General features: G+C 42.2%; 2 protein-coding genes across 11 annotated transcripts in view; one reads left to right on the forward strand and one right to left on the reverse strand.

Moving 5' to 3' along the window:
• Positions 1-567: 567 nt before the first annotated feature.
• On the forward strand, positions 568-29,216 carry EGLN3 (egl-9 family hypoxia inducible factor 3). The gene is made up of 5 exons (XM_083836713.1): positions 568-1,314; positions 21,167-21,286; positions 23,209-23,345; positions 24,035-24,108; positions 25,429-29,216. The coding sequence occupies exons 1-5, from the start codon at positions 958-960 to the stop codon at positions 25,464-25,466; spliced, it is 726 nt and encodes a 241-aa protein (XP_083692839.1). The 5' UTR covers positions 568-957; the 3' UTR covers positions 25,467-29,216.
• Positions 29,217-52,324: 23,108 nt separating this feature from the next.
• NPAS3 (neuronal PAS domain protein 3) overlaps positions 52,325-72,089 on the reverse strand; it is a gene marked incomplete at its 5' end in the record, with an annotated part of 615,861 nt that continues 596,096 nt past the window's right edge. For all 10 annotated transcript variants that reach the window (XM_083840112.1, XM_083840111.1, XM_083840109.1 and 7 more), the window contains 3 exons: positions 52,325-56,391; positions 59,217-59,332; positions 62,517-62,664. In XM_083840112.1, the coding sequence (XP_083696238.1) occupies positions 55,082-56,391; positions 59,217-59,332; positions 62,517-62,664 (1,574 nt within the window). In that variant the 3' untranslated portion in view covers positions 52,325-55,081. The remainder of the gene's footprint in view (positions 56,392-59,216; positions 59,333-62,516; positions 62,665-72,089) is intronic.

Raw genomic sequence — 72,089 nt, forward strand, 5'->3', positions numbered from 1 at the left:
AGGTGGAGTCACCGTCCCTGGGGGTGTCCAAGGAGAGGTTGGACGTGGTGCTTAGGGACATGGTTTGGTGGGTGACACTGGTGGTAGCGGGATGGTTGGAGCAGATGATCTTGGAGAACTTTTCCAGCCTTAATGATTCTGCGATTCTATGTGTGTGGTCAAAGAACTTGAGGGGGAAAGCAGCCAAGAAGGAGACGTGAATTTTGTCACACCGGGGGTTTAACAGGCTACAAACGCATGAACACAGCCGCACAGCAGCGATGTTCCCACCACGGCCACATGTCACCCCGGCAGCCCCCCGCCACCTACAGCCCCCCGCCGCCCCCAGCCCCCGCCCCGCACCAGGGTCCCCGGGGCAATTCCTCAATGGCGATGGCCACGCCCGCCCAGCAGGTGGGCGGGGCCTACGTCTGCCAGGCCCCGCCCCCCGCGCGCACGTGTGGAAAGCCCCGCCGCTTGTTCCCCGCGGGCGGGCCCCGCCCCCTGGCAACCGATTGGCTGCCCAGGCGGCAGGGGGCGTGGCGCGGGCGTGGCGCGCCGCGCCGGGCGGGCTCCACCCACGTGCGGCGGCGGCGCCGCGGGAGCGGGCGGGCGGCGGGCGGGCGAGCACACATCCCGCACGTAGCAGGCGTATTAATCAGCGCGGGGCCATCTGCCGCCCCGCTCCTTAAAACGGGCGGGGGCCGCCGCCCGCCGCCGCTCCCGCACGGCTCTCCAGTAGAGCAGGCTGCTCGCACGGCGGCAGCTGCAGTAGCAGCAGCAGCAGCAGTAGCAGCAGCGCGGGGCTCCGTCGGCGCCGCTGTCCCCGCGGTGCCCGGCCGCGGAGCTGAGCGCAGCCCGGGCGGCCGCCGGGAAAGTTTTGTCCCGGCCTGACCCGGCCCCGAGCGGCGGCAGAGCCCCCGCTGAGCTCGGCCTGGCGCCGGCGGGCGTCGCCTCCCGAGGCGTCCCCGCCGCGCCATGCCGCTGGGGCACATCATGCGGCTGGACCTGGAGAGGATCGCCCTGGAGTACGTCGTGCCCTGCCTGCACGACATCGGCTTCTGCTACCTGGACAACTTCCTGGGGGAGGTGGTGGGGGACTGCGTGCTGGAGCGGGTAAAGCGGATGCACCGCGACGGGGAGCTGGCCGATGGGCAGCTGGCCGGCCCCAGCCGCGGCGTCGCCAAGCGGCACCTCCGCGGCGACCAAATCAAGTGGATCGGGGGCACGGAGGAGGGCTGCGAGGCCATCAACTTCCTCCTCACGCTCATAGACCGCCTGGTGATGTACTGCGGGAGCCGGCTCGGCAAGTACTACGTGAAGGAGCGCTCCAAGGTAAGGGGCTGCGGAGCCCCGCGGCCGCACAAACTTTCCGTGCCCGTCCCGAGCAAGCCCCGCCGCTCCGTGCCCGGGGACCGGGAAACGGATAGGAGCCCCCTCGCCTTCCCCTGCGGTTCATGTGTCGCTGCCGACCCCGGTCAGGCCGACCCCTGTGCCCCCATGTGCCGCCGGGCATCGCCATGGAGCGGGGCGGCTGCCGGCGGCACCCCGGGTGCTTCCCAGCTGCGGGCAGCCGGCACCGCCGGGGCTGGGAGCACCCTGGCAGAAAAAGCCTGGCCTTGACCATGGCTTTCCCTTGGAGGGCAGTTTGAGGTGGGCGGGAGAGCTCCCTACCCCTCTGTGTGCACGTACGCGGCTGGCATCGCCTCGCTTGGCTGCTGGCGCCCATGCGGTGGTGTTTTCCGAACTAGTTTCTGTGTTCTGCCTCCTGCCAGTGCCCTGCAGCTGAAGAGGCTGTCCTTGCAGCATCGGGGATGTGGCACAAAATAAGAGATGCTCTGTTTGAGCGCGGAAAACTTTGCTTTTGGAAGGGAAGAGTTATTTTTCTTGTAGGCTTTCTTGCTCAGGAGTGGAGAGGGCACAAGTATATTGCCATCATAGGTGTCTTTCCCAATAAAATGTCATTGCCCTTGCCATGTAGTTACTTTAGTTTGGGCTAACTTTATTTTTCATACCTCATCTTGCAGTGGCAAAATGGACTGGCTTGGAACCAACTTTGTTTCATTGTCCTGAATGCTGAAAATGTCCCCGTTTCTTTTTTCTTCTGACTTGAATTCTGTAATAGACAGCATGCTTCCAAAACATTCACATCTTTTTGAGATGTGTGAGAAATAGTAATGATGAAACTTTAGAAAAGCAAACCAACAAAGAAACATGACAAAAGTGACAAGTTAGGCATTTCTTTTTGTCCTAACTTGCACTGAACTACAGGGATATGTGACAGGTGCTGTGTTTGTGTTTTTTTTTAAATATATATATTATTTTTTTAACAAAAAATAATAAAAAAAATAGTATGCTTACCAATTGCTTGGGAACACCTTAAGACCTGTGCATGTGCATGCACCTCTCCGCCCCTGCACACCTGCATGCAGTGATGAGAATAAGGCTGGAGCATTGATCCACTGCTTAGCCCCACTGAAGTACTGATCAATTCAGTTAGAGCTTGAGTAGATTTACTTTTGAATGGAAGCAGACTGAAGTTGACTTAGTTGTGGAAGGAGCCTGTTTGGTGTAGGGAGGTATAAATAACCAGTCGTCTCTGGCATGCCTGTAAGAACATCCTAGTTTGTTCTTCTGTGTGCCTGAGCACTGCTGAAAGTGCAGTGCTGTTTTGTAAGGTGTTTGGGGGGAAAACTCAACTGTGTGCTTGAGGGCTGATGGCACTGGCTGGGGAGAAGGGTCTTTTGGGGAGTGAATTTGGATTGTAGAGATGACTTTAAAACTGAGTTGTGTTCTTGCGGTCATTTTTGTACCAATAGTAATAATGCAGGACAGAGCTTGTTTTATAAATAGGTATGAAGTTACTTGCTGTAAAGTGAGTTTTTTGGCCCTTGTTCTTTAGCAGGGAAGGTATCAGACACCAAACAAATGGTAATGCTGTACTACAGTCCAGGATTGAAAGGGACTCAATATAATTTGTAAAGCTGTGTGCAGAGGAATTTCCATCTGAAATTAATAGTAACCAATCCCTTTATTATAATAATAATAATAAATGCCATGGATATGGGAGTAGTAGCTGTCATCTGTAGCTGGCATGTGGGACACCTTCAGCAGGAAGATTTTTCCTGTGACTAACCAAATGACTACTGCAGTGCATGCAGGCTCCCACGTCACCTATGGACACTTCCCTTCTGCCATTAAACCAGCCTATGTTGCTTATCTTTTGAAGAGTTGTGAGTGCATGTGCAAAAAATAAAATAAAAATCAGTTTTAAATTCAATGTATTTTTCTTTTATTTTACCGATTAGACTAGAAGCTGAATTGGATGCCCAAAAAACTGCCACGTGTTTGGGAAAGGGAGTTGTTTCTGAGCCACTGGATCAGCACTGTGTAGATGGACATGTGCTATTATAATTTATTGGTTTGGGGTGTGTGGGTCTTAGACAGATGGGACTAAGCATCCAGAGTAGTATATTGAAAGTGTGAGCCTTTTTAAAACAAAAGTATGTCTTTAATTTTCAGCCTAAATACTGGAAGAGGGGGAGAGGTTTGCTTAGCAAATGAACTTCTGTGAACTTATTGTCTGCTTAGTGTAACGTGCTTCATGCTTTTTTTTTTGTAGCTACAAAAAAAACAAAAGGAGACAAGAAAGACTTCTGTACACTAAAGGAAGCTTTCCTTGCAGCTACGTATGAGAAATCAGTCAGTTAGGACTTTGCCATTTCCATATGACTTTCAACACCATTACAAGAAAGTTAAGATTGTGTCAAAGAGAATGGGTGGAAGATATGTTTTTACAACAGCGCCGGATACACTTAAGAGCTGTTGGTTGGTATTTGAGGGCTGATAATGAAATGTAACCTTTCATCTTTGCAGAGCAGTGATCCAAATTTATCTTTGGAACAAGCCATATTTAAAAATATTAGCTGACATGGTTAAAAGATAAAAATAACCAGACAACATCCTTCCAGAGTGCTACTCTGTTGCAGACCCAACATAGTGCCTGTTGGCTTCTGCATTCTCCTAGAGTTTCCCTTTTCTAGTAAAATAACACAAGGGTTGCCCACTTACAGAAGCTAAATGGATGAGGACCTCACCAAGGCATAGTTGACCAGGGTTCAGCCTTCTTGGTGCAAGAGGATTCACCTCCTCATACAGAGGGATGCTCTGACCTGAGGAGGAGGTCAGCCTGGTCCTGGGGACCTGTCTCCGTGCTGCAGGAGCTCTGGTGCTTAGTGGAGGGGCTGGGAAGCAAGGCTGCAGCTTGCTCTGCCAGGCCAGTCACCTGGAGTGCCCCCAGGGGCTGCCCATGAAGCACTCATGAGCTGGAGCTCCTCCTGTCCCAAAGTCCCTTCTCCCACAGTCCCTTCTCGGTGCTAGCTGGGCTCTGCAAGGGCTTTTGGGGTGGTGGAGATGGCCCTGATTGAGTCAAGCTTGGGCCCACTTGGGTGCTGCTCAGGTGCAGAGGTGGCACAGGGGCCTGCCACATCTTGTAAAACTTTCAGGGGAGGGCGGTTATAAAGTTTTGTAGGAGGTGAGATGTCTGCCCTGGAGAATAATCCCTGTATTATAAACATATAATTGAAAGCAGCAACATTTAAAAAAAAGGAGAGGTGGGAAAATATTCCAGAAAAGAAGCCGTGTGACAGCCTGGTCCCTGTCAGCGCTGGAAGTGCTGGTGCCTGCAATGAGGGGTGGAGGGGACTTCGAACCGGCGTGGCGGCGCTCAGCCTGGACTCTGCACTCTGGTCCTGACTGCGGCCTGTCCCGCCGCATGTCACTGGTACCCTCTCGGGTGCTGTCATGGCTTGAAATCCACATAAGGGCTGCCTCTGGGGACCTCGAGCTCACCTTGCGTGTGCTGGGTGCTGATGAGTCCTGCTGGCTAGAAATGGGATTGAGGCTCCTTGCCTTATTTTCCAGGAGCTGATCTTTTCTGAGGAAAGCCTGTGATGTTTTTAGCTCAGAATCCAACTGCTCCTGTTCAGTATCAAGTATATGGCCTGAAGTTTAAAAAATATGTTTCCAATATGTGATTCATTTGCTTAGAAGTCCCGGTGGGATGTGAACTCTTTTGAAATGCATGCTTCAAAATCTTCATGTGGGCCTTTCTGGGACACTTTTTCTGGGACACTTTTCACATCTTCCACTTGTAGTTGTGACGCTTTCCTGCTCACCAGCACACTGATGGGCTTGCTAAATGTCACAGGAGAAGCTGGCACTTTGTGGTGGTGGCACTTGGTGGCTTGCGAGTGACAGCTGAAAAATGGGGTGGCTCCTTTTGCCTGCCATGAGATGAGGTGTTCTTAGGCAGGTTTTAACACATGGCCTGCCTAGCAGGATTTTACCAAGATTTCTATTCCTGAGGATTTAAGAAACATGAAATGTCACAGGCTGGGCTTGAGTGGCTTTCACCACATCCCTCATAACTCAGGTAATGAGGTAAAATATTGTTGTATTTATGTATGAAAGAAGAAAGCTTCTATTCTCTATACTCTTCAGAATTCAAATTCTGTCCATTGCAATTAAAATAATGTGAAACACACTGCTTTTTCTGACTTGAGGTGTGGATGTAAGGAGCAGGATAGCAGAGCTGAACGGCAGTGCTGCTTATAGAAATATACTAGTTCACTGTACTTCACAAAGGATTTTTGGTACTTGCGTAGCAGCATGCCTTGCAATTAGTTTACAATGGGATGTCTGATGAATACCACCATCCAGAAGAAATATGCATAATTTTTCTTTCTTTTTTCTAATCAAATGCACATGTTCTGGCATAATGGGTAAGTTCAAATCTGTTCTTCTGGCCGGCTGCCGGCAGAGTCCAGAGCCACTGGAACTGTAAATACAACAGACAAGTCGTTTTATGATATCAGACTGAGGAATTCAGCATTGGCAGGGATCCTGGAGTGGTTGCTTTGGCCCTGTGTCAAAACTGATGTTTATATCTGTGTTTGTCAAGCAAGATTAGTTAGCCTGGTTAATTATACACAGGAATGTATAATTTTTACTTGACAGTCAGAGCAATAAATGAGTATAAACCTGGGTATATTAGCTCTTGTTTTTGTTCGTCATCAAATTATTCTCAATGACTTCTTAAAACTTTCAAAAGATGCTTTTTCTTTCTGGTAATAGTTATATAGAGAATCTTTCAGATTGCTTCTTTACTCAGCAGGGACAGGGTATTGGCAAAACGGGTCAATATTTTACAGTCAGTGATGCACATGCCCACAAGCAAGCTCAGGAGCATGGGTGGCCTCTGTGGGGTGGTATGTGAGCTCCTACTCAAGTGAAGTGGCTTAGAAGGATCTTAGGTTTGGTGCCTGTTTAAAAAAAAAAAAAATTGGGGAAAAATCTCACCATTGTCAGTGCATGTTGCACCAGAGGCTTTGCCAGCTGGGTGGCTGCCCTTGGTCCTCCTGTCCTCCTCTTGTGGAGGAGAGCACTGTAACCACCCAGCAGCTTTCCTCGAGGAGCACGCCTGTGTGCTTTGTAGTCGCAGTTGCAGAGGAGGGCAGAAGATGGCTAATCCTGTAAGAAAAGGAAGATAAGTGTGGGCTATACAGTGTAGAGTGCAAAGCAGTCTGTTTATCCTTAGTTTGTGCACGTTTATAGTGTCAGGGCAGGTTGCTTGACTTTTTTCCTGCTGTCTGTAGCTTTGCAGTCATGCAGTGCTTGATGGGTCTTAATTGGACTCCTGAGTTATGTAATGATGGCAAAGCAGTGAGGTTTTCCACAGTCTGTCCCATACCTGTAGGACATCTTCCTCAGCACCTTCCCATCCACTGCGATAACTGCACTGGTACCAGTCCGTCCCAGTGCCACTATGTCAGCTTGTAAAGCTGGAGACTTGCTGCGGGAGCTGTACTGGCATGCCTGCCAACATCCCTATTGCAAGCCCTAAGTAAATAGGTGCCTCTTGGTTTGTTTTTGTATGAGGGCTCATTGCATGTCGAGGTAAACCTTACCCTGTTCCTCCCCGCACAGCTGGGTAGCGCAGGTGGCATTAATGCCTCTCGGTACACGGCGTGTTTGTCCTTTGGACTCCCAGGGGTGTGTGCGGCATTGCAAGGCAAAGTGTCCTTGGGAGAGCTGCTGGGGAAAGCTGCAAGATTCAGAGTTCAGTGTCCCCCCTCTTTGCCTCATCAAGCAGGCTGAGCTTGCACTTTGGGAAGGAGGGGAGCAGGTCCCTGCTACTAGAATCTGTACACAGCCTTTTTCCAAGGTGGTTATTAATGAATAATTGAGTTCATTACAGCTCAGTGCTAATAACAGTACATGCTTAAATGAAGATGCATTGATGCTCGTAACACTGATGCAGGACAACATATGCACAATAAAAGTGAACTTGTTCCTTTCCATTAAGAACTCAAGCTGTCTGTGTTAACCCAGTGTCTTGATTACACAGTAAACACTTGGCTCTTTGACTTCCAGATTTACCTGGAAAAGAGCTTGAAGTAATACAGCCTTATCCCAAGCAATTCTTGACTTAATCCCTGGAAGTTTCTTCTCCTTCCCTTGTCTCCTCCACTGCACCATTTTGTCTTTCCAGACAGACTTTTTTCCTGCAGTGGTGGTGCTGGTGGTGGGGTTCAGCAACTCCCTCAGCGGTTCCTTTCCATGTGTGGAAGGGGTGGGACAGAGGAAGAAGATAAAATCACAATGACCCAAATATAAAGGCATTTTTAATCAGATGAAATCTCGATGTTTGCTGAGCAGACTGGACACACTTGGAAAAGATCAATGCTTTTACCAAACGTTTCAAGATGATTCTTATGAAGTCAAAGTACAATTTTTTTTTTGATACTCACTTTTTAAAAAGTTTTATATTTTCCTGCTTCTGTTTCAGCTGGATTGCCTTTTCCCATTGTGAAATAGGTCAATGGCAACTTGTCCTTTGGCATCAGCAGGCCACATAGTGCTCATCCATTTTGCACTGGGTGGCTTGTGAGAATTAGGAGGTCAGGAAGGGAAGCCAGTGAGTAAGTGTTGGTGGTTTTAGACTTAGGGAGAAGGAGGCTATCTATGTGCGTAACAACTTGAGGGAATTTGGAGCCTTGGGTTGGATTTATCATAACTGTAATCCTTCTGTCACAAAGCTGAAGATTGAAACAATGTCAGAAGGCTGCCAGCAACACGAGAGTCTCAGCTTCTGGAAAGGTTTTATTGGATTAGTAGAGGAGCTCTAGGGTAGAGGTGTTTCAAGAACTGCTCTTGGTATCTGTGCTGAGGTCAGCTGATGGCCCCCTTGGTGGGCTCGGGATGATAAATAACTGCTGTGTTAGCACAGAACATGGGGTGGCTTGACAAAAGGTTTTGATTTACACATGATGTTACACAGCAATTTGTTTTAGACCTTTCATTTCTCTGAAAAGAGATGACAGGGAGTTGGTCAGAGAAGCAGGAAGGTCTCTCTGGCTGTTCAGACAGTGAGGTGGAGGAAGAAAAATGATGGAGGCTCCTGCCAAGTAGACTGTCTCCTACTGCTTAACTATTCGCAGGCGTGCAGTTCCCTACTGCTCCTGCTGTGATCTGGACAGAGCTCTACGCCCCATTTCCCCTCCATCGCCCACTCACATATGCATCTCCTGCCTCTCTGACAGTAGAGTTTTTCTCTGCAGTTGTTTTTTCTCTTGTCATTGTGCTTTGGCAAGATAACATAGACAAAGAAACTTAGTGCCACCATGAAAAGCACTTAATGGAAAGTACTTTATTGAACAAGCTGCTTTTTGCTCTGATTTCGCACAAATGAAACAGTGCAAGAGATTTTACTGAACATAATAGTTCCGTGAAGGCTTAGTGAATGTTCATGCTGCTAGCCACCCAGTCTGAAATGAACAGTGTAAATCAGAGGAGTAGAGTATAGCACGCTATCTGCACAGACTGGAAACAGTTTGTCCAAAGCTTTGTAAGCTGGAAAGGGCAGGGTAACCACAACTTCTGGCAAACACCAGGGAATTGCAACCTACTTTGTAGCAAAAAGAACTCTTTTTATCATTATTTTGAGTCTAATATGTATCTAGTTAATATGAATCCTTTGGTCAGAGTTGTCTTTCTTTGCTTTCTTTTTGGATCTGACTGTCCAAACAAGAAACATTTACATTTTTCATGTCTAAGTCATACTAATAATTAATCTTTGCGTAGACCTTATTTCTTGCACTGTCATTTTTTTATACAATTTGATAAGACATGTTTTTAAAGCTTTGGCTCTGCTTCAGGAACTCACTTAAGTACTTTTTTTTGAAAGACTCTTTGAAATCAATGGGTCTGAAGTACATCCTTTGGCGCTTGGCTTGGACTGTACTAGAATGTTTAGAATACTTCAGGAAAAGTTGCAGTGATCTCTTGTGCTGCCCTAAGTTTTTGTCTGTGTTTTGTTTTAGATTTGCAATGTGGAACATCTTTTACTTATACGGTGTCTTGGAAGGGAGCAAAGAACCCTTTTTGATGAAAGGTCTAACACTAGCACTGTTCATGTTATAGATGTCGGTTACAATTTGTTTCTGACCTTTGCAATTAACTATCTCGTGGCAAACCTGCCTTATGCCAGTAAGAGAAGCAGTTATTGCAGTAATGCATACGGGGAAATGGTGCTGGGCTGCAAGGCAGTCAGGCAGTGGGTGCTGGCATGGGGCCTGCCGACTGCCATAGGCTTCAGGGAGGGAAAACATGCAGAACTAGGGGAATTTGGTAGGAGTGGGCTTTTTCTTTATTTTTTAAAGAAGTCTTAGTCCTCAACTTGACTATTCTGAGGTTAAGCCTTAGGATGTTGTGTTTGCTGCTGGACTATATAAAGTGTAACTGCACCTTTCCCTTCTGATTTCCCATTGGGAGTCTGGTAGAAGTGGTTTGGAGGCAGAAAAGGGAGGAGCTTCACTGTAAATGCTGTAGCACATCCTCCTGTTGAGGCATGTAAATTGTGGTATACAACTAGCTGTGCATCAACAGAATAGGGTCCCTCAAGATGTATTGATAATTCTGTTCTTTACAGTATTCACCAATGCTTCCGTTTCCCTAAATGAACGTGTACTCTGCCTTCCTCTGTCTGTGCAGCATGTGCATGGTGTCTCTGAGGCCGGCCAACAGGAAGGGTCACTGCCTGGTTAAGTATTTTACAGACTTCCTCTTCACAGAGGAGCAATGAGAGGATTTGCAAATGCCAGTTCTCATTGCCAAATTTATTGTAATTCAGCATATGATAGTGGTCAAAGGCTGAAGTGTCGGGGTTGTGTGTTTTGCTGTTATAATCCTAAATGCACAACTTGGCATCTAGCTGGTGATTTGAAGGCTCAGTGCCTACCTGGCAGTGATAATTTCTGGGTGAAATGAAAATGTTGACCTGTCTTTTTCTGTTATTTTTTTTTACACTTAACTAAGATGACTGCAACTGAAAGAAGTATATATTTTTTTCTTAGTTTCCACATGGTTTTTGCTGGGGCTCAGTTAAAAGCCTGTTTCACTGCTCACCATCTGTAGAAGGAATTGCTGCTAATGGTGAGCTATATTAGTGCAATGCCTTGGCTGTAGTTAGGAAAAGCACCCGTTGTGCTGATGGTGACCAGAGCTATAGGTAGACCCAGTGCCTACTGCACCCCCACACCTAATGATGCCGATGTACCCCTCCATCTCTGCCTCTGTATCTCCTTCCCCCTCTGCCCTTCCTATCACAGAGGAGCACTTGTACTCCACAGCTCCAGCAAAGCCAGCTGACCACCTCACCAGAGGGTTTCCTACCCACCCTGCCCATTCTGCCACCTCTTGCATCCATCCTGGCAAACAGGAGGGATGGGGAGGAGGGCTGCTTGCCCTGGCTGCCCAACCAGCCGCATCGTTGCAGAGCAGCCCCTGCGGTAGCTCTGAGTACGTACCACTCCCGTTGTGCTGGCTGCCAGAAAGGAAGAGGAAAAAGGAGGGAACAGAGCCAGAAAGACCTCTCCAGGCTTTCTGCATCCTCAGGAAACATCCTGAGCTCACACCAGACTGACCACCTCCCTCCTCAGCCATTGCTGTGCTTCCTGCGAAAACCACCTTTCTTGCTGAAGACCATCATTACTTTGGGACCCAGCCCCAATTTCTGTCTTGAGAAGCCTCTCAAGGGCCGTTGCAGTGGGAATTGCTGGGCAAGGCTGCAGAGGGACAGTAGGGAGCAGAGTGAATGGAGCAGGGGAGGCATACAGCGGCCCATGGCTGCTGTATCCCTGCACGGGGCCACTGCCCTGGCCAGCAGGTCACAGTGGGTGGCAGCCGCTGCCGTACAGCCGGCCTGTGGGGTTGGGCCCTTCTGTCAGGTGGTGGCAGCATAAATCCGTGGGAGAGCTCTGACCAGTGGAAAAAAGTGGGAATTTGTCAGCCTGAGCTCAAACCTGGGCTCTGACGATGCCTGGCAGCTGTGTTTAGGGCCAGGCTTCCTCGTCTAGGGGTCAAGGGCTTTTGGCAACAGCTTTAAGATGTGCAACTGTGAGGGTTTGCAAATGTAAAGATGGAGTGTGATTTGCTGTGTGCATCACCGTGTGTATTTGTTTTCTTTGCTCAGATTTGCTGTTTGTGTTGACACATGTTTTGCTGATACAAGTAGCAACTGTGTGGATGGGGAGGGCAGGCACTACAACACTTGAACTGTATTTACTAATGGTTTTTATTGCCTAACCTTAGAACAGGTATGTAGCTATATCATTACAAAATGGCCTTGAATTTAAACGGCTTCTTTCCCTTTCTGCAGGGAAAGTGCTGTGTCATTATGCACACGTTCATCCCCTTTAATTGCACCCACACTCGATAGATCGTGCTGTTGCGAGGTACAAGTGTAGTCATGGCCCCACAACTTTATGGGCAGGCAAAGCCTTAGAGGTAAAGACTACACACGTTGTTTAAGCACAACATAAATTATTTGTGATGGTAATTTATTATAGGTAACTTTAATGAATTTCACCCGTATTCATTTCCACAAAATCCTGTGCAGGGATAAGTGTACTGCTGGCTCGGCAATGTCCTCCAGGAAGGTGCCGGGGGTTGAGCAGGAGATGGGAGGAGGGCGAGTGAGACAGCTTCACTGCGAAGTTAATATAGGAGACAACAAGCTTCATCAATTAGTCTTAATTCAGTGATACTACCATGAAAACAGATGTTCGAGAGCCATTCATCTCTCTGTTTATGTACTGTGGGAATGTCTCAGCAGCTTCAGAAACCCAGACAACTTTGGGAGGACCCCTGAGGCACGTTTGGGGTACCTGTCTGGTGCAATGGTGCTGGTCTGGACCCTGCCTCCCTCCCTGGCAGCATGGAGGGATGTGTACTGCTGGGAAAAGGGCAAAGGAGAACATCTCTCTCCAGCGAGGTCCTCCTGAAAGTGGTGGTGGCTCACAGCCACCTCTGCCCGCTGGCAATTCTCTGGGGCGTGATGCTCGCAGAAAGCACTGTGGGTGCCACCTACCACATGTTGACAGATAGAGCCTTGTGGGCAGCGTTGTTCACTTGCCCTGGGCCTGCAGGTTTAAAAGTAAATGAATAGTGATGGAAAAAAAAGGACTTTGGCCAGCTCAGGCAGCCCTAATAGCATCAAGACTCCCACGTAGGCTTGCCTGTCTGGTGGCCATCTTTCGTGGCCTCAATGCACCTGGAAGAGCCTGAAAATACACAGAAGTCTTTAAAAGTTTCAGGAAAAAATGCGGTGTAATCTGCTGGGTGATTCCTAGCAGAACTGAAAAGGTCTTCAATGCTGACAACAGATGAAAGGAGAGAAAATTTAAGGAGCTATGAACTTCCTACCAACGAGGTGTTAATACCCTGCAGAGAACGTATTTGCTAGTTACCTTGCATTTATTCCCCACTGAGAGCCTGAACATCCAGGGACATCCTTCCAGATTTCCTTAATGAGCCCGCGGTGACGATTCCCCTTTCTGCATGGGTGGGGATTGTCCCCTGTCCCCGGGGGCCCGTTACACAGGATGCTTTCTCCATCTGCATCGGATGTGCGGGGTGCTTTCTCATTAGCGCTGGTAGTCCATGTTTGCCTCCCGAGGGAGAAAGGGGAGCAAAGTGGTTTTCTGGGTGACGAAAGACCTTCAAGCGCAGGCATAAATGATCCTCAAGTGCAATCACACAGGGTGTTTTTAAAGCACAGATATGGCACCGTGAGCGTATGGACGCGCTGCGGGGCCAGCGGGAACCAGAAAGGAGAAGTGCCTTCTCGGTGGTGTGTGCCGTGAGCATGGGTTTTTTCCTCTTCCCTCCGCAGCTTCTCCGTGAAGTGCACTCTGGAGTAAAGTTTGCGTTTGATTGCCGATAGCCTCACGCTCCGCACGTAGCACTGTCATTAAGCCATCATCTCGCTGGCCGGCAGCCAGGGCTCGGCAGCCGAGGGGCGGGCGGTCCTTCCAAACTGAAGCAGCCTTTATTGATACACCGGCGCACTGCGCATGTTTACGGCTGCTAATTGGAGGCCTAATCTGAATATCCTTGAGTGAACTAATTCACTGGCAATAGCCTTGTAAATTTCAGGTCCTACCGCGATGGCATGCCTGCTCTTCACAGCACGTTAATCTCTTTGGAAGCTGTATTGTCGCTGCGTGCCTTGTAGGGCGCAACGGCTGGCTAACGTTTCAGCCTAAAATGTAGTTTTAGGTCAGAGGATGATGTGAAATAAAAATCTTAACCTGATTTTCACCTTGCAGAATGTGAGACAGGAGTGCTGGGGAGCTGGAGAAAAGTGTTAATTGATATGCATGCATGAGTATGTAGATTAATTAAACATACAAGAAAGGAGGTTAATCCTTTTAATGATTAGAAGAAGCAAAGCTGCTCACTGCAAGTACAGTTGGGATCCTATGGCAATTTTGGATTTGTTTCCTTAAACCTCAGTATTTTTTCTCCTGGCCATGCCTAGAGGCTGAGGACAGAATCTAGGTGGTGGTCTGAAAGCAAGAGGTGTTATTTTACTTTCGTCTTTTTTTTTAAAGTTATCTGGACAGTATATGGAAGAAGGTGAATGCCTGCGACCCTTTCACCTAGGGAACTAAAAATCAGATTTCTCTCCTCTGGAGCCTGGAGAGCTTCTGTCTGTGTCAGGTCCTTTGCAGTTCCTGAATAGCCTGTCCAACTTTGAACTCCCCTTGTTGCTGGTTACCTCCTGGGATCTCAGAGAATCTCACTGCTGTCTCCAAAGCTTGGTTTGCAAATGCTCCCCTCTCTCTTGGCAGCTACAGACAGCCATGGCCAACACAAGGCATAGCTGCTCTGTGCCTTCCCACTTCACAGCAGCATTACACTGGCATCCAGCTTGAAATTGAAGGACATCCAAATTTGTCTCTGAGTGGATGTTCTGCTAAGAAAAGAAATAAAATAGGCACAAGCTGAAGCTGTCCTTCACATTAATAGGACTCTTCAGTTCATGAAGAACTGAATTTTGTTGTCAATCATTAGAAAACTTCCTAAGTCCCGCTACAGATTCATATAATGGTGAGTTCATTTCTAAAGCAGTGTCAGTCTATGACCTAGCTTCCTTACAGACGAACTCCATGAGATCTGAAAGGGACTCCTTGAGCTACCACTGGGTAGCATGCCAGTTGTCAACAGCTGTGTGGTATGGTGAAAATCCATAAACAGAGCTTTCATGGGTAATTCTTTGTTTCTGTTTGCTTCCACCCAGAAGAAATTCAGTAATCTTCCATCTTAGAGAAAACTGAATAATAAACAAGAATAACCTGAGTATCTCTGCATCTTTTTCTGAAGATGAGAGCAATACTCTCCCTCACAATTCCCAATCTCTGGCTGGTGCTCAAAAAATTCTCCAAAATACGTCACTGTGCACCTCGAAACAGTAATTGAGTTACAGTGGTGCATGTGAAAGACCGAAATGGAGTAAGAAGGGAGAGATGAACTTTTTGGTTCTTGGGAGATCTCAGTCTGATGATCAAGGTCACAGGCGTGTAGGGAGGAGCAAGTACCAGACTAACTGGCTAAAGTGCTAACCATAGCAACAGGATTTTTTTGTATAGTTGTAAGTTCTTGCACAGCATTAAGGTACTATTAAAGAAGTCCAACATATAGTGCTTCAGACTTCCATAGATTAGCTGCCTACCGGTACAGGGTCCTATCAGTCTTTCATATCTAGTTTGCCCAGCTTCAAATAGATTATTGCTACCAGCATCCCAGGTACCTTCATGTTGTAGGGCTGTTTCCACAAGCTAATGAAGAAAGTCTTCGGCAAACAGTGCTTGAAGGTGAATTTGTGGAGTTTGATCTGCTTTGTGCTTCATGAAAGAAGGTAGCTGCCCCAGGGTTTTTATTGTTATCTCTGGTGGCTTTTTTCCCCCGCTTTTTTAGATGTTTTCTGTACTGCCTGGACTTAGGCCTTAGTATGAAGATGAAAGTTGAAGTGAAAAGATGCAGATGGCTTTCCCTGCCAAATTCTAGCCCTTTCCCCAGTGTTTTTTAATTTCTGGAAACAGGCTCCTTCCTCACACCCTTCCCCCTCTCTTGCCTCCCCTGAGCAAGCAGCTGATCAGATAAAGCTAAGCTTAGCTTTGTAAATCCAACAGCTCATTTACTGAAGACTGAAAATCAAGTTACAGGTGAGGAAATGAGGTACTGTTTCTCATGCAATACTGCCACTGAAGCCCATTTCATGTTGCATGACTGAAGTGAGCAGAATTTCACCCTCCCACCCTCCTCTTGGAATTGGTGATTCCCTCTGCAAGAGGCACGAGGCTGTCTCTGACTCTGTTTTAACATAATTTTCTTCCCTCTGTTCCCTCCCATCTCTACAGACTATCAAATTAGACCAATTTTCCTAGTTCTTGTTTCAGTATAGCAGCTGGGTGTTTTAACTTTCATAAATTCAAGCAAACTAATATTTAATAATGTTCATGAATATTTTATACTTAACCATTATATGCTACACAGTAGAAAACACTTGGGCGCAATTGGGTGCAACAAGCAAGTACTTAAGAAACACCCCGTTGTGCCTGTGTGTCAGGCAAGCCTCAACTGAGAATCTTTCGTCTTTGATCTTGAAATGTCAGACTACTCATGTTCTTTTAATATAGAGCATGCTGTGTGCCTTTCGCTTTCTGGCTGTACGCTGTGTGAGTCTGCAAACTAAAACCGGCTCGAGTACAATATGCATTCAGACCTAAGTCAATCAAGTGAACTCCAGTAGCCCTCATTTCCTAAATTCTGGTCACGTGATTTTTGTTTGCTCTTGAGTTCAGGATTGAATACCACTTATTGGACTGAAATTTGGTAAACTTGGAAGTATGCAGCCAAATAAACGTATCTGAAAGCTGTGGTGGTTGTAGCACCATTAATTCTTACTAATATCTTGGTTTCCCAGACAGCCACAATAACTGATATTGTGAGTCAATGTTGCTTTGTGTCTATCGAGTGCCTTTCATCTAACAGAATTTACAAGTGATTCTGAATTTAACCGTTTGGTGTACAAGCTGTATGCAGATATCATCAATGCTAGGGATCAAAAATGGCAGCTATTCAGCAATGTCCAGGAAGAATCTGGTGCAGAAAATGGAAGAAGCGTATTTTAGAGTGCTTAGGTAATGGGCAGAGGTGGCTTGTGTTGCCCAGGTAGAGTTGCACAGGTCAGCTTTCTCTGGTTGCAAAGGACACAGTTGGGAGAGGAGAGGCCGGGATCGGTGTGGGATTACACCACCACCTGCACAGCCAGCCCTGTGAGCATGTCAGGGCTCTGGCTTAGTGCAGGCAGGCAAGGAGGCAGGCATACCCGCTGCCGTTGCGGTTTCCTGTTCAGCAGTGTCCGTTTGTTTCCTCTTGTGAGCATCTTCTAGCTGGGGTATTCTCTGAAGCATTTTGTTCCAAGTATCAGTCCACTCCAGCGCTGCCTGTTTTATGAAATGTAGCAGAATGATGCCTCACAGCATGGTCCTGGCTATCGGCTAAGAGAACTTGTTTTCGCCTTCCTAAAAGCATTGGAAGGCAGGGGGGGAAAAGTCTCTCTATGGAACTGTTGTTTTTTATCCATCTCCAAATTTCGTTGGTGTCTTGCTGTTTGACTTGCAGATTTCTCTGGCTGACTTGAGTGTAATACTTAAAACTGAATGATGAATAACTTATTTTTGCAAGCTTCTGTGCAGCATGGAGTTTAGTGATGATTTCTGGCTCCTTACTAAAGCTGGTAATTGCTGCTTGTTTAACCGGTGGTTGATTTGCACCCTCTTGGGAAAGCTAACATCTCTGATAATGACAATGCAGAAACTGCAGTGTTGATGATTTGCTTTTCATTTTCCAAGTTTTGTAGGCTTTAATTTCTGACTGTCAGCTAAACCACTAGAGCATTGGTCTTCAAACTATGGTGTGTGTGACTGCAAACATGGGCATCTGCATATCAGAGTTTTTAACTGTTCAGCTGTTGTGTAAGACACGCTCATCTGTTTTAACTCAAAATAAGGTGGATTGCTGGAACTTCCTCTGAGTGCTTACAGTGGGATGTTAAACCAACTAACAGCCATTGCAATGGATTGTATTGCCAAGTAAGAGAAGCTGGGCACACTTCTGCTCGCTGTCTGCCGTAGTTAGTTTAGGATTGGAGTTGGTTGATGAAAAGAGGTGCTCCCCAAAAAAGGAGTGTGCTTGTCCGGGCATGACGGTGAAAAAGTATAGGGAGAGGTTTTCATTGACACTCCCTCACCTGAGAGAGGCAGATGGTTTGATTAGCATGATCCAGCCTCCAGCTTTTGCAGCTAGCCCATGCGCTAAACTGGCAAATGCCGATGTTCACCAATTACCTAAATTAAGTCTGGGTCACGCATCTCATCTCCTGTTTCTTGTTTGCTTTGAATGAATCCAAAAGTACTGCTAACAGCTGGAGTCCCTGCTGAGGCCAGCTTGATCTGCTCTGGAGCTGCTCCAGACAGTGCTCTGATAAAGCTTGATATCGTTTCAACAGGCTCTAGGAGGACCAGAATGATTTCCCTTCATTGTTTAAGGTTTCGTTTTAAATATTCTCCATGCCAGGAAAAAGGATATTTCACTTCTGCTTTTCTCCCTTTGCTGCTGCTACTACTAAAAACTTTTTCCCTTCTTAAAGTTAAGCTAGAGTGTGGCCAGAGCTTTTGGATTCTGTGGGAATTGTTCTACCGGTTCATCCCCAGGGGCTCTGTATGTTGTGGTTGCAAAAGGTGCATGCAGTAAATAAATAAATAATGCATCAATGTCTCAGAGTCGAAGCACGAGTTCTACTAACAGAACTACGTGTAGGGGAGGCCAGGGAAAACTCTGGCCTTAAGCCCAGATTTCAGTGGTAAGCAGAGCACCTAAATCACTTTAACAATCTATCCTGAAGTCTATTATTTTTCAGCATCTTTTTGATTATGGAGTTTAAGAAATAATAGCAATATTGGGTAGTTTGGGGAGCAGTTCAGTAATCTTGCAGTAATGTTTGCTCTCCAAACAAAGGCTTCCTTAAGGTCTCTCTAACTTTGTGTTAACACCTTGTTTAATATGAATCAGTCAACAATGGGGTTTTATTTCCTCTGTGCATCACCCCTCTGGTGGGATCGGTGCAGCTCTGCGGAGCCAGACTGTGCGCTGGCGGCGTGGGCGCACGTCCTCACGGCAGCGGCCGTGCTGGCTGCGGGTGGAGGCCAGCATCCTGAAACCCCTGCCCCCTCTCCCTGCCCTCTCAGCTGCCTGGGTCTTGTTCCCTGGCGTGCAGGGACCAGGTTCAGCAAAGGGTTATTGTTTTAAATGTTTGATGTAATCCAGCTCGATAGGTGTGGGCCTGCGTGAGCTGCTTTGCTGGCAGCTGGGACGGGGGGTTGCACGGGGGGGATTGGCCCCCTCAGACCACTTCTTCATTGCAGGTACAGCTGACTTATGGCTTCCACCAGGCTTGTCCCTATAACAAACTTGTTTCCAGTGCTAGGCTGTAGACCGGCCCTTACAGCTGTTCTCAGGCTGACAGTGGAGTGTAAGCTCAGCTATGGAGCTGTTTATAGCGACAGAATGACGACAGAGCAGACAGGGCCTACGGCAAGGCACCTTGCCAACGGCAAGGCATGATGGAAGAGGGTTTATTACTGAGAATTAGATGCTTTTGCTGTTGTTCAACGTGATCTCCTGCCCCTGCAAGGCACCAGCACCAAAGCAGCTGTGGCCTGAGGTGCCTGGGTGAGGAGCGAGCTCTGTCTTACGGCTGCCTGCAGGTACCGCTCTGCTGGCAGCTGTGGGGAAGAAGCAAGGCCAATTCCTACATCACTTGAAATGCAGAGCCATATTTTTGTAGTGTAGGTGTGTATACATCCTAACTGGCCAGCTCCTTTTGCTCCTGCAGCAGAAGATCCATTGTGCTGGCTGACAGTGACTTCTGTCCAAGTCCCATCATGGCTTTAGCATGTGCTAGGAAGCAAAAAACAAAACCCTGGGGTTCTTAGACACAAACTTCAATTGTTCTTGGTAAATCCTATCTTCTTGGTAAATCTTAGTAAATCCTGCCACATCTTCAATGCTATTATTGCTTGGTGCTTGGTGGATTATTAGGGACAGGTCGTGCAAGTGGTGCACAATCATATCCTCTTCCTGTGGGAAAGGCACGTACAATACTTCTGTATCTAAAGTTAGGATGTTATGGTCTGGATGGCTGGAAAACAATGAGTAAAAGGTGTGGTTGGGGATGGAAGGTAGTGGTTAGTCAGTTATAGTGTATCCAGGGGCTGGTAACAAATGCAGCACCGCAGGGGTCTGTCATGGGACCAGTCCTGTTAACCTCCTTATCAATGACCTGAAGCAGATGGCAGAGAGCAATCTTATCAAATGTGAGATGACACCTAGCTGGGTGGACCAGTTAATGTACTTGAGGGCAGGGCTGCTACTCAAAGGGACCCAGATGTTCCAGAGGAACAGGCCAACAGGAACCTTATGAAATTCAACATGGACATATGCAAAGTCCTGCCCTTGAGAAGGAAGAGCACCTTGCAAGAGTGCAGGCTGGGGGCTTCCAGGCAGTTCTGCTCCCTGGGGACCTCGGGGGGCCTTGGTAGGCAGCAGGCTGAAAGGGAGCCCACAGTGTGCCCCTACACAGCAGCATCCAGGGCAATATTCCCAGGAGCCCAGCCAGTAGATCAAGGGGAGTGATCATCCTCCCCCTACTCAGCCCTGAGAGACCACATCTGAATGCTGTGTCCAGTTTTCTAACCAGACTTAGCCTGTCGTCTCCCATCACTCTTGCTGCTAATACTGGAGAAATGGAGATGTTGGAGGGGTGGGAACAAGACTTCTATTGCCACATTTTTAGTGGAGTAAACGCCATGGAAGGTGACTGGTGTCACTACCAAGTAGTCCCCGTAGTGAAGGAGCGATGCTGAGACAAAGATGTGGTATCCAACCTGCTGTTTGGCCTGCTCTTCCCTGCAGCCTGCTAAGGGTGCTAATGGTGTTAACTCAAGTTTAATATTTTTGCTGTAAAAACCCTTTTAAGACCTGTTGTCTAGAATTCAGTCATGTGGTTTGGAATAATTCGTATTAAGCTTATCTCACCATTCAAGGTGAAATTTAAACGGTGAATTAAGCGATTATATCAGCAGCTCTGGAGATGATCAAAGAGAAGTATTCTTCTGAAAGCTGTTTGGTTAGTTCTGTGGCTCAGTCCATGAAAGCAAACGTGCTGCCCTGTGCAAATAGCACAAGAGTTGCAGGTTTTTACAGACTTTGTTCTGTGGACTTTTACCCATGCCTCCTGGGGAACCTCACTTTGTGTTGGACCATGGGGATGTATATGACAGAAATTGGAAGATATTAATAAAGGATGGAGGTGTAAGACGTGATGTCCTGGGATCACTTTCTGTTTTCATTTTGACTGGCAAATCAGTTTTGCAATGACTGCTTGGTTTTAGAAACCCAAGCAAACTTCAGCTCAAACTGCTTCAAAGTCACGTAGCTTGTAAAGATCGAAAAGCTTGCACCATACATAACAGTATTTTAGTTTCATTCATTTTTTTTATACTGTGAAATACAAAGGATATTTATTTCCCGCTTGGAATTTCACACCGGCTGATCTACCCAGTGAGAGAAACTTGTGTGAGAATTCCTTCTGGTGGGGTCTGCTGCAGCTTTTGGATTGACCATCTGAAAAATGCTGAGCTAAATTGGTGGTGGGATGATCAGAAAAGGAAAAAAACAAATCTCTGAAAATTTATTTTCCACAATCTTTATCTTTCAGGCCATGGTTGCTTGCTATCCTGGAAATGGAACTGGGTATGTTCGTCATGTGGACAACCCAAATGGTGACGGGCGCTGCATCACCTGTATTTATTACCTGAATAAGAACTGGGACTCCAAGGTGAGTGAGCCACAGGGCTGAGGCAGACCATGAAAGGACGATTACTTCAGAAACAGAGCTTTGGAACTGTTGGCTGCTTCTGTGAACTGTGGTGAACTTGAACAGCTGGTCCATTCTTCATTGCTTTACATTTATTTTTGTGGTGTTTATAGCAACCCCTTGGAAGTAAGAATCTGAACTGTTTCCTTATCATTCTCTATCCCATCCCACACACATACTGTTTTGTTGTAATAGAATAACGCTTCTAAGCACTGGGCTGCTGGCACTTATACTTTGTTTAGAGAAGAGACTAACGAAGCACTAGAAAGAACCATAATCTACTAAGGAGTAAGTGGATTCTGGGAGCAGAATAAAATGACAGCCCAAATTTGTGACTGTAGCATTCTTCATGCTGTTCCTTCGAGCTGACCTACAGAGGATCTTCAGTCAGCTGCACTTGTGGTTTTCATCCTTATGATGTGATGGGAACAAGCACGTGGCTTGGTTTGTTCTCTGCATCTTTGACTCCACCAGTGGGTCTCCTGGCACAGCAGTGTGCTTGTTTCTGCTTGTATTATAAAACAGTGAAGTCAGACTGGAATTTACTGTACCTTGAAGTTAGGAACAAAGTAAGGGTTTGTAGAATCGCAAGATGTCCTTTTACATTTTTTGTTGCAATGCTGTGCAACCATTTACCATTATTAAAAAGAACCATTTATATGGTTCTTTCTGCAAATAGCCCTGTTTTTTTCTCTGACCTGTTTTGCCCAGTATAGGTGGCTTCTCTTTGAAGAAACATAAATATTATGAACTCCCAAAAGTGAGCTCAGATTTAGAGGACAGTGCCACTAAAAATGACGTGCTGGATGAAAACACATTCTTTTACAGGGAATGTGATTAGGAAACATCCCAATACAATGAAATGAAGAAAGGAGATGTGGAAGAAAATGCTAATATCTGATTTACTTTGTGCATTGCATGCTTACTGTAATAGTGAGGAAGCACCCAAGTGGACAATAAGAAACCTCTCTGAAACCCATGATGCAGGTGGAGAGTAGTGCACAGTTGTGACCTGAATACTGTGCAAATGCGTGCTGGAGGAGATGCGCTATAAGATGCTCTATAACCATGCTGGTATGTGAAAGCAGCTGTGTGGCTTTAAAGCCAACCTAACAGTTTCTTACTGAGGTTTGCATGCCGTGTGGAGGTACCAAGTAAGGTCAGTGCTGGGTTGACAGCATCTTCCCTGCACTTTGTGGTGCAGCGGAAAAGCCTCCAAAAAGTCCTCTAATAGCAGCAGGGCTCATCTGCATCTCTTACAATTTCTACAGTGAATGCAGATCTCTACACTTCTTCCATGAAACTGGCGGCAAATGGAAGGTGAGAAATGATGTGGTAGGGAAACCAGGCTATTTCATAAGCAGGGGAAAGAATGGCTGGAAGATTCAGGGAAAGTATTATTACACTGAATTCCAAATACAATAATAAAGACTTCATTCTTCCTAGGGTGTAAAAGTTAACTCATATATGATCGGATATGGGCTCTGAAATACCATGAGCATCTTCCACTTGCTGGGGTGAGAGTCTGATCTCACACTGGTGAAATGAAACATCCTTACCTCCCCTGTGGTATCCACTGCTTCTAGAGATGTGGCTGGGAACTCAGAAGTTTCCGGGCATTTGTGACAGGACCAATGTTTTCTTTATCTTGAATCATTTACTTTAGCCAGATGTTTATGCTGAAACATTACAAACTGTTTGGGAAAATCGAGGTGGCCAGGAGATATAGTGTACAGTTCCAGTGTTGTCATGTAGCTGTCTTGGTTATCATTAAATGTTTATTCAGTGTGTGTTGGGTGCTGAGGAGGGAAAAATAAGTCATTGTTCGCATGAATATGTGGGTGTTTATATGTGTAAAAAGTAACCTTTTCCTTCTCTTTCAGCTGCATGGTGGAATTCTTCGAATATTCCCAGAAGGGAAGTCCTATGTAGCAGATGTTGAGCCGATTTTTGACAGGTTGCTTTTTTTTTGGTCAGATCGAAGGAACCCACATGAAGTCCAGCCTTCTTATGCAACCAGGTAAGTAGTATATTTGAGGTTTGGCCAGGAAAAAGCAAAGCACTTTTTTGACCAATATCATGTTTTTTGTATCTAAAATTGTGGTATCATGTTTAAACACACACGTGCATAAAAAAGATTATTAGATTTTGTATCTTTTTCTGATGGAAATATCTCATCAGATGAGGAATAGCAGGCATGAATGATAAGGTTCCTTATGTGATGGGGGGGAAAAAAGCCCTCTGCCAGTGACAGGAGAAGTCTTGCAAGTCAGGCATAGCTATTTAGCTGGGAGATGCTGGGTTACACTTTTGCCCTTGTAACACTACAGGGATTCTTGGGGTTACCATCTGTCAGCAGGCTATGAAAAGCTGATGTGACGTAGGGCAGCCCCCAAGCTGCCTGAAGGCATCCCAGAACAGAAAAACATGCAGAGGTCTGTAAGCTACTTTTGCCCTCTGTTACCAGGGGCTGTGCACTCTTTTGTGCTTCCAAGCAGAAATTCTCACCTATATTTCTGTCTTACTTGATAAAATGGACATTTAAAATGCTGTCTATATTTGTCTTCAGATATGTGACATTTGTATCCTATTTTTTATTTACTAATCCAGTTGTTTTATTGTTAGATTTCTATTTGAAAATAAAATTTCAGAATGGTGCTCTATTCTATTAGCAAAAGTTGAAACAAACGTAAGATTTTTCTTTTACAGGTATGCCATGACTGTGTGGTATTTTGATGCTGAAGAAAGAGCGGAAGCCAAAAAAAAGTTCAGGAACTTAACTGGTATGACTCTTAGAAAATGTTCACCTGAAATATCAAATTGCATGGATTTTTTTTCCTTTCTTCCCCCAAGGCAGAGACAGACTGGGAATAACTCTGTAGCTAGATCGGTATGGCATTCACTTTTTTAGAAAGCTTTTTCATCTCTAATCAACAGTCAGTGATTTTTATGCCAAGTGGGAAGGTTGTGAAAGAAGAAAATTAAGGGCCTGGCCTCAGCATCCCTGGTGAGGAATGTGGAAGAGGTGGCTCTTGACTTTTTTTCTCCCAAATGTGCAGCTGAGATTGTCTTACCTTAGGTAGCTGCTCCAGTCACTGGAAATCTCCAAGCTCTTTTGTTATTTGGAAGCATATTTAATCTCCTCCAAACGTTGCTTAGCACAGTCATGAGACTTGCATAAACAATTTCATAATTATGTTCTCTAAATGTTCTAGCTGAATAGGGCCTGTCTTCTGTATTAATGAAGGGCATCTGTGGACTGCAGTAATGCAAAAGGGTTTTGTCTTTTACTTACAAGTAATTTCTGTGTGGGCACATTCATAACAACCCCAGAATGTATAGATTATGAGTTGGAAAGAAACTAAGTTCAGAAATACATATAGGTGTACCTTTAGGCAGGCAGTTGCTAGCATAGCTGTGATTGTGGTGCACTCCAAGAGCTGCCTAGTTTCAGCTGGGTTTCACAGATGGCTGACTTCAGGCTCAGAGACATTTGTGCAGAAGCCCAGGACAAGCTGACCGCAGCTTTCCTAGCTGCAGTGTCTGGTACTGCACTACTGGCATGCAAGTAGTGGGCGAGTGTCTAGATGTGCTCTGATACCCTATGTTCATGCTCAAAGGTATGCTGGTTAAGTCTTCAGGGACTGCCGCAGGCAGTTCCTCAAAACGCAGTGTTGAGAGTATTCCTCTCTTTTCAAATGTGTGCTACACAGCTGGAGACTAGCAAAATCGTAATTAGTCAAATACTTTTCAGAATAGACTGCTGTCATTTCTGTAGCTGGCGGGCAGAGCAGATAGAGGCTTCACCCATCATGAGCAAGGGGCCAAGAGAGGGGGGAAAAATTATTGCAAATCCAGAGTCTGAAAGTTTATTGGCTACTTGTATTCAGCTTCAGTGGGGTAAACGTACAAAACCTCAGGGTAACTAACTTGTTAACGTGTTGATTTGTACAAAATTCAGTCCATGTAATGAACTTATTTCAAGAGTCTCAAATGGGAAGTGCTGTCCATTGAAAATAAACCAACTTTATTCTGTTTGATTTTTGTATGAACCTTACCAGAACTCTCTGACTTAACCATCTTTTTGTATCTTTTTGATGTAGACGCAAGGAAAAGAGAAGCGGCTCTTAATGAAGATTAATCAACTGTTTCTGAATTTTGTGAAGAAATAAGATCCCAAAGATGATTTCCATTTCCAGTGGACCATGGCACGTTCTTGTTAGGCACAAGAATGCACTGGTTGTGTCTCTGTCTAGTGTGTGCATCTTACATTGACGGTACTTAAGGCAGCCTCCTGTCATGCCCTGCATCTGGCAGAAGGAACCCTTGTTTTCTGTTTACCTTTTGCTGGAAAAAATAACCAGGGTATTAATTTAAAAAAAAAAAAGGTAGTGGCTCAGCCAACTGGCTTTTGATCGCTTTGTAAGCAAGATAACAATCATTGGAACTAGTGGGAAAAACCTGAGTCTTATTTGCACTTTATAGAGAGAAAAAAAAAAAAAAGAAAAATCTAGCTCAATGGGAAGGAGCTTTACAAGTTTATAATTTGTGGCAGACTGCTGATGGCAAGGAGAGATATTGGAAATGTGATACTAAAGTGGATTTTTGTAGAGTGTCATTTATGGTATGTCCTAGCTGAGCCTATCAATGGACTGCTCATCGCCTTGCTGTGCAGAACATTGGCTCAGCTCTCCTGTAGCATGACTTTCCAAACAGACTTTTGTATTCAGTCATCGCATTTCCTGGAGTTTGATCACTTTTCAAAAGTCGTGTTAGAGCTGTGCAGTTGCACTGCCCTTTCTGTCCCAGGCTGGAGGGGGAAGTGCTTATGCATCTGTCCACAGCTTTGTAAAACCATTTCCTTTCTGTTCTGAGCTGGATTGGTTTTATGTTTTCTATTTTCACTGTTTGGTAAAGCAGCTATTACCTCCCAAAAGTCTGAACTTGGAAGGCTGATGGCACACAATGTGTTGGTACTAAAGGCCAACAGTATGCGGAGTTTGTCATTTTAATGATTTTTCCATCTACTATATCTTGTATGACACAGATGTGAATCTGAAATGAAAAGATGTCTGGCAGTCTAACAAACATGAATAATGGTTGACTTAGACTTGATTTCTATGCTGCTTATCCTTAGTTAACACATTTGTTTATCTTTGCATGTGTGTGTAATTTCAATGAAACAGTGATTCCGTTTCAATTAGTCTTTTATGCCAGGTAACTATTTCTGTTATGCTCAAGCCATGAGAAATACAACAGATTAGAGTTATTCAATTGCCAGAGCACTTTTTTCCTCCATTATTTTTCAGAACTTATTAACTCAGCAGTTGCTCATCGAGTCCATCTCCTATCTGCCTAAGCTTCTACAACCAGCACTTACTATGCAGTTCAGAACAGCTCTTAACGAAGCTGAGAGCTAGCTGTGGATGTATTTATCACTCACACTAATTGTTCTCAGCCTAATATGCTCACTGATACACATGCACTTGCATTTATTTCTGTCTCAGGTTGTCAGTGTACATCAGGCCCTACTATTCCAGATCCCTTCTTTGGTGTCGTGTATTTTTGTGCCACCTGCCCACAGTGGCAAAGGTGGTCTGCCCAAGCTGCCAGTCCCTGGACCAGTCCACCACACCGTGCTGGTAACGGGCTTGAGTCTGTTGCACCCCGGCTAGGGAATGAGCAGTAAGCATGCAATGGCTGCTATTAACCTGTACTGACAGAAGGGTAACAGCTACATAGGACAGAAATAAATTCCTGGACATTAAAAAAAAAAAGTAATAGAAATGGAGTATTTCTTAAGCAGTTCTGTCTTAGAAAAAGCTGGACATCCTTCAGCCTGTTTTTGAATTTTGAATGTAAATACAGTAGTGCTAAGAAACCCCTCATCCTTTCTGGCTTCTCCCAGAGATCCAGCTGTGGTCGTATGGACTGGACTTCATTCAGCCTGACCACTGTGCACCTTAAGAGAGGAATATGAGGGAACTTGTGACAAACACTCTTATAACTCAAAGCTAGAAAAAGACAAGTAGTTTAATAAATGTTCTTTGATGTTAAAAAGTTATTTTGCTATGCTTGCAACTAAATAACACATCATAGACTTGAAGGAAACTTGACCATAACTTGAAACTCTCATTCTGCAATGTTTGTGTGGAGAAAGTTAGGTCTCTTCCCCGAAAGTGAGAGGTAGCCCTCTGAAAGATGGTAGGTGTCATTCTCTGACAGGGGCAGCTAGGGAATTACTATTTAAAAGGCAGGAGAAAAAAAAATCCCAGCCTGTTGTATTACTATGCAAAATTAATAATGGCACATAAGTTTTAAGCTCCTACATGATTTTAAAGGGAGCAAAGACAGCTAAAACAGAGCAAAGCAAGTCCTGCTTTGTATTTAGAAACTTTAAAACAGTGCACTAGAAAGAGATGTTAATAAAAATCTCATTGGAGCCTAGAACAATGGAAAAATGATGGGCCAGAAAGGGAGAGGACTTGTATAAAGTTTGAGAAAGAAAGGTACTTTGGTTACCACTGTAGCTAACGTCTGTCTTCAGCAGTGGGCAGCAGTGTGTGTCATGGATGGAGGATGGAACAGTATAGGTGCATTTATTGTAAATAAACTACATGTTTTCATTATTAGCCTATGTCTTCCTGGCCTAGATAGAGGAGGGAAGGTAATTATCCCATGGCAGAGAGCATTGCCTTTTCCTTTAACATGTATAATGAAACAGAAAAAGTTGAGGGCACAAGGCTCTGAAACCAGTTCCTGTCCTCCATTCCAGACCTCTGCCCCATTTCCAGATCAGTAGCATCATCTCCTTGAAGATGCTGTAGCTTAACTGGGTGGTGGTGGTGGTGGTAGGGAGTTGGTCATGCAGGAATCCAGTTGTGATGTTTTTTACGTAGATTTCTCTTACCTGTCTCTCAAATTGTTGCAAACTGCTCTGCGAGAACGTAATTGCTTGGAGAATCGTGGGGGCAGCAGCGTGCTGCGGTACAGAGGGCATTTCAAGGAGACTCTTTCCTTTGGGTTTTGTCTTCATGGCGAGGTAGCTGAAACATCTGTGGTCAAACAGCACTTGTCATCCAGTTGTGAAAAAGAGTATTTTCCTCTAAGGCATTTAATTTCTAGTCCTTTTGGTAATGTGCCTTCAACATTCCTATCTTGTAAGATGTTACATGTCATGTGCATGACATTTGAATTTATCGTGGCTCTTTAAGAACTATGGTTGCCTTTCCAAATGCAATTGCATTCAAACTAAGGAGCTTTGGAAAATACACAAAGCCACTAAGCCACAATTTCCGACAGGTGGGGTTTGTTGTGCAGTGAGGAAAAAGGCCAGGAGACAGTACTGAAAATCAAGAGACTATTTGTATTAAACCTATAACCAAACTTGCTGGCCTTTTGGGCACAGTAGCCTCTAATCTCATTTTCTCTAGATTACTTATGGTTCTGTGATGAATGGCCTCAACAAAGTAGTTTTTAAAAACAAGATTCACTCTGTTTTCTTCTCTCTCTCTCTTTAAACAGTTCTAGTCCTTTACTATTGAGTTTTTTTTAAATTTGTTGGAATATTATATATAATATATATATTTGTTGCAAAATAGCTGGCTCTAACACCACTTGCATCTAGAAGAAAATGTATCTATTTGCAGGCAAATAACTAGTTTTACTTTGACTGTGATGTACTCCCAGCAGATATCTGAGAGTGAGTTATAACTACATCTTCTCTTGTCAGGTTGTATGCTGGTCAACAATGCTGGCACTTTGCATTGGATTGATATGGAAACCTGTAGTAGTATTTTATCATGCATCACATTTTGTGTTCCTGTTACTCTTTTAAAAAAAAAAAAAAAAGGTGGCAGGAGTCAATAAACACTGGGTTGTGTTAAATGTGGTCCTGTGTAAATCTTTTCGGTCTTGTCTTACTGTGGCCAGGGTTGTGGTGGGCACAGGTGGTGGCATGTAGCTGGGTGAAGCATGGTGGCACTGCACAGAGCTGCCACTGTCCCCAGCTGCCAAGGCAGAGCTCCATTTGCTACCATCAGTTTGGTACATTCCCTTGGTCACTCCCTGCTATTCTGAAGTTATTTACTTTGCTAGTGACCCTCTTCTTGAAATGTCTATTTGTTTTCACAGTCTTGTTGAACCAGACAACATTCTCATGGTTCATTTGTCATATGATAGGTTTTATTCTCCCTTTGTCATCTGGTAGGTTTTATTTTCCCTGCTACTTCTCCAGGCAGAAGCCCACAGTTTTCTCCTGCAGCCACGGGGGAGCTTTCTCACCACTTCCACTGGCGTTGCAGCTGAGTGAAAGCCAAGACATCTTCACTCAGTTGTTGAAGTGTGGTGGACTTTTCTGGTGCTTTTGCAATATTGTGGAAGGTGGGATTTCACACACCCCAAGTAAAAGCAGGCTTTCTATGGTGGAGAGCTTGTTTTGACTTATTTATTTATTTTGCTAAAGAGGGGAGAGAATTCAAGATAACTTGTCACTTCCTTTAAACGTTTCACTTCCACTGAGGCGTGCTTAAAGCATATGGGGAAGACCCAGGGAATGCAGAGGGGTTTCTCTTCTGAGCTCGCTCTTCACTTGATGAAGCTGGCCCTTGGCCATCCAGCTGCCAAGGACTTCGTTGTCTTTTCTCTGAACTTGGACCAAATGAATATGTTTATAGTAAATTGTTATCTTGCAGCTATTTAGGGGTCTCTTTCCTCCCCCACCTACCCAAAGGGATATGGCTAAATATACTTGCACTGAGAATTCCCATGCCTCCTGAGAATGCATCTTGTATGGGAGGCTGCAGTGAAAATCACAAAGCAGTATGACAGTGGAAGAGGGAGTAGAAAAATGGGTTCTCCTTTCCCACATAGTTTCATCTCTGTGGAATATTTCCCCTTCAGGGAGTTAGAAAAACTCCCATCACAAAGCACAAATAGAAACTTTTCCTGTCTATCAGAAAAGAGGATCATTTTATCTGTCTGCTTATTTTAAGCAATGCTGGAGATGCTAGAAAATAGGTGAAGGGCTGTCCCAACAGCAAGCTGAGTGACAAACCCATCCAGTGCCAGCATGCTTGTCTGCTCCTTTCCTGGATGTCCTAAGGGGTAAATCTTCTCCTGCAGGTGGGCGAGGAGGCATTTTGTGGTTCTTCAGTCTTGGCCAACAGCTCAGAGACTGATTTACCATGAAGGAAGGCAGGTGAGAGCGTAGCTACCCAGTCCCTGGGTTTGGGGCAAGTAAGTGGTGATCTGGCTGGCTTGCTGTATGGGTGGCTTGTGAGAAGCTTGTTGAGAAAGACCAGGCAGAGCGGATTAGTCTGAGCTAACAGAGCTCTGAATATCGGTTGTGATTGCACACAGCTATTCTTAGTTCCTTTAATTTTAACAGTTTCTCAGCTCGTACCTGTTGAGAGTCTTGTGCTGTAACACATCAGAGTAGCAAAACCAGAACTGAGCTCTAAACTAGAGCACTTGGGGGAGAAAGAGCTCCAAACAATAGAGCCAATGTGTTTAAACAGAAAGGCTTTTGGACCAGAGCATGTCCCTTTTTTCCCAGCTGTGTCACTTTGATAAATAAAAATCACTATCCCACCTTACAAGCCTTGCCCCTCTGATGTTACTCTTACTATTTAATAACTTCCAGCATAGTGGACTGTTCCCTTATGCCCCATGAGCTATGAAGCATTGCTGCTACATGATCTTTCAAACACTGTAATGCTGTGTGCAGCCCTGAGGAATCTCAGCTGAGAAATCTGCAGCTCCTCAGCTAGCAAATAAGCAGCTGAAGGGACAGCACTGTTCAAAAGCACTTTGAGGAACCACTTGAGGCCCTGCACTTTGCCCTATAGTGTTATTGGTGATGCTGTGGCAGGCTGGTTTGGTTGTGCTTGTCTGTTAATGGGACACATGACAGCAATAGGTGAGGGCAGACGCAAGAATTAACCGTAGGACAGTGACGTGGGCTTCCTAGTGTGATGGAGATTGCCCAGCACCCTGGGAACAGCAGCTGCCGGCACTGAGCCACCCTCTGCCAGTGTGCCCTGGCTGGGAAAGTCATCCTGGGGCTGTGGGAGAGCCTGAGGCAGCTGGGGAAAGTTCACCCCTGCTGCTGGCCGTGGAAACTGGCAGAGGCCAGTTTGTTTTCTCTTGCTGCATTCCTCGCAGCCAGAGGAGTGGGATCTCACTTCTGGGTGCAGGTCAGTCACTTACATGTCTCCCAGCCCTTGGGAGAGCCCCAAATGCCCGTCTGTGAGCACAAACGCATCCTGCATGGGCTGTGTGGGGGCAGCGGCAGCGTTGCTGGTTCCCATGAGTGCCTCGCTGGGTGAGGCAAATGCTGCTTGGGTACCAGTCTGTGTAGGCAGACACTGAACGCCTCTCACAGCAAAGAGGCCAACATCCCTCTGGGATTCACTTATGATAAAAAGCTGGTTTTATTTCAATTTTATTTTCGCTTCCTTCCTGTGTTCACTGCAGAGCGATGCTGTCCCTGCAGCTCAGCTGCAGCCAGCTGCCTGCTGTAGCCACGAACTGGCCTTTGCAGTGGAGAAAAGCTGCTACTGAAGCCAAGCCCCAGGTACATCGAGCTGTCCTGCCTGGCGGAGAGCTTGCGGGCCCTTCCCTGACAAGGGATGCTGAGCTCTTAAAGTTTATGAAAGATGACGTTACTGTCATCGTTCCCTCTTGCTTGCTCTAATATCAGCACAAGGAGCCAGCCACATCTCCACGGTGCTCTAACAGAGACTCAACAGCCACTGCTTGGGGGAAGTGGGAAGATGAAAGCATCCAAGGCTCTGCCAGTCTCAGAGGGCTGTGTATGTGTGTGTGTGCGCGCGTGTGTGAGCGAGTGTTTGTTTCTCTGTGCAGCCAGAGGGAAGCGTGATTTCCAGGGGGAATTAATTTGAGAAAACTGAAAGTCGCTCCTCTGCTAGCAACTAATGTTGATAATAAAAAGCAGTTCTTTTTCCTAAAAGGACTGCAAAATAAAACCACATAGCGCATATTTTGAAAGAAGAATAATTTAGACAGTAGTAATTTTTCCATCAAGCCTTTGTTATGGCTCAGGTAACCTTCCTGGTTCTTTTCCTTGCTACTGCTACTAGAAGAAAAATATGCTACATTTTCAGTGCACAGAAGGGACTAATTCCCTCTGCCAGGGCTGACATAGGAACTGATCTATAGCTAAAAGCATTTACTGCTCAAGAAAGGCACATCTTTGAAGTGTGTTTTTTTTTTGTGTGTGTGTGGTTTTTTTTTTTTTTTTTTTTTTTTTGGCTTAGGTAAACCAAAGGAGAGGCAGTTAGAAAAATACAGAAGCATGGCATCTGCTCAGGATATATCTAAAACTTACTAGAGCTGTTCTCATAAGGGACCAGGCGTGGGCTGGTGTGTAGTGCTGCAGTAAAACACGGCAGTGCTTCCAGGCTGCCAGGCCTCCCCAGCTCCATGTGTTTCACCCTCCTGCCCAGTCCTCTGCCAGCTGTTTTGCAGCATGGCATTACTGCCTATCACCTAGGAGCACACAAACTAGGAAATAAAATGGGTGCTATGTCCACTTGGTTGCAGTCTGTGGATTTAAATCAGCTGCAGCTCATCGCTCACCAAATGTCTCTGGTGCAAAGCACAGCCCTGGTCTCTTTTACAGGAGGCTGCCTGTGCTGGATCTTACAGCTCTGGAAAACACATCTCTGAAGTCCTCTTTCCAAAGATTTTAGTGCTCATACCTGGCATCTCAGGGCTGTTTCCTTCAGAAGAATGTGGCAGTGGGATGGCATGCTTCCCCTGTCCTGCTCAGGAAAACTGTCAGCAGGATGTCTGACCTGACCTCGTGGCACTGATGAGAAAGGACCACCAGAGTGCAAAGCTGCAAAGAAGCTCAAAAACTTTTGAGATCCAGGGGAAAACTGCATAATACTTCCATATTTAATCTGAAAGGAGGAAAAAAAAAAAAAGGCATCACATTGGACTGCTATTTGTGCTATTTCTAATGACATGCAAATCACCAAAGGTGCTGTGTTTTACCCCAAAGGAGAGAATATTCACATTTTATGTTGGAAAGAATCTTCCTGTCTCAATACACGTTGTATTCATGGGAGCTAAAGAGAAAGCAATCAAGGTTTGGTTTTCTCCTTGAACTTGAATTGAAGGCATTTCCAGAAAAGTAAGAAAAGAGGATTTAGAGACATTTTTCTGGCAGGGAGAAAAAACAGCTCCTTGAAGCATGGAGAGAATTGGAGCTCCCACGCTGCATTTAAGCACACCGCCTTGTTGGGTAGTCCACATGCAGAGCAGAGCATTTTTATACAAGATAATTACATGCGGTATACAGAGGGGATGAAGTGGCAACATCCTTGCTGTTTGCCCTTCTGTGTTTAAAAGCCAGTGCAGTGGCTGTCACGGCATTTTGTAGGACCCTTGCGTGTAAAGCTGGGGCTGCACTGAGGGCATCTGTGGGTTGTCTGCCACAACAGGAGGACCACTTTGATGGTGGGGCCAAAATGATCTTAGGGAGTCAGGCAGAGACAAATACACACAGTCGTTCCCTAGAATTCACAGACTAGTGAAAACCAAAAGCTTCCTGGTTCATCGTCCTCTTACACCACAACAAGGACCCAATCCATTACAATAAGAAGTGGCCAAGAGAAAATTAAGAAATGAAATAGTTTTCTCATTTAGTTATAGCAATAAACTGAAGTACTTGTTGGCATGAATTTGGGATTCCCTCATTTTTTTCTGAGATCCCTGACCGTAACAAGCTCTGTAACATCCACCTGGCAAGGCACGGCTGTGTTTCTGTTATTGAACATGGGTGCACTGCATGCAGTGTTGCACCTGATGTACACATGCTGGGGATACAGCCAAGCTCACCAGCTGCCCAGCAGCCTCATCAGAAAAGTACCAGCAGCTGGAAAACATTCAGATTGTCCACTCACATAATAAGCACAGTTTTCATTTCACGGATAAAAGATATCCCAGCAAGGAAAAGGAGTTCACAGGCAGGGAAACTTGGATTAATGTTCACCCTACACATGACCAAGAGGTTGGTCATCATCTTAAAAGGGCATGGGGATCCTCTATAGCAGCCAGAGTTTGTCTCTGCCAGGGACACGGTGCTGAACCAGGCAGGACGGGTGGGGTAACTGCGTCTGCAAAAGACAACCAGGTCTGGTCAGACTGTAACTTCAGAGTGGTGTCATGGCAAGCAGCGACAGTGGATTGCTTTTTATTTACTAAACACTGTACATCATGCAAGCTTTGACACTTGCCCCACCTTTATAATGGTTCACTGGGTGCTCTGTGTTCATCCCTGTGAGGTACAGCATCGCTCCATGCATAGCAGTGCTCCAAACAAGGGAGGAAATGGCTGTTCTTAAGACATAGCAGTGGTTTCTCTCATATGAAAGAAAAAAAAGAAAGGAAGAAAAAAAATAATAATATGTCTGAACAGACATTTAATAGGAGAGGGAACAGGCTTAACAGACTTAAGCTCAGCTGCCTTCAGAGAGTTTTCAAAAGCTCACCGCAAACACTTCTGTTTCAAAGCTTATGCTCCTTTATCTATGAGAAGCTAAACACTGGCTAATTCTTTAATTTAGCTCCCAACAAGATGTTTTTCTCTGCAGCCAAGGCTTGCAACAGGATAATCATGTCGTTAGTTTAAAAACAAATATCAATACAGAAAGTTATTTTGATTTCTCTTTCTTCAAATATTTTATTTCCCCTTGTACTTGGCTCCCACTGTTGGCCCTCACCTGCAGTCTCTTTCCTTGATTTGGGAAAAGCTGATTGCTTTATTTTTAGCTCCCTGCTCTGCAATCCCAATGCATGGACGTGGTAGGGCTGAATCCGGGCCAGAGCTGTGAGCTACGGTGCAGTCCTATGAACAGGGCTCCTCTGGGAGCACGTCCTGGCCAGGCCTGGGGTGTGAATCCCCCTGGGATGGGGGATGACAACAGAGCCACCATCGGTCACACAGCTCAGCTAATGCACACTCCTCATTAAGCTAACCAGCATATACATGGCTCTGGGTGTCCAAGGGTCACATCACGTGCCAGAGACCTACATTTAGAGCTTCCCACTCACTCCTTTCGGATCTAGCCTCAAGGTAGAGCCGAGAGCAGATTTTGAGCAGGGATCACATCCCATTTTCCTTCCTCCCCAGAACAGCAGCTGTGCAGCTGGTTGGGCTCTCTGTTTTCTAGGAACTGTTGAATTTTAGGTCATCTTCAATCATTCTTTATGAATGGAAATAATCCTGGTGTGTATGTGTGCATGTGTGTGAAAAATATATACAGCAGATTATCAAACTTTATCCTTTGAGAACATGTGAGATTTTGAAGGTGGGAATCTTCACTCTCTGCCCAAGTTAATGTTGTGATTAAAGAGAAAATGCCTGTAGCCATATGAAAGTCAGCATTTGCTACCTCTGTTGAACATTTTACTCCCCTTTGCAAAGCTATGTTAATTTCCAAGTATATTGCAAGTAAATTCTCACTTGAGTCATTAATTCTTTCAACACATCTGAATGACCATGCGTTGACTAATGTGATTGTAAATTCAAGCAGTTGGAATACCAGTGTTTGAGCCCAGATGTGTTCATAATTAATATTAAATACCATGGATCATTCTTGCAAACTTTTCTTTGACATTTAGAACTGGCAGTCCATCAAAATTTTATATAAGGTTCAGACCTATAGTTTTCTTGCTGCTATAAATATTTTAATATCATAAGGCAAACATTTCCCCCTTTATTGTTACCGTATTTCCTTTGCTTAGTCTCTGTGAATGTACCCAGGGAACACACGAAAATTGCTGGCGTCTCGGCTTCCTTTCATTCCCCTTGTCAGCAAATCATGGCCAGAAAATGTAGATGGGGCCATTTTGGAGGAAGTGGGGGCTTCTCCAGCCTCAGCAGAGTGTATATCCTCTCCAAGCTGGGTCATCTCTTTGGATGGGATGGAAACCCACTGCCTTTCCATCTGGTATCACACAGGGCTGCTACGTGTTTTTGGACTGCTTTTCCCCAAACTACCCTGCCTGCCCCTTGATAGCCTTGGGGCAGCACGTGCCAGTCCTGACAAGAAGCAGAAGTGGCCACCTCAAACTGTATGTACAGGTCCAATGCTCTTAAGTTTGCTGACTCTTCCCTTATAGCAAGCAGAAGTTTTCTCTTGCACATCCAGCAATTCCGGCAATTATTGATGTTATTGACATTACATCAGGTTTAGCAAGAGGGGCCCAGAGATGAGTGGGCAGGGACACTGAATGACCTTTGCCTGAAAAATTAGTCTTGCAGACCAAACATAAATTGCAAGAAAGGGCTGTGGCATAGCTGTTGTGTGGGCAACATGCAAGATTGCAGCTTTCAGGACCGACAGCTTGAATGACATTTGCATAGTACCTGCAATCTTAAAACACTGTTGAAATGGAGAACTTTGTGCAGTCATAGCCCTCTACACTGTCATTCCAGAGCACTTGATGCTCTGCAAGCAACTAGTCATTTCTTTTTTTCATGGCTCTGGTTGCACATTGGAAGAAATTATTTTCTGCTGGTATTTAAGATGACCTTGCTCTATAAGGTTGTGCAGAGATATTTCTGTGGCATGCAAAAGTTTCCTATTAGAAATGTGTAGGACCTAAAGCAACATGCTCTTGTAATCTGTTTAGTATGACTCCTGGACAGACAATAGTAGGAAAGTCATTCAAAACTTTTATTTTTGTTCTCAAGAGTAATTAATTGCACAAATCATTGCCTACCCTTGTTCTTTCAAGTATCAGAGGAATGATTATGAGAAGGTTCAATAAATCAAACATGGAAGTGTTGCCACCAAGTGGTACAAGCTGTGTTAGGCAATGCCTCTTAATTTATAGATCACAGTGATGAATCTGAGATGCTCTGATGTATTTATAAAAAGATTTTTTTTTCCTTCAGTTAGTTATCTTTTTCCTTTTGTTATGGCTTTTATTTCCCGCAATGTTAAACAATCATACCAGCGCCCATCACCACACAGTCATGTGGAGAGTGCCTCTTCCTGCTCCTTGTGGAGCTGCAGGCACTGGGGAGGCAAATATGAAAGGTCCCCAGGGTGTCCAGGACAGTTCAGACTGCCCCGATGCAGTCCCCTGTCTCACTGGGATGCGGTGTATCCCTCCCTCATAACCTCAAGTGTGAGCAGTCCCGGAGGGGACTGTGCCCCCAGGCTCTGGAGACTGGCCAAGCAGTGCCCCAGCCTGCCCCTGTCATTTCCAACGCAGCCCCTCCTGAGTGACTTTGACACCTCTGAAACAATTTCTGTGTTTATGTGTTTTTTTAATGGCACTTATGTGTGCATTAAGGTGTTTTGTTTTTAAGCCAATTTATTAAGTACACTGTACTTTAGCCACATGTTTTTCTTTGGTGTGCAGGAACTGAATAATGCCTTTTGCCTGCTGTTTCGAAAACTCAAATTAAAAAAAAAACAAACAACAAAGGAAGCACTTTGTGGAGACAAGACCCTTGAGAAGAACCTCTCCCATGAGGTCTGGGCTGCCAAGAGCTGCTCAGGTAAAAGGACCTGAGGGCAATGCAGAGGGATTGCCAGGGTCTGGGGTACTTCTGACCTGGCCAGGGTGTGTGTGGGTGTAAGTGTCAGGAATTTAATGACATATTTCATTTTTATAGTAGTCAACTGGAAGCAGGCAAAACCTTTCTTGTGCACACTCTCACACATGCATGCATAGGCACACAAAGCCCCCCCCCCCCTCCCCCCCCCGGGCTTGCACATCGAAATCATCCGCACCAGGAGCAGTACAGGGGGTCTCCAGGTCCCAGGTTTTCCCTTTGGTGACCAGAAAGGTGCTGGTTCTGGTGGTCCAGCATGCCTGGAGAACTGAAAGTTATGGTGACCCTCGTACACTGGGCACGGCACGGTGCTGTGTCAGCCACATCAATAAACTGAACAATGGCAATAGGAGCCCAATAGGAAAGAATTAGGTTAAAAAGATGCTTTTTAAAATTGACATATTTTCTCAGCAGACTCCACTTCTTAGCTTTCTTTCAACAACCTCTCCTTTTCTCTCTGTCTTTGGATAATTGCCTTTTGTTTCTTAGAGTGAAAGCTTGAAGTACTCTCATTTTATTTTATTTATTTATTTTTTAATGTTGTCAGTGTTGCCACCATTATCTTCAGACCAAGAAAATGATAGCAAAAGGCAGAAGCAGTCACCAAGCTCCTTTTATCCCACATTTAGTCTCTGTTAACTACAAATCACAGTAGAGGAGTTAAATTAATGCAGCTGATCATCTGAAAGGAACCACTAGAAGAAAAGTGGTAAATGTGTGTGTTAGTGAAACCTGATGGGAGAGAAGGTCTCCAAAAATCCTTCTGCATAACTTCCAAAGCTTTTACAAGTGCAACTGTGAATACATTTCAATTTTATTTTTCCACATTATACTGAGAAAGAAAATAAATATAAAGGGGGATGTTAACCTAAACAACACATTGTCACCCTGAAGGAAAATATTGCAATTAGGATATCAGATCTACTTAAAATATGTCTTATTAGGAGAAGAGGAACTTGCCTGAAATGGCTTATGTTTCACTCTATTATACAGAGTATATTTAACTTGACCATTTATGAAGAGCTAATACTTTCCTAATATGATGACTACTTTTTAGACATCGCATTTGCATATGACTCATCCACTCTTTTTTTATTATTATTATTACTAGTGGTTCTTTAAAGAATAATTAACACAGATAAATCAAATGAACAATTTATTATAATGAATTCACAAGCAGACGAAGTAATTATTTTGGACATTATTATAGCAAATTGAGTTTTTCTTTATTTTACCAGTGGGGTTTTGCATGTGCAAGAGGCCAAATTTTTATGACAGCTGTCTGTTTGTACACAGCTATATCTGTTGTGTATCTGTATATCTGTGGTACCTGTATTTGTAAGCAGAATATGTACTTTTTTTTCCCTTCTCTATTAAATTATTTCTCATGCTGAAGAGATAAAAACATAAATAGAAAATACCATAAATCCATGTTAAAATGAAACACAAGTTTAGAGAACTATGAGGAGTCACTGGAGAACTTTCTGTGACTTCAACTAAAACTGTGTCCATTGACAAAGAACAGTTTAAACCAAACTGAATAAAATCTTGGCAACTGCTTAGAACCACCTTGTTTTTATTCAGACTTTACAAGGGCCAGGAAGCTTTCTAGTTGTTACAGCTACATTTGCTTATGGGCAAATGCCTTCAGTGAAGGTGTTAAATCAGTGAAGTGAATACTGTGCTATATCCCTGATTAAAAAAAAACAAAAACAGAAAAACAAAAAAGAAAAACAAAAACAAAAAAGCAAGCAATACAGAACACAGAAAATACAAACAAACAAACAACAAAAAACCCTAAGTAATTTTGGTTAAGCAGAGTATGTGTGTTCTGTTGAGCAAAATGGCGGACCAAACTTTATATGGCTGTTTTGGCATGAGAACAAATCTGGAGGCAATTGACCCAAATTAAGAAACCCCATCCCCGGAAGTGTTCAAGGCCTGGTTGGATGGGGCTTTGAGCAACTTGGTCTGGTGGAAGGAGCCCTGCCCAGGGCAGGGGGGTTGGACTAGAAAGTCTTTAAAGGTCCCTTCAAACACAAACCATTCTGTGATTCATTCTATGACTAAAACGCTCATGAGCAATAGGCAGCTCACTAGCATCAAAGACTTGGTTATTTCTGAAGCAGTAGGTGCCTAGGTGCATTGCGTGCCAAGATCTTTGTATCCAGATAAACTTTCTGCTCCTGATGGGCCCTGGAGGCAGGACACATAGTCCTTTGGGGGTGTTGGATTCACCACCACTGACTTAGGTGGCTACTGAGTAAGGTAAATAGTCTTCCACAATAATCTCGATGAGTCTTGACATTTGCAGAGCACAGCCCATGTCTGGCTTCAATCACCTTCTGGAGCTGCCAGCAACTACCCACTGGCAAGGCTGCGCAGGCTCACCTAAATTCTCCCCCAGCCCTGAGCCCGGTTGCGTCACTTGGTGTTGTCTTTTTGCTTTACAGGACTGCAAGTAACACTTAAACCTCAGCAACGACCTGTGAGGTGCAGCAAAGAGAAACTATTTCTGGCCCTGAGCACTTCACAGGGCCAGCTGTGCCCGGTGGCATGCAAGGCCCAGGCCCGCAGGCCTGTAGCAGCAGCCACAGAACACAGCCAAGTTCTGATCTCCTTGGCTTTGTCTTCTGCCCTGTTGCTTCAGGAAATGTCCCAACCTGAAGAACCCTACTCAGACATCTCCTGTTCTTACTTTCCCCAGTATCATTATATGCCATGGTCTATGAATAGTCTTCAGGGTTTGCTGCTAATTAGCTTTAGAAGAGACCTGGTTAAATGTGTTGCAGGGGTGCCCCAGAACAGTAGCTGCTGGCCCCAGCCTACGTTGGGATTTTCCAGATGCAACATTTGCTCCATTTATGATGAAAAGAACCAGAACAACACAACAGCAGTTGAAAAGAAAACTATAACTGCAATTTACTGTAGCCTTTCAGTAGAGATTGAACGTGTAATTTTGACATTACAGAAACTATAAATAGAGCTTCCAGAGCAGAAAAGTACAGGAAGGAAGAGGAAACCTCTAATAAATTATAGATCTTAAAAGGATCCAAGTAGAGGGAGGAAAAAAAGTATCTCCAACAACAGGAAAATTTAAAAGAAATTTATATTGAATATTATAAATACACATGAGAAAAATGACTTTTATTTTTATTTTTTTTCTTCTCTCAGTGTGGAAAGACATGACACAAAGGTTTTGGTACATCATGCTTATGTGGGGAAAAGGTTGAGACTGAGAATAGTCCATGACTGCTTTTGCTGTATTGTGATTAACAAATCATGCTTTTAAAATTGTATTAAATGGGACTCCTGCCTTCTTGCTGCCACAGTTTTCAGAGCAATTGCTTCTCATTCAGCTTGTCCAAAGGCTTGTCCACTGAGAACCAGGCACTAAACTAAATGAAAAGTATTATTTAAGTTAATACAGCAGCCTTGTTCCAAATACCTACTGCTGTGAAACATGGACAAAGTAGGGACTCGAGGTCCAATTCTGTGTGAAGAAACCCAGATGAAATAGATTCCAGCATGACTGTGTTTACAGAGAGTTGTTATGGAAATCCAGCTTTCCTACGTGTGATGCCAGGGAAGGCAAATGCTCCCCTCCATGCACCCCAATCGAGAAAAGTCTTTGGGCTGTGACTTGCTGGGGATGCCCTGCAGAGAGCTTCCCAGCAGTCTTGCCTGCCCAGATAGTCCTCTGCAGGCAGATGCTGCTTTGAGCAGGATGCATGGCTTTGCACATGTACTGTGAGATAAAGCACTGTGCCCAGCAGTTTTGCTGGTGGACTGCAAGCCTAAGAACAGGACACAAATTTGAATGGGAGATGTGGTAGCATGAAGATGAAATTGTGTTTTCCAGCCTCCAGCCCAGTGCTTCTAAACTCTCCTGCTTCACTTTCTAACCACATTCCCCTAATAAACATGAAGTGAAAAAAAAGACATACGATATAAATTCACATGCACACAAAGCAAAGGATCATGCAGTTTTTACAGTCAAATTTGAAGATGAATTAGTCTTTGAGATACTGTCTGTTTAAGGATTATGTTGTTAATAACCTAAATTTGACACACATTTTTTTCCCCCTCAGTCACTACCTGCAAAGCCTCTCTGAAAATTATCTCTTATGAAGCTGTATCATTAATGGCTTCCTGTGAGGTTTCTTTTGGAAGCAGCAGAAAGGTAAATAAAAATGTATTAATATAGCATTTTGGGTTTGTAGGCAAAATATGCAAATATCTTACTGACAAAGCCTTAGTAGCATTAAAGGCTTTCAGATCCTATCCTTAGAGGCTCTGCTTGTGGAATCAGAAGCCTTTAGGCAACCTTTAACTTAGTTTATGTGTAATACACGCGTGCGCGTGCACACACACTCTGTCTCTCTCTCTCTCTCTCTCTCTCTCTCTCTTCCTAATGTCCTCTTGGAACAATTCCCTCTGGTGCAGTTTTCAGCTTCACAGTTCATGAATTTTATTTTCAATCGATAAATAAACCTATTATCAAGTTTTGTATTCTCATCATATATTGCCATTTCTCATAAACCATTTCATTGTACGGGTCAGCTTCATTGAGCACATGCCACTCACCTTTATTTTTCAGCAAAGGGCTGTGCAGTATATAGATGGGATGTGCATGCAAATATAATCAGATTTCACTTCTAACTAATATTTATGAATAAGCCTGTTTATTATTATTATTATTATTATTAACCTGTTTTGAGACAATAATCAGCATTTTGATATTTTTGGAGTTCTTGTCTGTAACAGATTCTTATAGTATGGAGCAGAAATTGCCTTGCAGGCCCCCAAAGCAACTCATATCATCAAATAAAATGTTATTTCTGATGTATAACATTATACAATTTACCAGGCATTTTAGACAAGCAAAGAAAAGCTTCTTGCATACTCCTTTCAAGGTTGCCAAGTTCCCACTGTGGCAAATTATAAATGGAATCGGTCTGAGAGCTGGTGACCTACCGTGATGAAACCCTCCTAATTGCCCATGCAGATTTCTTTAGGAAGTATTAGTTTGGGCACTTCTTGAAGAGGCAGGCTGTCTTTATGGTGATCAAGTCCTTGGATATTTACTGATTTGTGCCTTGAATTTTATCTGTCAGTTCAGACAGAGTATTAAATGCTGCTATCATATACAGTTATAAAATGATAGTATTACAAGGTCAACAGACAAATAATATTTCAAAATGAAGCTTCCAAATTGCCCACTTTTCTGACCTCTGACAGTGTATAATCTTGTGTACAAGTGAAAAAAAAATGAGTCTATCAATGACCAGAAAGGGTAGAATCAAGCACAGGGAAAAAGAAGTTGAAAGTAAATGTTCCTAGTTGAGCAAAATCTCATGAACACAAGGAAATCCAGAAGTACTCTGGGCTAATCTTGATAACATTTCAAATACTTAATCTCCACTACTGCTACGGGATAATCAGAGTGATACTACTGCACCTCCTCCTACAGTACACCATCAATACTAATGATGCTAACACAACTTCTACGGCTAAACAGTAGCAGTATCATTACTAAGTAGCATCACTACACACTTTTACCTAATTAGAAGTGACTGTTTTCTTACATTTACATATCACTCTCTCCACCATTTTTCTTCTTTTGAACCTGGCCAAAACAACAGGGGAGACGATTTTAGGATGAAGCATGAATCTCTCAGAGAAGGAATATGGTATTTCCCACTTTTCCGTGGGATGTATGGACTCCAGGGATTTACTTTTCCATTTGCAGTAGTGGATTAGTAACCATCCTCTATGAGGAAGGAAGGCTTGTGTGCATATTCTAACTAAGGGTCTAGGATGTTATAGTTACTTCATTTAGTTTGAAAAAAAATCTCTTGCCTGTATTTTAAAATGAATTTAAGTAAAGGTACTAAACATATAGCTTGGTGACTAAGTCTATACCTCATTGTACCACTGCGAAGACAGAATGGTGTATGTGTGAGACAATGCACACCTCAGCACCACACTGTTAAAGCAGTGGAAGAATTTTTGAGCTCTGCACTCTTTTTCTTGAGTCTATTATTGTGACGTTAGTGAAGTTAGAGTTTGTGGGGATTGGGCAAATTGTTTTCATGGGATGCTTTCCGGTTATATGAATTTAAGTATCCTAAGCATCTCAATTTCAATTTAGGTGGCCGCAAATGTCTTTAGTAATTCTGTGTTGTGCCCACGCACACCAGAATCAGTGTATCCCTCACACAACCAGCCAGAAACGATTTCTAGGAGGGACAGTGTGCAGAGCATGACAGTTGACAGTGAGGCAGGTCTGTGCTGGAGTCGTGTGTACCATGCTGCCTATCTTAGATGTCAGTTCCCCCGCTCTTCTCCCACTGACACCTTCTCTGCAGTGCACTGCAGATTCTTGCAAGTACAACTTACATGCTGCAGGAGAACATGGAGTTAATATAATAATGAAAAGATACTTTCTATTCTTTACAAAACTTCACTGTTGCTTACAAAAATATGATGGCAAGCATAGGCAGAAACTTACGGACATGATAGATAATTTTGTTTCTGCTTTTGTTCCACATATTTTGTTCACTTCTCATGATTCGTAATTTGTCTAGTCCTTAACTCCACAAATAAATCAAATAAATCGCACACTTATGGAGCAGATTCCTTACTAGTGTCAGCAAGGTCACTGCTTCATGGGGTCTTATGGCCAGAAGAGCTGTTAACATCATCTAATCTGTCACCCATGATCAGATTTGTTCAGAAAAATAACTGTACAATTTCTACTTGAAGGGTATGGCATATCACTTGCTGGCTGATGGAACTTTCTAGGGCGTATGCCTAGACAATAGCTGATCTCTTAAAGACGTTTGATGTCTTGGATTTTATGTGTAACTTTGTATTGTGCACTTGATATTAAACCATATTTCTTTGTGGGATTCTATATAGAAGTAATGTATCTTTATGCCATTGAATAAATTACATATGGTAAGTCTATCATCTTGAATACTGCCTTTTTTTTTTTCCTTAAGAAATACATTATAGTTTAACCTCCTCTCAAAACTTCCCATCATCATAAAGTGTGTGAGCAATCTTTTCTTCTGAACAGGGAAGACATGCTCCAACTATTTCTTTATACCCTTATAACCCTTATCTTTTAGTTATGCCTCTCTACATTGACCTACTGTTTTTGCACATTATTTTTCTGAGCATGTTTGTACTGGCTGTTACAGGGTCAAGGCCCTGGAAGCAAGCCAAACTGGTTTCAGGGCCTCTTTCCTTTGTTTCAGTGGATGTTTGCCAGAAACTCTATGTCCTGCAGCAGCACTGAGTGGGCTGAACTCTCCCAGAAGTGCATCTCTCCACCATACATTGACTACTGCATTTCTGATTTGAAGGTACAAGGGAACAAAACACATGTATATAATAGCAATAATCCTCCACAGGGTGTAGATTACATGGCGCCTCGTGTGCAGGGTGTGTTATGAGGCAGGAGGCTGAAGGTTAGTTTTCTAAGGGTTTGTCTTTGACCCATCTGGATCTCATTACGCTTGATGTATATATTGTCAAACAAGCTCAAGACAGATTGTTGGGATCAAATTTTTTCCCCACCCAAACCAAAGAGATGGCAATTATGCTTACAGCATTGAGGGAGATGTTTCTAGTCACAGAGGCAGAAAGGCTAATAAATTATACCTAGCTTACACCTAAAATGCTTCCAGGATTCACTGCTGAGAGCCTTTCTTCACGCTGCTTCTGTAGGCTGTTGTCTTCGTACCCCAGTCAGCAAGCAAGGGGACACAGAGTGTGATTTACTCAACACCTTGCAGACCCTGAGCCCACCACTTGTATTGTAAATCTCCATGGAAAATGTTGCTTCCCTGGCATCAGTCAGTAGGGCCATGTAGGAAGAGTGAGCACACTCTTTAGGAGAAGCAAGATCCCAATTGTCTTAATGGCAGTCTGATTATTCCCTAAGGAACCAGGACTAAACACCTATTCATCCCTTTCTTTCTCCCTCTGTACCTTCCCTTATGCAATTCTTTCATTCTTCTGTAAAGAATAGTGAGAAAACTTGCATTTGATGCAGCACCAGGGTTCTCCAGCACCTTGGCTGAGGCTTGCAGGTCTTGGTGTCCTTTTCTTTTGTACAAGAAACAAATACCCATGCAGCCTTTTGACATATGCCTTAGATAAGGCAAATACAGCACTTTTTGGAAACCTGGGGACAATATTATTCTGTTCCCCTGTGAAAGTTGTGATGTGCAGCCACTCTTGTTTGCCAAAGGCCTTAAGTTAGAAGTGTCTTGAAAGGACCCATACCTCTCTCATTTTTTTAATTGTATTATTGTATTAGACTTGTTGCTGTTATTCAGTGGAATGGAAAATGTTCAATACAAAGTTGAAAAGACACCGATACTGATTGTTTCATGAAGGAATTAATCTACTTCAGATCATTGTTTTTACTCATGTAGAAGAGCCCGTTTATGGTTATCTGCCAAGATCAGGAAGGGAGACCATGTATTCAAGGGAAAATGATTTTTTTCCATGTTTTTGTGATTTTGATTCCATCATAGATGAATAAAAGCAGAACCCAGTTCTTTCCACATTCTCAGTGATCACATTCACTTCTGCAATAGAAACATGCTAGATAAATGCAGGTAAAAGCTTTTTTTTTTTTTTTTTTTTTTCCTTCTAGGTGAGTTCTGGTTGCCACTCCATGCAGGGACCTGATCAATAGTAAGTTATTGGCAACCCCTTGGACCTGGTACCTTGGTGTATCAGTGATTCCCATGTCTCATCTCCACAAAAAGCAACCTTAGGTTGCATTTATATAGCAGGCCCCCTTTGAGTCTGTGTCCTGATTTAATACCAATCTAATATAGATTGGTTAGAGATAGCGCGGATTTACAAAAGGGAGGTCATGCTTAACAATCTTGATTCATTTCTCTGAGGAAGTGACAATGAGAGTGGACAGGGGTGAAGAAGGAGACATAATTTACTTGGACTTGAAAAGGCTCTCAATACAGTGCCACATAACAGATTAATTTATAGGTTAGCAAGTATGGGACTGATGGTACAATACTCGATTGGATATAAAATTGGCTTGGTAACAAGGGCCAGGAAGTGGCAGTAATGGTAATAGATCACACTGGGGAAGTGCTATGCACTGGGGGGAGGATGTTTTGAAGGCACTGCAAAGCTAAAAAAGATAGGTAAAGCCAAAATCAAAGGTGGTAGGAAAAAGAGAAAAATGATGCCATACAGGTAACATGAAAGCATGGAACTACATCTTTATGGAAAACAAATGATCGCATCAATGTGCAATTGGAAATTGCAGGTAATACTAAGTGAAGAAAACTATTTAGGAACTGACGGGGGCCAAGCCAGGCCTATCAGCTGCAGGTCTTGCAGTGGATGCAAAAGTATAGAGAGAGCAAGGATCTTTCCCTGTAAATAGGAAAGAGGAAAAAAACAGTTTGCTCACAGTGCCAGCATGCAATAAGTGGGAAACATATTCTCAGAAACTGGTCTTACCCTGCAAAGTCTAAGATCCCTTGGCCCTTGGTGTGGGAATGTATCACAGCATTTAATGTGTGTTTTTCATCTCCAAGTAAGTCTTTGGAGAATCCTACTTCTTTCCATTTACTATCATCTAAGGAGGCTCGACTTCCTGAACTGAAATTAGCCTTTATCACTACCTTGCCAGATGCTACCTTACATGCTGCAATAAAGCAGAGAACTGGCTAGAAGAAAGAAATGAAATTTTATCTGAAGTACAGAAGAGACAGAAAAGGGTGCTAAGACACCTCAGAGATTCACGGTATTGAACAGAAATTGGAAATCAGTTTCAGCGAATACTCACTTCCTTACAAGCTGCTGAACTTTCCCGCAGCTTGGACGATACTCCAAGAGGGTCAGGGAAGGCTGTGCTGGTGATATGGGTGTTGCCATCGGAGTTTGCACTGCTGGTAGTTCAAGAAAATACAAGCTTCAATGTCCAGCAGAGTTTCCACTTCAGACTCCTTTGGTTTCTTGTTAAAGACCCAGGCAACCAGTCGCCACTTCCACAGAGCAGGCATGAGAAAGCAGCATCTTTCAGACCTACCTATGCTTCTGCTTCACTTCCCACCCATTTTAAAGACAGGAACCTCTGGAAGGATCAGATCATGCCATTCAGGAAGACTTGGAAATACTTTTTAATTAAACAAAAGAGAACTGCCCTGTTAGCGTGCGAGTGGTGTGATACAGAATTAAAGAGGAAATCTGATGCATTGTACCAATTAACCAGGCTCATTTGTCTGTGGTTCATTCTATAGGCTGTGCTTTGTTATTTGCTTATGAGTATTGGCTCAAAACTTTGGTCCTATTCCTGAAGCCATTAAAGTCCTTAGTCAAATTCTCATTGATTTGAACAGGACCAAGACTTGACCCTTTGTGACTATTCAGAGGACACCGATAAACTTTTAAATCAATCAAGGGTGTAGACTCATTCTGCTGGGGTCAGATGGTTAATACATCCTGTTCCTGTCATTTCCGCTATAAATCTGTGAATGCTTTTAAAACAAGAGGAAAACCTGATTCCCTTCCTTTTGCAAGAAAATATTATGTTCCCTTTTATTACAACCAAGAAAGGGGCCCTTTTCCTCAGGAAAACTTGTAATGGGAAAGGTAATATCAATACTTTCGGTGTCTCTAGAGCCAGTGAAAGGTAATTAGAGAGAAAGTACCGAGCAATAAAGTCTCCTATCTGCAGAGCAACGTAAACCTTCTCCCATAAGCATTTGTTGAGTGCTGATGATCTTTTTGCCTTGGCATTCAGTAACTGCTCATTGTAACATTGGTGTCTATTAAAAGATCCCTTATTTTTTGTATTGCAACTAGACTGCACAATCCCTACATGATACAAAAGATTTCAACTTCCTACCAATGTAATCAAACTCATAATTATTGACTTCATTTGCATGGCTTTTTTCCTGGGTTGCTAACTTCTGGTTTTACTTCTAGAGTGGGATACTTGCAGAAATTTGGTAATTTGTATGAAATAATTCTGAACTACTCAGAGGTTTTGTTTTGCTGAAAGACCCACCTCACTGTGATTACAGAAGTTAAAGCTTTATTATTTTTATTAGTATTAATTATTATTATCATTTACCCACTCTCTCCCTGCTGAATTTAGTGTTCTGAACAAAACTGTGATGGAGAATACCCATCCTAATCTTGGTCAATTAAAAGCAGAACTCTGCAGCCTATATTTATCTCAACTCCTGTTGCTTTCAGGAAGATGCCATTGAATCTGGTGAAGCAAAGTGTTGTATGTGAATAGGTATGTTTCACGAAAATTGGGCCTTGAGTGCTATTTGGTAATTTCAAAGCTGTTAGTGGAATCACTGGGGTGTTACTTCAGCCACTAATATATCGCTATTCATATGCTATGTAAACACTATTCAGGCTAAGAGGGAGGATAAGAGCTTCTACTGTTCACCCCTTCTGATAAAAAAGATGAAGGAAAATATGTGGAAGAGAAGAAGAAAGGACCTTTCTTACGCATATGTGTATAGGTATTACTCTGCCCAGTCTGAAAATCCAACTGGCTTTCAGAGGCAGCATATCATGTGTCTATGTGCATGCATGTGCATGTTTTATAAATGGTTTGATCTTACCTGAGTATCTGTGGCTCTGGTGACATCCTATTTGTTCACACTTCCGTGGGCTCCTCAGTGAACTCACTGAATTGATGACAGTTCATTAAATTAGTTGACAATGCACATCCAGCCTTTCCACCCTCCTCCCCCAGCCCTAAAATGGAAATAAAGAAATTACAATGGCAAGAAGGAAAAATACTATGCAAATAGCTCTGAAAGCACTGACACATTTAAACTAATGCAGTTCCAAGCATCATAACAATAAACGTGCTGTCAGGGCCATCACAGTTACTCTAGTGACATGACCACCTTGCAACAGCACCAGTGCAGGCTGTCAGAGCTGATTATCTAAGTAGTCCTGATTTTTTTTTCCAATAACTGTAACTTTTCAGAGTCATGATGCTTCAAAAAAGCCCTTTTTTGCTTGCAATTCTTCAAGAGGCTCTTAGGTACCTGCACACATCACCTTGCAAAGCAAGTAGTTCAGAAACAAACTTTCTAGAGATGGCTATTAGTGGGATCAGTTGCTTTAGGAAATGTTCTTTGATGGAATGACTTGATGAAGTTTGTCCAACTTACTGCATGTTTTGCTTCCGAATATTATAATAAAAACAACTTAACCAACCCCAAAGAATCCTTTTCAAAGGGTTCAAGTAGTACATGTTGTTTCTTAAAGTTGCTGCAAACAGTAATTTACCAAATTAATTCCCCAGAGGTATATCAAGGCAACTGCATTGCTATAAAAATAAAACCACATAAAAAAATAAATATTTTTCGTTCAACTCAGAATCTCAGAGCAGTGTATTCCTGTTGACCATCAACTCTATGCTCTGATGCAATGTATAGACAGCACTGGTGAGCTTTAAAAAGGCTTTGTAACAGCTCAGAAAAGCCCCTCAAGCCCCCTGTTGGGATTAGTGGCTTTAGTTAATATTGGTTAACACTTATTTGGAACAGGCATGTTATTCTTCCATTAAGCTTTATCCCGGTCATTCTTCCAATCTCCATTTAAATTCTGTTTTCCTCTCTGCTGGCATCTGTACCCGTAGCTACCTCATAAACAAGATGCGTTGCCAGCTGGAACGCGAGAGCAGCGCTGAAAGCAGCACTGCTAACCTCTGCTCCCTTCCACCCCCTGCGAGTTGGAGACGTATCAAACTCACTGCTTGGAGCCTGGGAAGTGGGAATCCTGAACTGCTCAGGAACGCAAAGACCCAGACTTCAGGCTATTAATCCCTTGGGCTGACTCGCTGAACTATAGCTGTGCATACATCTATTATAATTATTATTACTCCAGCAAGGACATGCTCCTACTTCAGCTGAGGATATATCTTGTGCTGTGAAAAGGTGTGCTGAAAATGGTGCAACTGATTGTAGAGTTTTTCTCAGTACTGACTGCTAAGGCAACCAAAATCCTGTTCAGAATGGCTAGCCCAATGGTTTACTTTCAAAGCGGAGACACGGAGGAGAAAAGCTTTGGGCACCCAAAGATGCGTACAAGTTTTGGCTATGTGCAGCACCGCCTTGATTTTACATACCCTAGATTTGTGTTCTTAGGAGGAGGTAGTGCATACTCAGCAATAACAAAATAAAATAGGGAATATGGGAAGTTTTTCTTTGTCGCAAGTGGAGCAGGCACCACGAAGAAAACTGATGAATGACAGAGTACTGCAGAGACTGTGCGGGCGGTGGATGAGAATGCTCGACGTGGTAATGGGGCATCCCGCTGCCGTCCCTGGCCACAGCACAGCCCCTGCATGGGGCCACCAACAGCACATAGCCAGGGCCCCTCCATGCAGCACCTCCTGCCCCAGCATCTTCCCCCTGCATTTCTGTCCTTCAGAGCTTACGCAGGAGTAATCGCTGATGACTGGTCACTTCTGAGGTTCAACCAACATGTGGATAGTTGTGATCAAAACTGTACTTATTTTTTTTTTTTTTCCCGGTGTGAGGTGAAGGCTTTTTGCCTTGTCTTTCCTACATTGGTAATGTTTCAGTTTGTAAGGCAGGAAGCCTAGCCACATGTCACCAACAACTTACACGTTGCCAGTCTGGGGAAAGAAAGAACATATTTAAAAGAATCAGCAGCCTAGATAGGTAGGGTTTAATGTGACTGAATAGTTTCACTGTAACATTGTAGAGTACAAAAATGAAAATATAAAGTGCATTTTAAATGATTAATGTACAAAAGCTGACCTCTTCCAGTGTGCATTAATCAAGAAAAAATGCACACTGTCTATAGTGGTTAATGTTGCAGGTCCATTATTTAGCTTTGATAATGTGCATAAAAATGCTCAATATGACAATGAGTTGGGGTAGCTGAGAATTTAGGATGGTGGCAAGTTTGTTGTAGTATTTGGATTAGCATTCTTAGCCTACATCTTGACAGCTTCTTTTCTTCAGTTCGCAACAGTTAATAAAATCTAGCTGTATCCTCTTTGATTTTTGGTTATTTTTTTCTTTTTTAAATTTTATTTAAACAAAACAATTAAAAAGTACCTGCTCAAACAAATACTACCAGCATTCATTAGTCAGGATGGTTATATGTGAAAGAAATGATGCCAGATAGTAACAAATCCAAGAGAAGTTTATTATGAAAATGGCACCTGCGGGATGAAAAAAAATTAAGTTACATAAAGACAACCATGTATGACATGTATGAGAATCTACAAAAGTATAAAAAGAACCCTGTTGTAAATGAAGTATGTACATTTCTGATTTGCAGCATTATCAATGATCAATGAAAAAAATGTTTCAAATAAGCCAGGCACTCGAGAAGTTAGATTCGGTTAGCTTAACACAAAATAAATGTACCATAGCTGTCACTTTTTAACATTTTAATTTTTTTTTTTTATATTGTAGAGTTGGTAACACTGCTAAGATTTATACGAACAGAATCCCTTTCCCCATTATTCAGCTACTTGGCACCAGTCTCCTCATAAAAGATTTCATATATTTGTACAAGAAATAGTTAAAAACACAGACACAGTCTTCACAGGTAATGAAGTTTTTTTTTCATTTTGTAATTTTAAACACTATGGATTTAGACAGCAGCTGTGATTATCTGTTAGTTTAAATCACCAGAAATCATTTTGACACAACACAGAAACATTTATAAAAAAAACAAAACAAAACAAAACAACAACAGCTGTCTAGCTGTTCTTTGTAGCTGATAGGTGCACTCCTTTGATTGTTCAATAGCTAGAGTAGAGCTTCCAAAATTAAACTTTGAATTTCCCAATCAACTTTCTCACCTCTTTTAGTCCTATAAATCCTGCAAATGTAACCTTTAAAATCTCATTAATTAAATTTGTGGCATCCAATTCCCTTTTGCTATTATTCCACTGGCTTGGATCTACTTCTCAAATTCAAAGCTACTGGAGGAATTGACTCAACACAGTGAGTGATCAAAAATTCGAAGGACAGCTGAGTTAATATATTAGCATTGCACACATAAGCAAATATATATGACAATTCTAAGCTCAGTTTCCTTTTTAAATGACGTTGGTTGACCTTTGAAAGCATTTCCTATCTCACTGGTGATTGCTCTGTGTATTGCTCCCTCAGCCTACCTGGGAGAAAACCAAAGAAATGCACCCTCTGCTTATGGTTAGAGCACAAGGGACTCTGGGAATGTTAACAACTGAGGCTATATGGCATCAATTTGTTTAATATATCTGAGCATTACTCCGTAGTGCATTGTGTGGTACACTGGAAGAGTAAGTCATACCCAGAATTCCTCTGTGGGAAAAAATGGCTCCATTAACCTTGAGCTAGTTAAGAGTCTTTTATCTCTGAGAGTGAAGGAGAGAGAAAGAGAGGAAGAGAAAGAGACGGGAAGTGTGGACAGGGAGAGAGAAGAGGGGAGAGAGAGGTTGGAGAATACACAACAGCAAAGCAACAGCAGAAATTAAAAGGTATACAGACAGTGGAAGCAGCATAAGGTGACATTACAGAGGAAGGCCACCACACAAAAACCACTAACCCCCAAGAATCACTGGTTCACTAGGACTGCAGGAATGGGACTTTACCACTCCGGACTAGAGATAAAGCACAGAGAAGACAAAGGACAAAACAACTACATTAGCTTAGTATATACTGCATATAGTAACACACATTGAAACTGCAATGGGACTGACAGCCAAGGACACTTACACATTGTACACATTACAGTTCTCACATCTGTTATTAGATGCCTTAACAAACAGCTGCCAAAGATGGAGTGGAAGAAGAATTTATATTTGACAGTCATTTGGAGTGTTTGACACTACACTGTGATTTCTGGCAACAAAGACAAAATAGGAGATTTCTTTTCTTTTACTTAATGTGCAGTTTTCAGTTGTAGTTATCTATTTCAAGCTTATTAACCCATTCTTTAGTTTTAAAACATATTGGTTTCAACACTAGAAATAAGGAAAAAACAACAAAAAATACCCAAATCAAAGAACAAAAAGAAATTTACAACCTTCCCTCTATAATATTAAATGAAAAACAAAACAAAACATGTTAAATAGTTCTTCAGTTTTTTTTTAATCCGAAGTGTTATTTGACGTTGCAAAATTAGCCTCAGTTACACTGAGAAAAAAATAAAGCAAAACAATATGCACCTAAGAAACTGCTCCTTGCGTCAATTAAATTGAGTTTTTTGTTTTTAAGCACTTTTTGAAAAAGGCTTCCTGACCCATTTAAATTTGATATGAGGCTATGCTTGTTAGTTTGGAGGTAAAAAATTTAAAGTCCTGCAGCAAATGTTAATGAGGGCTTTTGTCTTAACTAACCAAGGAGACTGCAGCACCCGACTATAGACCAGTACGGAACACATTCTTTTCAAAAAACCCAGCCCACAAGCTGCATATTGTATGAAGACATTACAGATTAATAAATGATAGCACCATGGTTTTAGAAATTAAGTTAAAGTTCCAGTAATTAACATTTAGTCCAACTTTTCAACATTCTAGTCACAGGCCAGAAATTAACTTTTTAAGAACCCAAATTATTTTATGTGCAAGTAAGAAAATCTTAACCATAAAAAGAGAATTAAACTCTGCATAAAATTCTAAAATACTATCCCCTATTTTAAAGGAATTAGGAACAAAAACCCCTTTTCATTTGACTTAGTCAAACAGGGCACATTGTTTATGCTTGTCTCTTTTAATCTTGATCATATCAAGATCATTTTGAAGTAAAACCAATGGTTGTCACTTTAAAATCTCTTTACCACAACACTGAGTATTCTATGGCAGAGGCATACACATATTAAAGGCATCTTAATAAAGATGCAAAGGAAAAAACACACATCTTAGAAGAAGACAAAATGGCAGGCAACTGGTACTTCGACTCTCTGAAGGCAAAAATAAAAAAATATCTTTACATTAAAGAATAAGTCAAGTTAAAGAGAAGGGGAATGAAATGCGGACCATCATATTGAGAGAATAAGCTGACCTGCTCAAATTCAAAGTGCTAGAATTAAAGGTCTAAATTAAAACACAGTCTATGCCTCAGAGTATAACACTGAACACAGTATGTGGTCATATTTCAATCCTCTTTCCGTTCCAGAGTCTGTGTAGTGTGAATGCCATTGCTGTACACAGGAAATGGAAGAGTGGAAAAAAGTCCTTCGGCAGTCGTGAACACATTCCCTGCAGGCATTTGGGTCAGACTGGCCCCGCTCACAGCACTTCCAAACGGTCCCGACATATTGAGTCGGTGAACGTGGTGGTAGAGCATTTCCATCGGTGTTTTAGGATCCAGCCCAAAGCTGGGGCTGTTAACGTCAACAAAGTTAACAGCATGGGTGTTGGGGAGGAGGTTGCCCTGCATGGCTAAAGTAACTTCAGCTGGAGCATACCGAATAGTGCCAGTGGTGTAGACCCTCTGAGCAGCAGTGCTGGTCGCGGCAAGGGTTCCTGTTACCCTGTGAACCAAAGGAAGCACCACATTGCCTGCTTGTAACCTCTGAAGGGCTTCCAGATCCCCAGTGTACAACAAAGAGTTGGAAGTTGTGGGACCTCCTGGATGTTTGTCCCGTGGAGATGCTGAAAGCGGGGGTGACAAAGGGTCAGAGGACACAGGAGCCAAGGCTGAGTTGGATGAGGTGCTGAACTGAGTTTTACGGCTGGCAGTATTTTCAGTCCCTGGTGGGGTGAGAACAGAGTCTGGAATGGAGACATGTAAACTACTGCTGGCTTGAGGGGAAGGGAAGTGCTCGGAGCTGGGGGGCTTGGTCATACTGTAGGGTGATTCATTCCTTGAGATTTCCCTGTTGGGTGGGTAATTCCAAATACTGCTATCATTATCAAAATTGATAGGTTCTGAGATTTCTGTTTTAATTTTGAGCACTGAGGCACTGTTTGGCGACGAGAGCAGCTGGGGCTGGTCCACCAAAGCTGAGTCAAGTCCATTTGGGCTTGAGGTGCTTGACAGCCTTCTCCGGGTCATGCTGCCTCCCTTTTGCTTTTTTCTCCTCTTCTTCCTCTTTTGATGTTTGCTGGAAGACTGGGCATTTACTTCCCCTGCACTGTCTGAGTCCTTGGCACTGTCCGAGGTCAGTGATTCACAGTTCTGCAACCGCAGGTCTGACTCACTCTCAACATAACGCTCCACCTTGATCTGCATAGAGCCTAGAGTGCCAAAACTGTCCTCAGGGGCCTTTTGATTCTCAAAGTCTGAGTTTTCAAAGCTGTCATCACTGTCCCTGCTGTCCTGGTTGCTGGAGCTGTTCCCATCATCGTTACAGTTCATTTCATTATCCGACTGATTTCCTGACTTTTTCCTGTCGGATTCAGGGTCTTCACTGTTCTCTGACTGGTTTCCTTTCTCATCTGACTTTGAGTTCTCATTGTCCTCTGAAGCAAAAGGAAAGTGAAACAAACTGTTAGCAAAAAGAATGTAATAATACAGCCCAAGTCCAGGTTTCGACCTACCAATGAGATCTGATTGCTGTAAACTTTTCTGGCAACAGGTGTTCTCTTCTGTAGAGCCACATTTATGTACTATATTGTGTTGGGAGAGTTTTGATCACCAGGAATCTCTCTGACTCAGGACTGTCAAACACACTAAAAGCCTATGCTGCATGGCCTGAAATTTCTTTGAATATGTACTCAGGCACCTTGATAGAGGGGGCCTTTCCATCTGCTGTCTCGGCAGGAACCATTTTGACCACTGTGAGCACAACGGCCCTGGAGCTGCCTCATCCAAAGAGGAGTCAGTGAACAATCCCATTATGACCATTATGCTCTGATGATTGTTCTTTCACATCTGTGTTCTCCTAAAGTGGGAAGGCAACAAGATGTAGCACTATTAACTAATGAGGATTCTTAGTCCTCTCATCTTATTTTCCTTCACCTTTGCCACTTCCGAAGCGGCAGAGTGTCTCTGACTTCAGTGGAATTACTGCCGATCTCCTCCAGTGTGAGAGGAGAAGCAGGTCATATGTGTATAAATCTGAATGAATAAACCAGTTAAAACAATTTTGTTATGTTGCTAGACTGTCTTTTCATTTTCCCTTGAAGGGCAAGAAAAAAAAAAAAAACCAGAAAAAAAGATTCAGGCACTGAATTAAGTTTTTGATTGATCCAAATCATCTAAGGGCCATTGAAAACAGCCCAGCTACAGCACTGAGAAACTGTCACTCTTCTTGCCTGAATTCTTTTAGTTGTTTTAGATTTCTACCTAATTCAAATACGGATGAGATAAACACTCTAGTCCACTGGACTCAGGCAGCCAAAGCAGCTCTGAGAATGAATGCTCTCCATTATCATACTATGTTTGAAAGGGTCATGAAAGGCTTCAGGAGACCCTGTCTTACAGAACAGCCAGAAATCTTTTGTTGGGAAATAAAAGATTTTTTTTTTCACTCATCAGGGCCAAGTACTACCCTTTTCAGTATACTTGTTTTAGGGGGAGAGGGGAAGGGCCAGTTTTCCTTTAAAGATTGGTTACCCCTGGAACCATGTCAATACAAAACAGTTTGCCAGAAATGGTGGAGCAGGTAGGCTTGACAGGGAAGCTGCCTGAGGATTCAGAGCAATGGATTTTACATTTATTTCATTGAAGTTACTTAAAGAGACTTTTGCTTGAGTCCTTAGCAACAGAAAGACCTAAGACCTTCCATATTGAAAAACAAAACACACAGAAGCAAATTAACAGCCACAAAACCCTAAATTGGAGCCAGCTTTTTGTTCCATTTAGGGCCGAGTTTCTCTTACAGTTTTTGTTTATTTATTTATTATTTTTTGGAATATACTGATTTTTAAAACTATGGTTTCTGGTTGGTTAAGTGTGGGCTTAGGGTGAATTAGTCTAAAGCTGCAAACAATTTGCTTGGGATTTTATCAGAGCTTGATCTGAACTTGTTGGTTGCATACAAGACGCTGTTCTGATTTCAGGACCCTTGCTATTTCTGTTTATTTTTTATTTTTTATTTTTTTGTGAGGAGAAACCTTCTGTTTCTACTGCCTACCAAAGCTTCCAGACATCTTCTGAGCAGTATACATCTGTGCACCTTTGAAGAATGCTCTCTTGCACTGTCAGCCTTAGGAGTCATGACTGCATGTGCACTTCTCACCTGAAGAAACTTACAGTGCACATGGGAAATGCAAACTTGTCACCATATCTGTGTTATGTATGTGGCTATGTAGGAACAAGGCAATATAAAGAAACACTCAGAATGGGTGAAGAGATTCTCAGTCATGGTAGGCGTCAAGCCTGTATAGGTGCCTAAGGTTGACTTAAACCATCAAACCAAGCTGTCAAAGAAGAACAAATAAATGCAAAAGATGAAAATGGAACAGCCATATCATGTAACGTAACATTATGACCCGCTCCTCTTGCTTTTGCTTGATTTATGTCAATGCGATCCATTTTCTCCAATATTTTTTTGAGTGTTATCATACACGTGAGAGATGAATCAGATATATAACGCATGCTACGGTAACATCCTCAGTTCTTGGGCCACAGGCAACCGTACTCCTTTAAAAGCCATCTGATCTGTACCTGTGCCTAGGTAATCACTTTTAAAACTAATGGAGAATGTGTGAACCATCTGTGCACTGGACTATCTGTATGACTAATTTATACATTTAGCCTGACAATTACATTTAGCTTTTAAAAAACAGCTGAAGTCCCACACTCAAAGAGCTCAGAAGCAAGTGCTTGAACCCATACCTTCTAATAAAATCCAATTCTTTTAACCCAAGAAAACCCACAAATTTTGCAATCTTCACTGCCCCCTAGTGAGGCTAATAAAAAAAAAAAAAGCATTCATACAGCAAAAAGGGTCATAAAGACTGACAGTAGAGATTTATATTCAGAAAGTATGACTACTTTTGAAAGATAAGAACTTGAATTATATTCAACAGTTACAATTCTGGGCCCTTGCATAAGGCACAGCACCTGTTCAAGAAGCTTAGCTGGGGAACCAATTATTTAGTTCAGTGCAATGTAGGCAAGAATATATCCACTGAATGAATAGAAAAACTGCGGAAATGGAGACACTGTGGAAATGCTGAGGCTATTAAAAGATTATGCTAGTTTTCTTCAATTTAATTTTACTGGATTTTTGTTGTTGAAATGAAATAATCCTTGAGAAGTATAAGCGATTACAAAGGCAACCATGTGGCTTTCTTGATATGGATCTTTAGTGGGTGTAAAGATGCACCATGTGTGTTACCTGAGTTGTCCTTTGAGTCCGATTCAGAGTCAGAGGTCTCTGAGGATTCTGAGGTTTTCTCTGGCAGATGAGGAAGTTGTGCAATATCCATAGGAGTGTCCTTATACTCTGGGTTACTGAAGAAGAGACAGCAAATATATACAAATTGAATGATTTGCAGTTTCATGTTTTTATCCTCTTGTCATATCAAAGTTCAGGAACAAAGAACATAAATAGGAAGAATAGCAGAGCAAACAAACAAACAACAACAACAAAAATATTTTGTTTCCTCAGAGCTTTACAGCAAGGATTTTATGATGGTTAATTTTAATAGTCTTGCCAAATATTTATATTGACCAGGTTTAAAAATTGTTTCATTCTAGTGAAGTTTTAGAGCTAACAAAGTATTCTTACTCAAGTGGGACACCATGGCTTGTGTGATATCTAGTAGAACTACACTCTGTCATCATCCAAGAAGAGAATATCTCGATTTCAATCCCATTACTGTGCCTGGAAGGACAGGGAGCATGTTCTAACTTTTCCAATCTGTTTCTCTTCCACCACCAATGCCTATTAGAGTTATCTCTGTAACAATGTTCTTTATCAACCTTGCCAGAGCCCTTTCAATACCTGTTTTTCTAAATGTCCTGTCTTCCAACAGTTTAATCAAACAGACCATACATAAAGTTAGTAAGAAAGTGATCAGTTTGAGTTAAAGGCAATGACTACTGCTCTAAAGAGTTTGGCCAAGAAATAAGTAAAAATGATATATATTTTTAAAACGCTGCACACATGCATCCACATCACCAAGAAACCAAAAGCAACCACTCTAACTATATGACAGATGCACATGTGCATGTTAAGATGCATATGTTAGGGATAAAGAACTGTCAACACACCCATTATAATCATATCTTCATCTGCTCATGTGGTGCTCACCTGTGACTTGTTAGCAATGAACATGACTGCAATGTAAAAAAGCTGCATTACCAGACAAACTGAAAAAAATCCTAAGCTTTTTCTTGGTTTGCACATTCTAAAATGTTCCTTTCGCAAGCCAGTGCAAAGATAGGGGAACACAGACAGCTAGACTTAAGTGGCATAGGAATGTTGAAAATAAACAAAGTCTTTAACCATTTTTGAATAGGTGAGCATTTCTAAGCAGTTCAAATTCCAGCCCTGTGATAGAGCAGAAAATCTGCAGTCCTGTGTAGAACAATGTGAGGCAGCACTAGCAGTGACTGACACACTATCACAATGACATTGTGCCCATATTCAGCCTATTACAGTGTACTGTGAAAATTCAGAGTTCACACAGTTCACATTGAAATGCCATTCTTACGATTACCATCTTTATGGTTTTGTCCTGACAAAGTGACTTTATTCTGTTGCATCCCAGGGCAGTCCCCAAATTTGCCCCCTCCAAGCAAAAGATGTTTGAGGGCTTTCACACTGTGAATAACAAGTTGCTAGAACAAGAACAGCATTAATCCTCCCTGTCACTATAATTAGTCTATCCTTTTACAGACAGCTGAATCATACTTTCTAATGCATGGAAATGTATACAGACCAGTACTCCTGCTAAGAGTAGACCTAATTATGCCTTGATCTGTCATTAAAATATGGTTTGGACATTTGGATCTTTCATGGATTCCAGGACTGGGAGAAATCTAAATTAAAAACACAAATTCACTAAAGAAGTTAATCTTTCTCTAACAGACCAGCAAAGGGAATGCAGCAGAAAAATCAAGTTCTGTGAGCTGCCTTGAGTAAGACCACACTGCTTGTCTCTCTTTCTCTCTCTCTGTTTGATTAACTCTTTTGGTAGATAAAATAGATAAAATAATGTTTGTGGACTAGGCTCACTCAGTGTCTGAAAAGAAGCAAAGGGGACAGAGGGAACTGTTTATAATTTTTTATGGCACACTTTTCCAGCTGGAAAATGAGCATATTTCTGGGCAGTTTGAAGCCCTGCTAGGACTGGGACACTGAAGCAGTCCAGTGCACTTCCAGTGCAGAGTTGGCAGGCTTAAGCTGAATTCTTGAAATGCTGCATTCAGCCCCTCTCGGTTAGGCTCAGCTAATGCTTCACTCTGTGGATGTTGAGTGTACACCTTCTTTTAAAGAAGAAGAAAAAAAAAAAGTAGCAGGGTAAGGATATATTTGGAAATGCCCACGCTCAACCGTAGCAGAACAGAACCATCTGAGCCCCAGTTTACAGTCCACCACTGTGTAAGGTTTCCCACAGCATCCCTCAATGATCTCCTGCAAGGGGTTGCTTCCATCTATTCCCCAAGAAGGAATCAGAAGTATTTCAACACGCAAGTTTAGGCAGGCGCGGTCTCTTCAGGGCTTGCTGGACTTGGCATAATAAGTCACAGTCTAACCCCTAGACATCACTTTGAACTCTCATGGCATCAAAGGGAATGTAACAAACCATGACAAGCAACTTAAAAGGAGAACAGGCCAGAAAATGACAATTGCATTTCACGACAATCTCAAGGTTTCAAATTTTATTTGTTTGTTTGTTCTGCTCTGGAATGAAACAGAAAATCCCCCAATCTTATTGAACACTTTCACATAACAGAATGTGCTGAAAGGTATTTTCAGATGAGAAAGGTCAGGTTTATAATTCACTGTCTCTCACTGACTGTTGGTCTTTCCTTGAGCTCAGTAACTAGCCCTTTAAAAACACTTGTGCTTGGTAAAAAAGAATTTCTCAAGGAAGAGTCTTTCATTATTTCTGTTTAAAATAGTCTTAAGAGATATTTTTGTTTGTGAATCCCAATTTACTTTTTAAGGTGAATGCTGTTTGATGTTTACAGGAGCAACGAATTATTTCAAGGCTTTTCTTCCGAAAAAATTCCTCTCTCTGGCCTGAGAGGTGAACACCTGTCAGAGACAGCTTTTTGTAGTATTCCAGGAAGTTTGCTTCTGTGCATTTTCAATAACCAAATAAACCAGTGCCCAAAACTTCATACCAGATTTGTAACACAGCCACTGCAAGTTGGTGTGAATCTTCTTCATATTTCGGCTGAGGTTGTGTAGATTTCAGGGTAGCAAGGCATGCAATAAGGATGAAGGAAGGTTTATTTGAAGACTAAAGCAGTATAATAATTCAAAAATATTCCAGAGTACCGAGGCGTGATCGATATCTTAATGCATTCAACCAAGTGGCATTCATTTTGAGGTGGACCATATGAAAAAGTTGTTCTCATTAACTCTCTCCAGCAGGCAATTGTTTTTTCCCTAAAAGTCTCACCAGCACAGTCAAGCAACAGAGAGAGCAGTTCAAGAGAGAGAAGGGACTCGAAAATGTACCTGAGAAGGTAATTGACCCAGATGATATTCTTCTCACTTGCGTTCTTGGCATTGACAGCTATAGTTGCACTAGACTGTATCCAGATATAACCTCCGTTCTTCTGCATCCAGCGGTAATACTTTGTTACACACTGACCCTTATTCAGCACTGAGGGAAAATACAAACAAAACAGAAACAAGATATATTGCATGTTAGAACTGTAGTAAAATGATCTGCACTGTTCAACATGCCACATGTATGAGCAAAAGATGCTCGACTTCTTTTAGGTTTAATGCAGCATGCCAATGAGATGACACACAGGATCTGAAGCTCAGTATAACTTGTTGTATGTTTTACAAGCTTTTAAAGTATAATTTTAATCTGTTTTTGGAAACTCTAGTGGAAGAAGAAAAGTAAAAAGAACTACAAATCTCTTTGGTTCACAGAATACTTATTGCTGTGTGGACATTTTCAATGCACTCAATGTCAGATTGTAAAAAAGAAAAAGAAAAAAAGAGGCAAATTTATATGTGATTTATTCATAGCTCCTAGGTAGACCTCTTTGAGATTCTGGATATTTGAAAGGTTTGGGAAGATACTCTACCCCTGCTGCTTTGATCATTTCTCCTTATTGCAGGCGATATCAACTACTGAACTTATACATCTGTTTCTTTGATCTTGTCAAACAGAATTTACAGTTCTCAGATGAACCAAATCTCCACTGGTCAGTAGGGGGAAAGTCTTGGGAGAATTTACTTTCTACCCGAGCAAAGTAAATCCACCAGCAGACTGAGAAAGAGGCCTAAGGGAGGCACAGAGTGACTTGGCTAGAGCCAAAGAGTGACAGCTCTCTCCAACGTTTGAAATATGCTAGGAAACAGAGAAACGAGTAAAAGCAGTCAGTAATGTGAAATGGTGTTATTATATGCTCACAGAAAGAAGGCTTAAAATACAGATGCTTGAAGTAACTCTTCAACCAAAATATTGCCATGTTGAAACGGATTTGGTTTGTATTTGATGCCTCGGTGTCAGGAAAGGGGGATGAAATACAAATCTTTCAGAGGAAGGATGCTGAATATTTTAAAGAAAATGTGAACTATACAAAATCTGGGTACTATTGTTACTTACTCTCGTCTGCATTTCTCACTAATCCCATAAAGCTTTGTGCACTAGAGGGCAGTGTGCATTCATATACACCTTCTGCTTTTGTCATGTCCTTGTCTCCGTCTGCTAAAATGAAAAACCTCTAACTGCTGTAATAAATTTGGCTAAATTAGCTGCTAAATGGTTATCTCAAGTAATATGTATTTGCATTAATCATCTTGCTCTAAACCAGAACAAGCCAGAGTCCTAAAGATGTAGTAAATTCATATTGTCCATTTAATTACGGCTAATAAGTGCTTCATATACAATAGTTTCATGAAGTACATTTTTATTTTTTTTATTTTTTTTTTCAGAGGGAAAAGAAAAAAGTCACTTTGGAAAAGAATAAGTATTTAAGGCAGTTAAAGTTCCTACCATAAATGTGACAAATGACACTTTGGAGCTTTCAAGTTAACCAAATGTCTATACCCCTAATTATACATACGAATGTAGCTATATCTAAATCCATGTACAACAGGTATCTACAGAAAAAGATATTTATAAAGACAGCACTAAAAAAACAGATTCTCTCTTACCTTGGAGGCCCACCCCAAACTCTGATTTTTAAACTATTGAATAAAAAAGTGCCTGTAAAAAGTTCAATGTAAGGTTCAGCTTCAATATGAACAAAGGTTTGTGATCTGGGTCCTGTTGTTTTTCAGCAGCCTCTAGTCAACTAGGTTTGTTTCTAGCACAGAATTTGTGGAAACATCCACAAGTTTCCCCATATTTTTATTTTTGCATTCCAAGCTCCAAATGTTCTGCAATGATAATTCATTGGCTTCAAATCCTCATTATACAGCAGAATAAAGATAAAATATTAACAACTGATTACCCAGCATTTCTGTCAAACCAATGTTGCATCCCATTTTAGAAAACAATCTCACATAAATTAGTCCAACTTTATTAGTTATGAAGAATAAGGGATGAAACTGCTGTAAGTTTTGATTACCCTGGACTTTTCCATTTCAGTAAAATAGAACATTCAAAATGCTCTTGTTTGCAGCTGACAGTAATATTGATATGCCTGGAAGTCTGGAGTGATATTGTCTCTTTTCTTGAAAGCTGAACACCTATGGTTGCAGGCAGAAACTAGTAAATTCTATCTGCACTTGTATCTATTAGTTATACTGTCCTGTTCTTTATAACATTTTTATCTGAGGAGTTTACCATGCTGTACAAATAGTAAAGGATGAATCCTCGCAACTGCCCACACACACATTTGAAAGTCAAAGTGAGACACTAGGAAGTGACTGAAGTGCACTGTGCAGTTCTGCACAGTGGTAACTATGGGCACCCAGATCCTCCAGCCCTTTCAAGTCCATTTCATCCTAGACAAGTCATTGCCTCCTCCAGTGCCATTTATATCGGTTGTTGCACTACTGGAAAAGTCTGTGTCATGAGCTGCACTGACCACTCATTTCAGAACTATGGAAAAAGGCAAAATTAATACCTTGCAAGTTATTTCTGAAGGAAAATGTGCTTGCTTTTTCAAGAAAGAGAATTCAATGCATCTGAGGTGCATGTGAGCTATATACAGCCAGAGTTCAGGCTCCCAAGTAGCTGTGCATCCAAAGAACATTTGAAATACTGTCTTGAAAATGAGCTTTACATGAAGTTCATCTACCTGCAAATTCCCACCCTCTATTTGGCCAGCTCAGATATATTACCACATATACAGAATATTCCTCCCTGCAACTGTCTAAAGCACGTCTCATATGAGAGATTTGTGGACCAAGCTCTGAAGGAAGTCCCACGATTCAATATAAAAATTCTCTCTGTAAAGAGATTCTCTGGCAGACCAGCTGTGCTGTGCTGCTAAATCTGGTTCTTATCTCCTTTGAGAGTGCACTAGACAGCCCCCAACCCAGGTCTGAAAGATCGTTCTATAGCTTGGTACGAAATTTCTCAATGTGCTGAAAGAGAAAGAATGAAAACATTTGAAATGCTTTCAAATTTACAGTATTTTTAACTGTTGACATTGCCAAGAAGCAACTTAGGAATTAAATGAGAACTTTGAGAAAACAGGAAGAGAGATCTGTCTGCTTTACTAAGAGCCTATTGTTACTGAGGAAATTCAGTTTCATTTTGAGGATCTTCACCTTGCAGGTACAGGGAGTCCATTAATAAAGTTACTGGTTTTGAGAATAAATTGAAGTACAGAATTAGTCCAACCTAAGCTGTGCTTGTGAAGTCATGTTTTGTTACTAGCAAAAGATCACACATTTCTGTTTAGTATAAACTTATGAAAAAGTAATGCCATTTGGACCACATCCTGAACTTAATCAGACTGTATTTAAGGCAGTTCCCTTGCTGAATTCAGACCTATACTTTTGTACACCGAGAAATGCATAGTTTTAAGCTTTTATTTGCTAGTGCGAAAATATACATGGAGTACCCAGTCTGGAAGACAGAGCAATACTGGGAAAGTGAGAGTTGGGACCACATCAGCAGGACGGCACAGGTAACTGAAGTTAGATGTGATTGTGCAGGACTGTGTGTGTCAGTCTATTTGTAAGAATAGCGGGGAAGGTGACTTCTCTTACAGACTCTGTTTCTTCTGCCAACAAATGCATGTCTCCAAAATGTTAATGGGAGTTAAATGTTTATAGGAAAAAGGAGAAAAAAAAAGATCTTGTTACTAAGCCAAATTGTGTGGAAATACAGAGAAATCTTTAAAACACTGGCTTTTCAGCTGAATAGATGTCAGGAGCAATCTTTACAATGAGTATAACTGTGAACAGGAGAATGAAACAAATCCTACACAGGAGGAATGAGATGACATATATAATTATATATTCATGTATACATATCTTTATAAACCCTTTAGTTAAAGGTAATTACTGAAGGTTAATATTTTAAAACTAGTTACCTTTACATCAGCTGCACACATATATTCTCTAAAATGGTGGATGCTAAACTTGAATAAAATTTGCGGAAACACTACCTATTTACTTAGTTTGAATTCAGCAGTTAACATGCAAGAAATGCACAGTATGTAATGCTAAGAACTAAAAAAAAAATCTCACTTCTTTGTCAAAGTATGAATATATTGCTATGTACACAGTTCCCAACAGAGGGATTTCAGTTTTCCTTGGTAGCTTTGCGCACAGCAATATTCTTGTAGTAGTGGAGTAAAGGAGGGGGGAGAAGAAGAAACAGTCAGTGTTCTTTGCAGGAACCTATTTCTGTTAGAAAATCAAAATAAATCAGTACAAGTTTGTCTTCAGAAATATGGTTACAAAAAGAAAAAGAGCATGGTTTCTTCCTGTAAGGCTGTTCTGAGAAATCAAAGCCAAAGCTTCTAAATAGTGAGTTGTGTTTCAGAAGAAGGAAGTAGCTTAATTCAGTTTGAAGAGGAGATGAAGAAACTGTATATCAAAAGCAGTCTTTTAGCAAAGTCTCTTACAAAAGGACATTTTACTCATGTGCATATGCATTTAAAAGCTACACTATATTGCGTATTCAGGTAAGTATTGAGTAAATAGGAAATGATGAGATCATCTTACATATTCACACAGCTTCACAAAGAGGTTCTTTATAATTGGTGAAAATATTGAGGTTACATCTGCTGTGCTATTCAGCCTTCTCCTTGAAATACCTTTATCAATGACTGTATGGTATTGATACTGAATTCCCCTTGTAATAAACTTATAAGAATGTTTTTAATTTACTGCAAGAGGATGAAAATGCCATACTTAATACCATGGTTGGATACTTAGCTGCAGCCACAAGTACTCTTTCTACATTCACAAAACTGGCAGATGAAACATGAAAAGGAATACTGACTCTTTAATCTCCACTTCTCCACCTAGGGCCCAAGGCAAGCTGACAGGGTAACTTCGTTCTGGAAACAGAAGGTTTTTTTTTTTTTTTTTTTTAATTCTGGATTACTTTTTCTTCTGCTTTTGAAAACTGTGGGCTATAGGGGAATGAACCTGGCATAGACTTAAAACAAGAACAAGTTTCTTTATCTGAAAAGTTACAGTCCTTGATGCTTACAGGAAGGTCATTTTCAAAACCCACAGGAAAAAGAGCATCACAGCCAGAAAGAGTGCATTAAGTGCCTTATTTGCTTGTAACAGAGACAGTTTTTCATTTATAACAGCTCCAAGGATCAAGTGAGTCTTTGATGTTGTAAGGACTTTTCTATAGATTTTGCAATTAGTGAGATGTTTTAAATAGTAGGCATCCACAGACTGGATTTTAGCAATGAAAAAATAAAGTACTGAACAATATTTAGCAATGCTAAATGATGTTTGTTACTTGAACAGCATTATGAAATAGATGACAGAGACATGTCTGTCATACTGTGAGCAAATATGTCACCTATACAATTCTTTGCAAACATTTTGATTTAGTACCTGCTATTCGTATGGGGTAAAGAAGAGGGGATGTAGGCAAGGGCTGTGTGCAAATGTGCTTTCTCACCATCAGGCCAAAAGTGGGGCCAAGCAGATTGCTTGGAGAAGAATACCACCTTGCCACCACAAAAGTCTCCACGGGTCATGTTGCTCTACCTGCCATCACTGCAGACAGTTGCTTACCAGCTCTGGGTGACTTCAAGTCTCTCAACACAGTTCTCTTAAGAAAAATTAAAATATGGTAACTGTTTAGAAAAATGTCAGTTCTATGAGGCTTTAGAAAATATTTTACTTAAACTGTACAGCATGAAAAAGCCCGGAATGCCATACAGAGAGCATCTTTCTTAGGTCTGAGTAGAATGAGGTGTACTCGGTGTACCGTGTCAGTAACACTGACCTGAGACCTTGGCTGCTATCCTGCTATAGATATTAGACAGTAATAATTGCTGGACATAAATTCATCTTTTCCAAACTCAATCAGGAAGTAGCAGTTCATAGGCATGAGAGAAAACTACGTCACTGTTACCCAAACTCCCACTTAAATTCTCCATTCACCTGGATTACTTATTTTAAGCATATACATTTACTCTAAAAATGCTGTGTATAGCAACTGATTCATTGCTTACTTCTGCAGTATGGAATATTGTTAAATCTTCCAGCACAGAAATGTTACGTACATAAATGCCTGACAAATCAGGCACAAATAAGGATCAACAACCTTGCAGCGAAAAAAAAAAAGCAAAACCAAACCACTACTCAAACAGTTAATCAGCTGTTTAGAAAATCTGAGTCTTTTTCCCCTCCTCCTTTCATGATGGTTATTACATACCAGTTACCCATAGTCCATCATTTAAAATTGCAGTTTTCTAATCGTGAAAAATGCATGTTTAACAATAACTATTAACAAAAATATATAATGCCAGGTTGGATGTTTACTTTAAAACATTATGTGGGTATTAATCAAATGAAATGACAGAATCATAATATCTAATTCAGTGTATCACTAGATGCACTCTTTTATAGAAGCTTACAGCACACATATCAGAAAACTATTCTGTTGTTTAACAGATAGAAAGGATGTAAATAAGCTAATTAAGTTTATTTAATAATAAACTGGATTGAAAAAACGAACTCTAGATTTTTCTACCTAGGATTCTCTAGGTTTTCTTCTCTCTTTCTTAACTTTTCCTCTTCCTCATGATTTGTCTGTCTCCCCATGACTTTTAAAACTTCAAACCTGCCATAAAGTGATTTCCTTCTGCTAATATTGAAACGGTCCTTTAGAAACCCAAGCCCGCTTTGAACACCAACTTCAGACAGAACTTCCATTATCATTAATGAACTCTGTCTGTTCAAACTGGAGGGGAAAATGAAATCCCAGATCCAAATTTTGCCTTCAGCTACTAAAATGCAACATCAGAGGAGAAATTTGGCCCTGCTTGCTCAAGAAGCTTAAATCTGTCCTCCATCTCTCCACTAATATTAATGTCCGTCATATGAAAATCTATGTAAGATTAATGACTTTAGAACATAACCCTTTCCATGCCAAATGTATCAGTGTACTATACACAGCTATATCTTCTATGAATAGGAAAGGAAAAATAAGTTTCACTGGGGCTGACCAAAATACAGAAGTAGATTGGCAACTATATTAATTTTCTTTCTGAATTGCATAGATTAAAGATGGTCAGTTGCAAGGGAGATAATACTGTCCCTTTACACATGCTTTCACTTCTGGATTAGGAGTCCCTATTTGGATGCTTGTACTGAGTGAAATGAATATGGTTTTCTCAGCCTAATCACTAGAGGAAAGGGATCCACAACACAGTGCCACGGTTGCATGGCACAACCGAATGTTCAAATGCCCTTAAAACCACCACAGAGGTTTACCATCATCTCGCTATTATTGGCAGTGAACTACATAAGACATATTTAAAGCATGTTGTCCCTTTTAAACCACTTCACTTCACTTGTAAAAAGAATAATAATTAAAAATCCCAACAAAATTTCCACCTTTCTTCACAAGCTTTAGTAGCCTTCATAGCTTAGTGCCAGTATCCTCCCGCCCCCTCCCAAAAAATCCTTGTAAAATAAAAACAAAATAACTTTCAAGAAAGCAAGTGTCTTACGATCTCAGAACCAATACCTAACAGTCTGTGGAGGTTAGGTATGAAGGTTTCAGATGTTTGGCAGAGCATTCTCAAAAAGCCCTTTGGACCAAAGTCCTAGACATCGTCTCATTTACTCTGTAAGTTTTCAGAAATCAAAAAATAACATTGATCCACCACCAGCCACATCACTCATGGATATCAAAGCCACAGGTGATTTAAGCAGGTTCTTTTAAATGAGTGCTAATAAGACCTATTGGCACATTATCAAGTATTTGATATATGTTATACATTTTACTGATAGTATTTTCATATCTTTCTGGCTTTGAAAACTGTCTCCCTCAGAGACAACAGGTCAACTGCCCAGACCTTTGAAAAAGAAAAAAAGAAGAGGAAAAAAAGAAAAGCAGCACTAATGTATTTCTAAAATTCTAGAAAGATCTGCAACAGCCTCTTCATACCCTCATTGAGTTTCGTTTTAGGATGGAGTATTTCACAGCATAGGAAGCTACAAAAAAATCCTTACATCATACCTGGATTTTCAATGGAGCAACACCCTGTTTCTAACTTACATAATAAAGAAATGTACACTTTTGGTCTCAATAATCTTGGAGCGAACCTCACCAGTGAAGGTAAAGGGTCTGTGACTCGTAGTACTTTTCCAGACTACCAAATGTTCTTTACCTGGCTTTCTCTTGAACCTTTCCTCTCCATGAAAACACTCCAGAGTATGCTTTCATACACAGCACACTTTTCTCCCTTTGTTTTAGTGGCAAGTGACAAATGTGTGGAGGCCATTTTGTGTTACTTAGGCAGAGTATTTACACTGACTGATGCACAAGTGCATGAAGAAAAAGTGAGCTATGAAAGACAACAGAGAGCCTACAAACTGAAATGGGGATATACTAATCAGTATTGCATCAAACAGTTGGGTTTAATTTGAAAATGAAATAGCACCAGGAATTAAGTAAAAGTGTTATTGATGCAAACTGTATCTGAGGCAAAATAACTGTATATTGCTAAGCTACAGAAAGCAAAATTCTGCAATTAAGAAATGGCAAGTTCAGCAGCCAATGGTTTAAATAGCTTAAAGGTTTAGCTTTATGGAGTTTTCCAGTTTGTTAACTATCCAAAAGATCTGGTGCTTCTGATGAACTCTCTTATATACTTTACATACAGAAAACATTTACCCAACAGCACACAACTAGCATGTGAAAAACTTAGCCAGAAGATATCATAACGATTAGAAATTTATGGGGATTTAAGATAGCTGAATATTCATATGGATAATTAGAATACCCAATATTACAATAGTAATATTACTAAATAGTAATATATTAGTAAGAATAGTAAAATAGTAATAGGAAAATTACCAAGCCTCCTCCACAAACAGAAATTTAGGAAGTGGTATAAATTCTCATCTTTTAAGCAATTAACCAACTATGAATTAATAGTATAGTATGGAGAAAAAAAGGGTGCAATTCATACATAATTGAATATTGCAGAGTGTTTTCCACCTTCTTCTAAAGTAACTGGCATTGGTCAGAGAGCAGAAAGTGAGCTAGACAAAGCAGCATCCCTCATAACTCAAACATTTGCAGGAGCAAATGCAACAGCTACAGGATTACAGAGCATGGCCAAAATACATGCAACATACATACTCTTGGTTAGGTGCAAAGCTCATGTGATTCCTTACGACTGAAAAACAAACACTAGGCATGGGCTGAAACCAAATTCCATTTTCCTTTTTTTTTTTCCTGGTATGAATCAAAACCCTGTTTTGTTTGAATGCTTCAGTTTCTTCCTTTTTTTTATCTCTTGTTCCCTCCTTTTGCTCTATCACCATCATCTCTAGTCAAAAGGACATAAGGATGGCAGTCTCCAAAGTAGAAATCTTTGTTGGACATCATGATATGGACAGAGAGGAAGATTGTGCAGGTGGTCAGACCAACACTTTTGCAATACTTTGACAAAAAGA

The sequence above is a fragment of the Anser anser genome (genome assembly GCF_964211835.1).
Source record: "Anser anser genome assembly, chromosome: 5".
Classification (NCBI taxonomy): domain Eukaryota; kingdom Metazoa; phylum Chordata; class Aves; order Anseriformes; family Anatidae; genus Anser; species Anser anser.

Coding starts and splice junctions, on each gene's coding strand:
- EGLN3 (XM_083836713.1), top strand. CDS start 958: ATGCCGCTGGGGCACATCATGCGGCTGGACCTGGAGAGGATCGCCCTG. Junction 21,287..23,208: donor ATAAGAACTGGGACTCCAAG/GTGAGTGAGCCA, acceptor CTTCTCTTTCAG/CTGCATGGTGGAATTCTTCG. Junction 24,109..25,428: donor AAAGTTCAGGAACTTAACTG/GTATGACTCTTA, acceptor TTTTTGATGTAG/ACGCAAGGAAAAGAGAAGCG.